General features: G+C 40.0%; 1 protein-coding gene across 1 annotated transcript; it reads right to left on the bottom strand.

Moving 5' to 3' along the window:
* Window positions 1–30,954: 30,954 nt before the first annotated feature.
* ALG5 (ALG5 dolichyl-phosphate beta-glucosyltransferase) lies at window positions 30,955–71,874 on the bottom strand. Its single transcript, XM_079721587.1, has 10 exons — window positions 71,794–71,874; window positions 68,234–68,405; window positions 67,829–67,875; window positions 65,440–65,508; window positions 61,089–61,181; window positions 57,177–57,290; window positions 46,009–46,068; window positions 40,563–40,714; window positions 33,493–33,578; window positions 30,955–31,171 (listed from the first exon to the last, which is right to left on the bottom strand). The coding sequence occupies exons 1-10, from the start codon at window positions 71,857–71,859 to the stop codon at window positions 31,056–31,058; spliced, it is 975 nt and encodes a 324-aa protein (XP_079577713.1). The 5' UTR covers window positions 71,860–71,874; the 3' UTR covers window positions 30,955–31,055.
* Window positions 71,875–72,089: the final 215 nt, after the last annotated feature.

Here is a 72,089-nt window from a genome sequence, read left to right as displayed (position 1 = left end):
GCTCCGGTGCCAAGGGACCCTTTCAAAGCCATACTGTCAGTGGGGCAGGAGCGGCTGGAGCCATTCTGGTGTGTGTCAGTGTTTAGTAATTCACACGTACTAAAGCTAAAAATCATTTTGTTACTATCACATTGAACATTTTATATTTTTCAAAAACAAACCATCAGATGAGATGAAGCAGAATAACCATAAATTGTCTTCTCTGAACTGAGAGGGAAAAGAGCTTTTGCATCTTATCTCATGTCTCCATAGCTTTTAGGACACATAAATAATTATTTTTGATAAGTTTATGTAGTTTTACAATCATATCAGAAAACATACCCTGCAATGCAAAAGTACCATACTGACCTTCTAAAAAAATTCCAAACGAAATCTTCATTAAACACATTTATCACATTTAGCTCAATTATATGAGTGAGCAGTGACATCAGCAAGCCTGAACACTATTGTTACTAATGGGACAGAAGCCAGTGAAGAAAAAGCAGCACTAGAATATGTGATGCAGTTTAAGATAAATGCTTTGGCAATTTTCTTTGATGCTCATTGCTTTCTTTTTCCATGTAAAATTTTTAAAATGTAAATAATTAAGGAAGTATGAAGAGCACCACTACTGTTGAATGTATATTATGTAAACTGCCACTGAATAATTGCATTTTTCCTACATAACAGCAAACACTGCTGCTTGAGATGAAGCAATCTATTGCCACTCCACAAATTAAGCCATATGGCCCCATCTGTTTCTAGGTTCCAAGACAGCACACCTACTTGCTAATAAAGAACCTGTTAACCAGAGGATGCAAATAGGCCTCATTTAACTTTTTCAAAATCAACAAGGTGTTGTTGATATAATTTGGCAGAGAGTCTGATTCATTAAGGGGGTGAGATATGCATCTCCTCATCTGATAATGGTTTAAAACAATATGTGAAGTATACAAGCTGCCACTAAAATGGCACAGCTCTGGGATTTGCCAGGTGCTAATCGCTCCACTCAAACCCTCAGGGAAAATGTACAATTTCCCCGGGCAGTCATCCCAGATTTAATTATATTGTGGGAGTTTTATTCCCTGGACAGAGGTGACAGTCTGGAGAGAGCTTTACCTCAACTTGGTCTTCAACTTAGCGACTAAAAGACCATGGAGAATTCACCACCTCATCTGCAAAATCCACTCCGGGAGGCAATACTGCTGTTCATCCCTCAAACCCAGCTCACATGACTTCCCCAGATGAATTCTCTTCTCAGTCAGTAGCTTATACACATTACTATTTTCACTCTGGATCGTAATTTATTTGTTCATCTGCCTCTCCTCTATTAAACGACCGTCTTTAAGGACAGAAACTGTCTTATTCATCTCTGTAGCTCCAATCCCTCCCATAAAATCTGCATTTAATAAATATTTATGATTATTTGTGTGACGGCACTATGTCACCTAGTGCTGGTGCCTGGGAAATAGTAGCTGCTTAATAAGTATTAATTACTGGAAATTTTCTTTACTCAAAACTGCACTTGTTTTCCTCTTTTTATGACAGCTTGCTGCCGGAACTCAACTCAGGCTCTTACCATCCTAGACCAGTGGTTTTCAAGGAGGGGTAATTTTACCCACCTTGGGTCACTTGGCAAGTCTGGAGGTATTTTTGGTTGTCACAGCTGGGCTGGAGGGAGTGGGTGTCACTGGCATCTAGCAGGTAGAGGCCAGGGGTAACGCTAAACATCCTACAACTCAGAGGACAGCACCCCACAATTACCTAGCCCCAAACACCAGTAGAGTCAAGGCTGAGAAATGCTGACCTAGGCTTTCATTGCTTGAAATTGACTCCTGGTCATTCTACTCTATTCCTACTATTTCTCTCCTCTCATCTATTCTTCTGAAAAATCCTTTCTTCTAATTGAGGTATAATCGACACATAACATTATATTAGTTTCAGGCGTGCAAGACAATGATTTGATATTTGTCCATATTGCAAAATAATCAACACAGTAAGTCTAGTTACCATCGGTCATCATACCTAGTTACATAAATTTTTTTCTTGTGATGAGAACTTCTAAGATCTACTCTCTCAGCAACTTTCAAATATGCAGCACTATACAGTATGATCACGCGTCACCATGCTGTACATCGCATTCCCATGACTCATTTGTGTTATAAATTATACCTTTTGACCCCCTTCACCTATTCTGCCCCCTCCCCCCCACACCTCTGGCAACCACCAGTCTGTTCTGTGTATCTATGAGGCTGGCGTTTTGTTTTCTTTTTTTCTTTTTTGATACCACATATAAATGAGACTAAAAATATTTATTGTCCTTATCCTGCTCAAAAGGTCTTACACTTTTTAAAATATCTTTGTTTTTCAGTTAAGAGTTGCTGCTGGATTTTCAATTATACTACCACCATATGAATATGTCAAAAGCAGAACTAGAACCAAGTTTTAAAAATTCTTATTTCTAATCTACCTGCATTACAACTCTCTTAACTCAAACGAAAGCTTTTAAATGAGGAGGACACTGAGGGGCAAAATACAGACTCTAGGGGACGGCAGCTAATTTTTCTTCAGTGATCCAAATTTCTAGAGCTACAAAGACCAAATGGCCCTTCTAATTTCATTTGCAGAACAACTGCTGTGTCACTGAATGTTATATCACACACTGGACTGTTATCTCTTTTGCTGGCTAAATATCCTCGAATCAACCATGATTTGTTTAAAATTAATGTGACCTAAGATTGGTGGGGTTTTAGAAACAAAGAATCTTTTTAAATATCTGCTTTCTTTTACTTATATGACTGTATGTTATGAAACTCCACAGAATTCTTAAATGTGAAAAGTAATATACACAAATAGGTGGAAAATACATATATATATAGTAGTTTTTTAGACTCTTTCCATTAAAAATCACATTCCATGCAAATCTCATATCTGATAAGGGATTCATATCCAGAATGTATAAAGAACTGAACAACAAAAAAACCCCAAACAACTCAGTTGAAAAGTGGGCAAAGCACTTGAATAGACATTTCTCCAGAGAAGATATACAAGTGGCCAATAAGCCTGTGATAAGGTGCTCAACATCATTAGTCATTGGGGAAATTCAAATCAAAACCACAATGGGATAACACTTCATACCCTTTAGAATGACTGTTATCAACAAAACAGAAACTAACAAGCATTGACAAGAATGTGGAAAAATTAGAACCTTTGTGCACGGTTGGTAGGAAGGTAAAATGGCTCAGCAGCTGTGGAAAACAGTTTGGCAGCCCCTCAGAAATTCAATGTAGGGCTTCCCTGGTGGCACAGTGGTTGAGAGTCCGCCTGCCGATGCAGGGGACACGGGTTCGTGCCCCGGTCGGGGAAGATCCCACATGCCGCGGAGCGGCTGGGCCCATGAGCCATGGCCGCTGAGCCTGCGCGTCCGGAGCCTGTGCTCCGCAACGGGAGAGGCCACAACAGTGAGAGGCCCGCGTACCACAAAAAAAAAAAAAAAAAAAAAAATTCAATGTAGAATTTCCATATGACCCAGTAATTGCACTCCTAGGTATATACACAAAGGAATTGAAAACAGGTACACAGACACTGATTGGTACTCATACCAATGCTCAGAGCAGCATTATTCACAATACCCAAAAGGTGGAAACAACCTACGTGACCATCAACAGAAGTATGGATAAACAAAATGGGGCATACATACAGTGGACTATTATTCAACCTTAAAAAGGAAGGGAGTTCTGACACATACTACAACACGGACGAAACTTGAAGATGTTATGCTAATGAAATGAGCTAGACACAAAAGTATGATTCCACTTACATGAAGTAAATAAAACAGGCAAATTCATAGCAACAGAAAGTAGAAGAATAGAAGCTACCAGGACTGAGAGGAAAGGGAAGGGGGCGTTTTTGTTTAATGGGTACAGAGTTACAAGTGAGAGGATGGAAAAGTTCTGGAGATGGATAGTGGTGGCGGAAGCACAACAACATGAATATACTTAATGCCAATGAATTGTACACTTAAAAATGTAACTTTTATGAATATTTTACTACAAGAAAAATCTTATTCCAAATGTTATGATAATTTGCTTCATCACTACCTTCAAGGGATTTTACAAATAAAGTCTCCTTCTGCCAAAATTAGAGGTTTTTAAAAATTCTAATTTTGAGATGGAAAATAATGTGCCATTGGTACATGGAAGCCTTGAAAGAAACTAAAATCCCTAATAACATAAAATGCTGGGACATCTTCGCACACAGCCCAGGCCCAATTATGTAGGTTACTCACCTTTTGATGGCCCACACTCACCGCATGACCGTCATAGTTTTGTGCAGTCCAGGCATTCTGCCTGCCTTTCAGATCCTTTCTTCCACTTAATGCCGAATCATAAAAACATATCAATTTTCTCTGACAGTGGTAGTTTGGGGCGGCTGGGGAAGAGGGGAGTACTGTTTTAAAAATAACATTTCCTTCTACACGAAGAAAAAGGGGAAAATATGGAACAATCTCTAGAGAGATTATTTTTTTTTTTTTTTTTTTTTTTTTTTTTTTTTTTGCATTACGTGGGCTTCTCACTGCTGTGGCCTCTCCCGTTGCGGAGCACAGGCTCTGGACGCGCAGGCCCAGCAGCCATGGCTCACGGGCCTAGCCGCTCCGCGGCATGTGGGATCTTCCCAGACCGGGGCACGAACCCGTGTCCCCTGCATCGGCAGGCGGACTCTCAACCACTGCGCCACCAGGGAAGCCCATCTAGAGAGATTATTTTTAAAAATGAGATCTACTTTCTATCTCAGAACCAACCAAGAGCAAGTTTATATACTGCTAATTGATATTATTGAGCCTTATTTTCTTGGAATCACTTATTCTCATATAAAACAAATAACTAAATTAAACAAACATCCACAGATTCATCAGCTGTGAGCATTTTGAAAGAAAGCAGAAATATAAATTCCTTTTCATGCACTATCACATCCGATATTTAAAGCTGTGTTAAAACCTACTAATATTCCAGAATCTCTATGACTTCAAATCTATTGGAATGTCCACACAATTTGAAATTCATTCTTCCATAAAATTGACTTTACAATCCTTCCTGGAGTAGGACTATAATAGAATCTACTGCATGGGAATATTATTGGGTTAAACAACATCACCTTATACTACACAACTAAGTACAAGAATATTTGAAGTTAATTTTTAAATATATTTTTTATCATCACTCCTGGATTTGGGTATACTGTGGTCCAGAGGAAGTGACATATGATCACTTGATTCTCATCCAATAAAAGCTCACAGATATATCAAAACCTTCATAATACATAAAGCACACACTCAATCTCACTTTAAAACACAACTCCTCCAACAGCAGATTGGTTTCTTTTTATATTAATACTGAATTTCACGTAAAATAAAGGCCTTAACTACAAGTGATATATTATGCCTAAACCAAGACATGGTTATACTAGGTAGCCTTGTGTTCATGATATGAAGTGCTAAAGTAAGCTGATGTCATTGGAACTTATGCTTAATAAGCCTGTGAGAAGTCTTAATCTATGTTCACTTAAGTCACTGAGACACAGTTCTCTTGGCATTCATATAGTTTTATTTTTCAGCCAGAATGTCAATGTTGGTTAGACATAATTTATTAAATTTCAGATTCAGAATTATTCTGGAATTAGAATTATTGGAGATTTAGAATTATTTCTTAAAATAGAGAGACAAGAAACACTTTTTATTATTGCTCATTACCATTTCTTTTGGAGACAGAATTATTATTCCATTGCCTATGTGGTATTTTATTTATGCCAAATGTTGTAAAAGAGAAGTAGAATAGGCATTAGAGCAGCAAAGAGGTGTGAAAATGAATAAAGGAAAACCTCATTCACAATGGAGTCAGGAAGCCCTGAACTGACAGCTCTCATAGCAGCTTACTTTATAGACCCCATCAAGAAGAAAGACATATCCCAGCAGGATGAAGGAAGATTTTCTCCTTGCCCAGCAACAAAGCAGCCAATGAAAAACTGCTGCAACTCAGCCAATGAGAAGTCACAACAACCCCAAACTCTCGCTCTCCTCCAGTGAACTTTCATTCAAAACAGCCCTTCGCAACTTCCTCATTTCCACTATAAAAGAATGCTCCTCTCTTTTGTTCTCCAGACTTGCCTATAGTTTTCCATAGTTTGCATGTCCTTAACTGCAATTCTTCTGTTATTCCCAAATAAATTTGACTTTGCTGGCTAAACCACTTACGTTTTTGTTTTAAACGTTGACAGAGGGAATCTAAAGAACACACCTAATGGTGTGGGTCACTTTTAAGGTAGACTTAGAATGCTACATATTTTTTCCATGTAGTATTCTGAATATTAAGAGCAAGATTAAACATGGTGTAAGAGTAAGCAATTCACAACACTTATAAGAGAATGTCAACACTACCTTGGGAAGATTACTGGCATAAGCTTCTAGCATTCCAACCTATATCCTTTACACTGTCAGCAAATGCTTGGAAATACTGTATACCTCCCCACAAGTGTGGTATTTTATTATTCAAGTTTGGAAGGGCCCACAGTTTAACTACTGATTACATGAACAAGAGACTACATAATGTAATGGATTGAAAACACAGGAACTGGAGGAAGAAAACTTGAGTCTGAATGTTAGCTCCATTGCTAATTAACTGAGACCTTCAAATTAACCACTTCAATCCTGTTTTCTCCCCTGTAAAACTGAAACAATAACCATTACCTTTCATACTGAGAGGATGTGTACAAAAACAATTTGAAAACTGTAAACTATGTAAGGACAACTTTTTTTTTATTATTAACAGTTATACTTCTGCTTATTCCTTATGCATACCTCACTGTACAAATAAAATGTATCCCCCCCCAAAAAAAGGGGAAAAAAAAGAAAGAAAAACAATCTAAGAATGGATCAGAGGCAAAGAAAAAGAAAAAAGGGAGGGGAGGATAAATGTTCACATCAAAGAAAAAAAACAGTGTCTTAACTATCTCAACATAACAGCATTTCATTAGGAATTAACAATATGACATATTTTTCTTCCTAATCAGCTTCAACTGCTACTATTCACCCAGCAGAGCTGATGGATAGAAATTTCTGAGCCCAGGGACTTCCCTGTGGCCCAGTGATTAAGACTCCCTGCTCCCACTGAGGGGCCCAGGTTCCATCCCTGGTCAGGGAACTAAGATCCCGCGTGCTGCACCATGCGGCCAAATAAATAAATAAAGTTCCATGCTACACCTATTTAAAAAAAAAGAAATTCTTGAGCCCATAATATACACTTTCTATATACGTCCAGAATTCCAGGATCAGACAGACAGAGAGGGAAGGTGAGAAGACAGATGGACCCTGACAGAGACGGAATGGAAACTGCACAAAATTTGACTATCCAGCAATTGCCTCTGTACAATTGCTGATAATTGAGAACAAGCAACAAACAAAAAAGAGATCTACCTGCCAAAACAAATGTGTTATCAAGCCTGTACAAAAAAGATCACACAGGATCTATTTGCAACTATTTTCGACTCAGTTTAAACAACAAGCATGTTTCTAGGATTCCCAAGCTTACAGCAAATCAGAGCAGCAAATGGAGAGGGAAGAGGAGGTGCTACTAGCAGGTAGGACAGCAAAGTGAAATCAAAGCTGACAGCTTGATGCCAAGGAAGGGGACCAAAACAAACAAGCAAACAAACAAGTGGAAATCAAAAAAAAAAAAAATCTATTAAGAAACAGTCACCAAATCTACAAAAGCCCAAGAGTTTGAGGTCACTGCATCTGTTAACTACCATCCCCTCCTCTGAGCTCCAGAGCTGCTTATGTGCAGTTTCCAAAGGGGGCTGCTCAGGATCCTGGAGACTGGAGGGAGCCTCGGGCACAGCGACAAGGGACGGCGGGGGAAGACGGACACCAGGGGAGGGGGGCCCAGGACTCTGTCTCCCTGTGGATACCACCGTCCACCAGAGCAGCCCTGCTTCGCTTGGCTTTACTACCTGAGGCTTCCTCGATGAAAGGGTCTGCTGGTTAAAACGATTTTTTTTTTTTGCAGTACGCGGGCCTCTCACTGTTGTGGCCTCTCCCGTTGCGGAGCACAGGCTCCGGACACGCAGGCTCAGCGGCCATGGCTCACGGGCCCAGCCGCTCCGCGGCATGTGCGATCTTCCCGGACCGGGGCACGAACCCGTGTCCCCTGCATCGGCAAGCGGACTCTCAACCACTGCACCACCAGGGAAGCCCGGAACACAGAGTATTTTTAGGGCAGTGAAACCATTCAGCAGGAGAGTACAGTGGTGGAGACAGGTCGTTATAACCTTGTCCAAACCCACAGGACGCACAACACTAAGAGTGAACCCTACTGTAAACTCTGGTCTTGGGGTGACACTGTAAGCCCACGCTCTGGTGCAGGCTCTCAGCAGCAGGGGAAGCTGTGCACGTGTGGGGTCAGAAGGTACACGGGAAATCTCTTGTACTTTTCACTCAATTTTGCTGTGAACCTAAAACGGCTCTAAAAAATAAAGTTTACTAATTTAAAAAAAGAGAAAGAAATAGATCCCGTTATGCCTCTTAAAGCGTTTTTCTCCCTGTGCTCCCCTCGTGCTGGTAGCACCACCCTCTAACCACCAGTCCAAGCTAGAAGCCAGGAGCTACGCCTGACCCAGAACAATCCCACAGAAATTCTATTCCTTCCTCTCCCTCCATCCCATACCCCACAGGTCCCCGAATCCTGCGATGGGCCCTGCCACACACTTCTTAGCCAGGTCCCACCCTGGACGTCCTCAGTGAGTCTGGATCACTCCAGGCAGCTGTCTTCAACTGTGCCTCCCACCTCAGCAGCCCACCCCCCAGCAAGCACCCTCCCTGTTGGGCCCTCACGCGATGTCATGCCGAGTCCTGAGTGACACCCTGCTGTGAGTCTGCAGCCAAATGCACAGTATCTATTTCCAGGGGTGGGGATTAAACGTGCTTTGTTTGTGCTTTAAAATATTTGTATCCAAATTTCTACTCCGGGTGTGTATTTGCGTATTTGATATAAAAAAACAACAGTACATATCGTTGAGGGGTGGGGTATGATTTGATGCTTTTGGCGTTGAATTTCAAACCAGGCTCTTCACAACCTGGCCTCCCCAACTACATTCCCAGCCTCACTAGTTCCCGCCCCCTTTGCCCTTGACTCCCTCCCCTCTGCCCAGGAGGCCTGTGTGCAGCCACCTCCTGCTCCTCCTTCAGGACCAAGCTGGAAGGCGGCTTCCTGGAAACCTTCCCTGCGGCCCCAGAGAGCAGCACGAATCGGCCTGCACAGCGCCTCTGGGCTTCCCCAGCACCTGGCACAGACCTTCACGGTGGCACCATCACTCCTGACTCTGTATATGTGTTACCTGTTTTCCCCAGAGATGTCAAGCTCCTTCTAAAGGGCACAGGCAGTGCCACGGGGTGGTCAGTACAGCCTAGCACCAGGTCTGGACTACAACAAATGTTGCATGAATAAAGGTAAAATCCAGTTCTATCAGTAACATGAACTATTTTATTATCAAGCCCTATGTAATCAGTCTAACTGCTGACCTGAAACCCATTACTGTGCTGACGTGATACGATAAATTCTTCTGAAGGGCAGAATTACATAACATGTCCCCTCCTTCCTGTGCATGTAACAGTCTGTCTACTGAAGGTGATGTTACAGAGAACACCAACCTGTACTTGAAACCCTGCAAAGTGTTCAATGGCTGTGAAGAAAATTTTAAATGTTTTTAAAAATGATGTGGGCAATTTAAAACGTTTTATTGATGTGCATGTATTGTGGGAAGTTGAGTTTCCTGGCCACAGGCTGCCTGAAGGATGAGATTAAAAACCGATGGAGGAGAATCACTAATGAGCTGTGTAATGCACTGCTGTTCGGGTAAGCGCAGATTTTTACTGGCCAAAGGCATTCTTGGTGTATCAACCATCTCACCAGCTTCGCCGGATGCGAATGTGGGCGTTCAGATGCACTGTGTCACTTCAACTGGTCTTCACCTTCCTTCAAACATCCCTTTGATTATGTGATTTGCCTGTTCAAACCCTTTAGTATTTCTTTTTTGACCACAGGTCAAAATGGAATCGTTCTCCTGTGCCTACAGATTAAAATCCAAATGGCTTCTCCTTCCTTCCTCTTTACCCTATGAAACCCCAACCTATCTTAGGGGAAGAGAAAAGGACATGGTTGAAGGAAGAACTAAATTTATCAAGTAGCGATGATGAACCAGACATGGTGCTAGGCACTGGGTATTTCAAGATAAAATACGGTCCGTTTCCTGTAAGATATTACAGTCTACAGGAGGAAACAGAAATCTAAACACATTATCACCAGACAGGTGACAGGTGCATTATTATAACTGTTATTAAAAGGGCTGGGGAAGGTTTCCTGTAGGAGGGGCCATGCAAACTCCCTCAGCCAGTAGAGGGTAACTGGGAAAATCAGAGCGGTAAAGGCCCAGGGATACCCTCATCATCCTTAAATTCCAGGCTCAGGGATGACCTCAGCATCCTTAAATTCTCACAGGGACTTACTACCAGAATCTCTATTCCCATTATGCCTTCTATTTCATCTCTGTTTAGAGTCCTGAGCCCCATATAATACCATCCTAATTATCCTTGTCAAGAGTGACTCAAAATTCACACACAGTTAAAATGGAATTCTAACCAGGAAAAATTAGAGAAATTCAACTAGGTCAATTTTTTGTATAAAAAAACTTGACTGTTGGATAAACAATTTGATATCTGCTTTCCTGACCTCTCTCTCTCTCTCTAATTAGGCTAAGAAATCCTGGATACCAGGATTTTATTTTGTTATGCTACTTTATGTGGTTACTTTTTATTTAAATAAAATTTATTTATTTATTTATTTTTGGCTGCTTTGGATCTTCGTTGCTGCGCCCGGGCTTTCTCTAGTTGCGGCGAGCGGGGGCTACTCTTTGTTTTGCATTACGCGGGCTTCTCATTGCAATGGCTTCTCTTGTTGCCGAGCATGGGCTCTTGGCGCGCGAGCTTCAGTAGTTGTGGCACGTGGGCTCAGTAGTTGTGGTTCGCGGGCTCTGGAGTGCAGGCTTCAGTAGCTGTGGCGCATGGGCTTAGTTGCTCCACGGCATGTGGGATCTTCCTGGACCAGGGCTCGAACCCGTGTCCCCTGCATTGGCAGGCAGATTCTTAACCACTGTGACACCAGGGAAGCCCATGGTTACCTTTTTATATGGTCCAGACGGCCTGGTTTGGGGCCTCACAGGCAGTGTAGGTACAAAAGGCACAGAGTAAATAATGTTGAATGAATGACCAAGCGTATCAGTCCCACTTTCTAGAGCAACTACTACATCCACAAAATCACATTTTATGACCCCAAAACATAATCAATACAGTATTTTTTAACCTTTTTAAATGAATATTTGCAATCAATTTAGATCAATGATGACACAAAGAAGGTGTCATCCTTTGAAATAACACCCAGATACCAACTTGCCATTGTTTGCAAACATCCAACACCCAACGACTACTTTGTGTAAACACATAATAACTAATAAATCCTAAGGGAAGCATTTATGTACACAAGGTTTGTCTCTGACAAACATCTGATCCAACTTCTGCTCCTAAAAATGAAATCCTACTACCCCTAGGAAATCAGGCAAGAAAGATATAAAGGCATCAACAAGTGAAAGAAAAGCACTTGGGACCTAAAATTTTTTTTTTTTTTAATGAATATGTTGAAGTCCTAACTCTTAATTAATTTATTTATTTTTGCTGTGTTGCGTCTTTGTTTCTGTGTGAGGGCTTTCTCTAGTTGTGGCAAGCGGGGGCCACTCTTCATCACGGTGCACGGGCCTCTCACTATCGCGGCCTCTCTTGTTGCGGAGCACAGGCTCCAGACGCGCAGACTCAGTAGTTGTGGCTCACGGGCCTAGTTGCTCCGCGGCATGTGGGATCCTCCCAGACCAGGGCTTGAACCCATGTCCCCTGCATTAGCAGGCAGATTCTCAACCACTGCGCCACCAGGGAAGCCCTAAAATCTTTTTAGTTTATAACATTTTCTCATTTTTCACATTCATTGGCTTCTAATAATCATATCATTAATAATAATCACTCACGTCATTAATTCCTGGTGGTCCCATTTTATGAACAAGTCGTGTGCATTTCAGTGTGGTCATCGGGAAACTGGAATTCATTTTCTCACAGAAACAATGTTGCAAGTGCTGATAAATTCCCTGGCCAGCCCACCAAGACCCTCTCCACTCCTAGTACAGGTAGCCTCTAATACTGCTAAAGCCAGCCCAAATAGGTGACGTCCACCTTCGGCACCTGCCGACCTGCTTTCTGCCGCACCCTCTGCCCGAGCTCAGGCACCTCCAATCCTCACAACTGTCCTAATGCACCAACTTTTAAGTGACCTACTCTTTCTCCTTCCTCCTCCTACCAAACTCCAATTCTCTCATGTGTGATTCTTAGCAAAGAAAAAAAGCAAGATGAATGAATAGATTTATAATCAAGTGCGAATAATAGGAGATATCAAATATTCTACCAAGAGATGGAGAACCCTGATGGAATCTGTCATTTTTTTCTGAGTTATTTTCTGAAATGTGTTATCACCAAGTCAATTAAATTACATACAAGTACTCAGAAAGCAACTCACAGCACTTTAGATGAACTCTACCATCCATCAAACTCTCCTTAAAAAAAAAAATCTGCAAATCTGCTCTAAACCTTCCAAAGCCCCTAAGTGCTCAGGACAAAATCCTTCAAAGGCTTTTTGATAAACTACCTCAACTACCTATTTCACAATGAACTGCAATTTGTGAAAACAAACTGACTCACACACACATTAACTAAAGCAAATCTACATTTGATCAGCTTCTAAGCAGTCTAACAGATTAAAAAAGAAAAATATTAGGCCACATGGAAGAAGATACCCCATGGGTTAAGAAGGGTTTGTGAGAGCACGCGGCCCCCTCTATCTGGGGATGTGCTCTCGGAATCGGCCAGGTGAAACTGCTGCTCCCTCACAGAATGTTCACACCTCCACCACTTCCAAACCCTAAGTTGTCTCAGAACAAATCCCCAAGGCCATCAACACAGCTGGGTGGCCCCCAGAGAACATATGAACTCTGCAGATTATCTGTCCAGTGGCGAGAAAACTGGATGGCCACCCCTGATAATCCCAGTGTTTGTAAACAAAGACAGCTTTGCACTACTGCAGCCCTAAACCCATTTCATGATTGAGGAATACACGTTTCCTATGTACAGTCCCTCAAAGTTAAATGTGAAAAGGGGGAAAGGAAGTGGTCAGATATGAAATATTAAATTTCCCTAAGGGAAAATTCACATATAAAAATAATCCCCACCAGTGATATCAGATAATCAGGAGAGACGCAGAGAGAGAGAGAGAGAGAGAGAGAGAGAGAGAGAGAGAGAGAGAAAGAGAGGGACTTTGATATTTAGTATTTCCCCCTGAACAAGAAAATCAAAACTGTCTTTTTGGAAAAATCAGAACTTTGTAGGACTCCTTTACACTGATTTCATGGGTTAAATTTTTGTCTTTGAATTAAATATGGTTTAGGGAATGAAAGGGGAGAACCAACATTTCATCAGTGTTTAGGACTTCTGAAGTGATACAGCTTTGTATACACACATTTATAATTTGTCTCGATATTTATGCATTTTCATTTTAAGTTTTGCATTTAAATTTTATGTCATAGTCTCTCTGGTTCTTAAAAAACTGGTTTGAGTTGATTAGATTTCCCAACTAAAACTGTATAATGGACTATATTATATAGGCATGATATTTATATACAAATTATATTTTTTACATTATATTAACTCTATTCATTCTGAACCACTGAACAGAATACGATGCACGTTCAGATGGGATTCAGTATGGTTTGGTAATGTAATGAGCAAGGCACAGAGGGGAGATTCAGCTCTCTGACAAGACTGATAACAAGATTCTTTATACATCCAACCCGACCAGAGCAGAAGCTCATCTCAGCAGCAGTCGGCTTTTCCTTTTGTGAGCACAGTTTGAAACATGCACACTAAAAACAGTATCAATTTTTCTGTGGCTATTGCCGGGGGGAAGGGGGTCAGCATATCGTGTCAGCAATTTTCTGTGGAATCGAATTAGAGTTTCACTGTGGTAGCCATATCACATTAAAAATCCGGTCTTTTTTTTTTTTGCTAAATGGTTTCCATTGTGTATTTAGTGAATCTGATATGGAAAATTGCTAATGCAATAAGAGTATCATATAAGCTTTCCTGACTGTAATCCTCAGCCACAATATTCAGGAGAAAGAGGCTCAACTGGGCTGGGGTGAGGGCTTATTCTCCACAGCCTCTTAACACGTTCTCAGCTCAAGTTCAACACTGGCTTCTTGAAAGATGGACCCTTAAGACCTATCATTTAGGGGAAACTCCTTTGCAGATTTTATTGCAGATGAGACCATGGGTTCAGTGAAAGACGTGTCAATTAATTAATATTTATTGACAGCACTAGGCAGGGCACTGTGGTGGGCATGAAGGGAATGAAAACGATAGATAAAAACACAGTCCTTTCCTTCACAGATCTTGAAAGGATTGTCTGAGGAGAAGAAATAAATTAGCATATGAGTAATTCAATAGCAGACAAGATGCGCAAGAGTGCAAAAGGTCAGGAGCCACAGGCGCTCAAAGGAGGACACACCTGGACAGGGCCGTTAAAGATGAGGAAGATGCTGATAGGTCTGTGGATTTGGTGAGAGGTCGGGAAGCAGGGGAAGGCATTCTAGGCCTTAGCATGAGGAAACGTGCAGAGGAGAGGAAAGCCAGGGTATGCAGGGGAAATCACAATTCTTTATTTTGATTGCAGCATAAAATATGGAAGGGGTGGGAAGATAAGCCTGGAAAAGTGGTCTAGGGTCAGCTCAAGGCTGATGCAAAAAGAGAGTAGTGGGTGGTGTTCAGGATGGTTTGGGGTAGGAAGTGTCAGGCCGAGGTCCACTGGCAAGAAGAACATCCAGCTTCCACGGGTCTGATGGCTTCTAACGCTAACAAACATCTTAAAATCTTAAATGTAGTTAGCTCACGTTTCTTAAGAGACATCATTTATCGGAATATTTATTTTAAAATGTTAGTTTATGGCCAAGGGATATTTATGTATTTTTTGTTATGGCCCTACTCATGACATGAACATTTACTAGATTAACAGAAAAAAAAAATTCTAAGGTGCTCATACTGTTATAACTACTTACGAATTTACTGTTTGCTTTTTTTGCCCCTTTAGAATAACTTTTCAACTCACTGGCAACAGTAACCAAGGAAATATAAATCCAACAGCCTAGAATTACAACTATTTGAAGAGATTCATGCTTTCAATGTACGGCTGCATTTACTGTTTTATTCTGGACTATTCCCTGTTTCTGAATTCCTCATTAAATGTTAGAAGTGATAAGCAGAAAATCTGCACTAAGCTTCGTTAGAACTTTAAAATTCAAGGTAGTATGTTTTGCGAATTAAAAAAAAAAAAACTTCTTCATTTTCATAACTTTTAGCTTGCCTTGTATCAGAGTATATTTTGTGGATAAGTATTATTTCCAACATATTAAAGCCAAACATGATGAAATTGCTGTTTTATTTATTGCAGAGGGAATGTCAGATATAAACTAGTTAGTTGTCTAAGTGCTATAGTGACCACTTATTAAACACCAACTCTCCAAATGTGGCAATGGAAATTGAACTATTAAAAAGAATTAAACTATTTGTAAAATTGAAATTGAATATTTTAATCTTTATGAAATAATTTCTTGACAGATTTTTTTTCTCCTCCAACTGACCACATGATTAGAAAGGACAAACAAATTTACCAGTTGTTTATTACTTCTAGAATCCTTAGCAATGTTTCATTAACAACAAAAACCCCTCCTCTTTCTCATTCCATGGTCTTGGGCAATCAGAGATATAGTAGTTGACATCTGTGAATATTTTCTGATTACTCATTAACTGGGGATATATAAGAAAAAGAAAAGATTTTAAAAGGAGAAAAGTCAAATAGCTCATGCTGACTTTATAAGACTGATGACAAAGATGTGAGAAGTGCAAAGTACTTAGAGGTTTAACCTAAGATTTGTTTATGTCTTTGATTTTTAGCAAACACTGTAGTGATAAAAATGCGTTTGCTCAGATCAAGAATATGTTGGCATTCTCTTAAACATAGCTTGAAACCGCAGAGTTCAAGCAAAAAACAGCTCTGGCAAAGACAGCCAGTCAAGCATAAAAATGGGAGTTGGTTGTGTCAGAACAGATTAACAAGCTGAAGGCTGTCTGCTAAAGACAGCAGTCTCGCCATCAATGAAGGCGATCATTGCCACTAAAAGTTCTTTTTCTGATATATTATTTGAAGCTTCTATCATAATATATTTTAAATGCTCCTTATTTATAAATGATTACATCATTTTCTTATCTGCAGTATCCTTCTTGGATAACCACAAGCTTGAGAGCGGTCCAAAATCCTGCTCATGGTTTCCTACAAATATAGGAACACTTACGTATTGAACTGTCTATTTAGAGTTAGGAGAATGTGTTTGGATTTTATTTTTACTTCCTTTTTAAATATAGATCACTATTTCTAAAATGTAAACATCCAGTGGCATTCCCTGACACCGACAGGAATCCCAAGGCAGAAGATATGCCTGTAGGATTAACATGTCACTCACCCAGAAGGATGCCCAAATGCTTGGCTCAATTATGGCCAAGGAGGTAGCATTATTAAATGCCTTTTGACTTTACAGCTATTCTCTATTATTCCTGTTCAACAACGCTTCCAAAAGATTATCCGAGAAATCTGGCAAGCCACTGAAACGGCACTTGTAAATTGGATCCATTAAAAGCAATCCACAGTGTCCTGTGGGTGTGTATCCGACTGTGAATTACTGGGCAAAGGATTTACGTGCAATTTTATTCCCAAAGTCGATTTACATCATTTGTACGTTATTTCTCACGCGTACCAGTTCCAGCCCAGAAACAAGTCAACGGAGTATTTCTAAACTATCATTTCAAATTTCCACTGTCAAGAGTGGGAGGAGGAAGGCATAGTAACGGGAAGACTTGTCAGCGATTAGCCATCCATAAAACTGTGTCCCGTCCCCCCGCCGCCGCCCCGCGCTGCTCCTTTCCGATCACAATGCTGGCGTCAGTAAGTCTCCTGTATCTGTTCCCCACCTCGCCCTCCTCCCCTCTGCGGAGAGTTGGCACCGAACGGCAGGCGAAGGAAAAGACAAACACCCCAGCTCCCAACACAATCCAAGCGCTAGCGCAGAGACACTTGAACAACATTCCTAACTTTTCTTTTTTTCTTTTTGCTCACTTCGCGTGTCTCAAAGGTAAGCAGAGTAAAAAACCCCTACGAGATACAAGGCCTGGGAGGCCAGCGGAGTCACATATACTACCCCGCACCCCGACTTCTCCACTGTCCTCCCCCTCCGGCCACAGCAAACAGTTACTCAGCGGCAAATCGGGGTCTCCACGGCGCCTGTCCTCGGTGCTCGGCCCCTCGCGGTACCCAGCCCGGGGGCTGACGGCGAGCGCCCATCCCTGCCCCCCGCCGCGGGCCAAGCATCCTCTGACAGGTCCCAGGTGCCGGTGGCCCCCGCGGCCGCAGCCGAGAGGAAGGCGCGCGGCCGTCTCCCCGGAGCTGCCCCCTCCGGCCTCTCGCCCACCCCGACCCACCCCAAACAGGCCCCATCAAGAAATACAGGGATGGAGAGTACAAAGAGCCAAGCCACACACCAAAGAGCCTCCAAGACTTTCCTGTGGAAGAAAAACTTCGCCGCACCCGCATCCACACACGCACACGCCCAGCGCGCGCCGGGGAGGGCTGCTCTTACCTGTTCCCCGCGGGGCCGCTCATCCCTACCCCCCCACCCCCACCCAGGTCTGGCCGCGTCCCCTCCCCCGCGGTGGGTGCCCCGGCCGCCCGCTCCGAAAGCCGCGCACTCACCACCTGGCTGAGCGCGCCCAGCGCCTGCAGGGCCCGGCGACGGCGGCGGGGACCGAGACAGCGGCTGCAGCGGCGGCGGCGGCAGCCGCGGCCCCAGTCGGCGTCAGTCAGACTGGAGCCGCGAAGCCTCATCGCCCGTATTAGTGCGCCGACCTGGAAAGCCGCCAGAAGCCCTGCTCGCAGGCCCGCCCCCGCCGCCCGCCGCCCGCCGCTCGCCGCTCGCCGCTCGCCGCCCGCCGCCCGCCGCCCGCCGCCGAGCGCCCGGGCCGCTCCGGGAGACCGCGAGGAGGGGGAGTGCGGCACGGCCCGCGGCCACGTGCGCGAAAACCCGCGGCGGGGGCGCCTCGGGGAGGCCCGCGCGAGGGGGCTCCCAGCCCCGGGCTGCGTCTGCGTCCTCCCGCGAGACCCCGGACTCCCCTCGGTCCGCGATCAAGCTCCCTCGGCGGGGAGGCTCCCGCCAGCGCGGGGCAGCTCGCGCCTCTTCCCCGCCACGCTGAGACTTCCTGCCTCCACCTGGAGCCGGAGGCCGGAGAGCCGTTACCTGAACTAGAGATACGGGACCAACAAATCGGTTTGGACGCCCCCCCGCGCCCCCGAGTGACTCTTTCTGACGTGTCTCTGGGTCCTGAGGGTTGCTGTTATTTGCTGTTTGTTTCTTACTTGCTTTGCAGAGTAAAGGGGATCATTACTCCCACCGACAGCGCCAGAGTAGCTGGTTTGCCCTGGCATAAGCAGAAGAAAAGCTACTCACTCTGAGTGGCGAGTGGTGGTTAAAACAAGCCATATAATTTTGTGGGTTGTCATTTCCTTACCCGTATTTATTTGCTTAACAGCCTAGCATATATAATATATACTCTTGTCTAATCTAATTAAAGGTACAACCTTATGGGCCGTGAACAACGTTAATGGACAGCCTTCCTTGCTCATGGCCCGGCTCCCCCCCTGGATAGCCTGCCTTTGGAGGTCACTGTGGACTCCTCCAACTAGCTCAGAATTTGTTTAGGAAATGCCACCAACATACTGATGGCCTCTGATTCCCCATCAGCCAGCAGCTCTTCATAGAAAAGGCATTTACTGTAGAGATGAAAGTAGAGGAAAGCCACACGGGACAGTATTCAGTTTGCTCTTGTGTGTAGAAAAATGCGTCCTCCAGAAGGTCCTGATACCCCTGAAATGCAAAGCCGTGAATTTAACTGCTTTTTCTCGTTCTCAAAGCACTGAGCTTTCTTCCTGTGGCAGATGCCATGTTTGCATTATCATAGTGTGTTGTCAGTTGAGCAGTGACCTTGTGTAAAACAGCATTTGTGGTAGAATTTAAATCACCTGGCCCAATTTCCTCTGCTCCAGGCTAGGTGTTAAGTTGGAGATTGTTCTTGGTGTGAAACTCCAGGAAACTTCTGGACTGCTAAGAACTACAGGTTGCACTTCCTGGGCACTTTATTGCAGGTAAACTAATAAGGTCACACAATTGATAATATGTGGCTTACTTTTTCTTTTTTTTTTAATGTTATTAAGAAAAGAAATGGCCCATCCACTATCTGTTTCCTTTGCTTACGTGCATTAGACAATGCAGAGGACACAACGCAGAGCAAGAAATTATAACCTGTGCAGTACTAGCTTGTGCTTCTGACAGTCTTTTTTTTTTTTTTTTTTTCTGCGGTACGCGGGCCTCTCTCTGCTGTGGCCTCTCCCGTTGCGGAGCACAGGCTCCGGACGCTCAGGCTCAGCGGCCATGGCTCACGGGCCCAGCCTCTCCGCGGCATGCGGGATCTTCCCAGACCGGGGCACGAACCCGTGTGCCCTGCATCGGCAAGCGGACTCTCAACCACTGCGCCACCAGGGAAGCCCCTGACACAGTCTTTTTAAGTTCACAGAATTCTCTGGGCTCTTGGCAGGACTTGGATTTGCAGATTCTTTGTGTGTAGTCTGCTTTTTCTGTACATTCTCATTTACATACCATGAAATTTTGGCATCGAGAAGTTAGCCTGTCACTCATACAATCACTTATCCCTCAAACCTAGTATATCAGGTTAATCCTTTATACCCAAGAACAGTAAGATCTGAGTTCCAAGGAGAAAATACCCACTCTGGGAAGGAAGGCTCAGAGCTGACACTCCATTTTTCAGAAGCTGAATATCCTTGGAATAGGAAATCCAGACTCTTTGCTTTATTTTTCCCTCTTGATTTCTTGATCGGCTGCAGTTGTATTGCTTGTTAGAACTTTCACCAAAAAAGTACCTAATGGGAATCATGTGAGAGCTGAGACTCAGTCACGGGTTGTGATTTGGTAGAAACACCAGTAAAATTTTGGTTTCAGACCTGAAAACCATGGCAAAACGAAGCTGAATTTTCTGAATTACAAGAACTCCCCCTTTTCTGAATGACAAGAACTTGGCTGAGCATGAGCTCCTGCAGCCCATAAAGAGGTGGGAGGAGGGGCAGCCTCCTTACCCGTGAGAAGGTCGGTTCTTTTCACTTGTCATGTGCCCAGCATAGGACAAGGTTGTGAGAAAGTCTGCAGTAATCCATAGATGCAAAGATCCTGCTTTGTACATCTGTTGTACCTTATGTTTGATCCAGCATTATAATGGTTCCACTCAGAGCCATTGGCGTTGCTGCCTGTACACCTCTCCCACTTCTAGTCTCCTTCCTACATTTCATCTGTAGCTCTCCACTTTTCCTGCCTCCCCCTTGAATTTTCCTTCAAGAGCCATCTTAACTCCATGACCATCACTGAACACGTTCCTGAGTACCAGGTGCCTGGACTAACCATATGGACACAGAACAGAGGCCCTCAGTAAACTCGGTCTCGCTAGAGAGACCCACCTGCCGATGATTGTCATACAACTTCATGTGTCGCTTAGGGCCAAGGACACGGAAGGTCTCAGGGAGGTCTCCACAGAGGTGAAATTCAGCTACACCTTGAGAAATGAGTATGAATGCCTACCAGCCAGATAGCCAAAGAACCACGTGGTGCACCCGCCCACCTCGGTGGATGCAGCCCTGTGGGTGCTGGCTTTGAGGCAGAGTGAAGCCTGAATTTCATCCAGCCGCCTTGGCCAGAGACTTGGATGCAGACACAACTTGCACGATCATAATGACAGCCCAGAATGCCTAGAATGTGCCGAATTCCATGAGGTTTTGAGTATGAAAACCTCAGTTTTTCTAGAGAATTGTCAAACTATTTGATTTCAGTGCTGTTCCAACATTCTTAGAGGTCAACAATGACATTTCAATAATTCAGTGAGTTTTCTTGATCCTCATTTTAAAAAAGTTTTGAGATACAGCTTTATTATTTTAATTAAATTTATGTTAATATTGGAATTCAGTCAAATTGGTGCTTGGTAGCATGCTATTTAGGGACTAGGTGAGACTGACTTTCGTTTTTTAATTGTATTTATTTTTGGCTGCGTTGGGTCTTCGTTGCTGCGCCTGGGCTTTCTCTAGTTGTAGCAAGTGGGGCTTCTCGTTGCGGAGCACAGGCTCAAAGTGTGCGGGCTTCAGTAGTCGTGGCGCATGGGCTTAGTTGCTCCGCGGCATGTGCAATCTTCCCGGACCAGGGATGGAACCCGTGTCCCCTGCATTGGCAGGCGGATTCTTAACCACTGCGCCACCAGGGAAGTCCCTGACTTTTTTTTTTTTTTTTTTTTTTTTAATAATCTTAATCATTTTTAAGTGTCCAGTTCAGAAGTGTTAAGTATATTCACATTGTTATACAGATGTCTACAACTTTTTCACTTTAGAAAACTGAAATTCCGTATCCATTAAAAAGCAATTCCCCTGCCTCCTTCTCCACAGCTCTTGGCAACCACTTTTCTACTTTGTTTCTAGCATTTTGACTCTTTTAAATTTATTTATTTATTTATTTTTGGGCTGTGTTGGGTCTTCGTTTCTGTGCAAGGGCTTTCTCTAGTTGCGGCGAGCAGGGGCCACTCCTCATCGTGGTGCGCGGGTCTCTATCGTGGCCTCTATTGTTGCGGAGCACAGGCTCCAGACGCGCAGGCTCAGTAGTTGTGGCTCACCGGCCCAGTTGCTCCGCAGCATGCGGGATCCTCCCAGACCAGGGCTCGAACCCGTGTCCCCTGCATTAGCAGGCAGATTCTCAACCACTGCGCCACCAGGGAAGCCCCGGATTTTGACTCTTAGAAACTTCATATGCATGGTATCACATACTGTGCTTCTCTTTCTGTGACTGGCTTATTTCACATAGCGTAACATCCTCTAGGTTCATCTATGTTGTAGCATATGGCAGGATTTCCTTCTTTATTAAGGCTTCATAATTTTCCATTGTATGTATAGGCTACATTTTTTTTTAATCCATTCATCGGTCAGTGGACATTTGGTTTGCTTCTGCCTCTTGGTTTTTGTGAATAATGCTATAGTGAACATGAGTGTGCAACTATCTTTTTGAGATCCTGCTTTGAATTCTTTTGGATATATACCCAAGAGTGGGACTGACAGATCACATGGCAGTTCTATTTTCAAGTTTGTAAAGAAGCTCAATGTTGTTTTCCATATGGCTGCATTATTTTACATTCCCACCAGAATGTTAAGTGCACAGCGTTCCAATTTCTCTGCATCCTTACCAACGCTTGTTACTTTCTCTTCTTTTGATAGTGACCATCCTAATGGGTGTGAGTTGACACCTCATTGTGGTTTTGGTTTGCATTGCTCTTACTATTAGTAATGTTGAACATCTTTTCATATGCTTGTTGGCCATTTGTGTATCTTCCTTGGAGAATTTTTTATTCAAGTCCTTTGCCCATTTAAAAAATCTGATTATTTGGTTTTGCTGTTGAGTTGTAGGAGCTCTTTATATATTATGGATATTAACCCCTTATCAGATATGTGATTTGCAAGTATTTTCTCCCATTCTGTATGTTGCCTTTATACTCTGTTGATTGTTTCCTTTGATGCCCAGAAGTTTTAAAGTTTGATGTAATCCCATTTGTCTGTTTTTACGTTTGTTGCCTATACTTCTGCTGTCATGTTTGATCCTCATTCTTTGATGCCTCTATTACTTTTAAGAAACCCACAAAGTTTTTAACAAATTAAATGAATAAATGAATGAATATTGACTTCCCTGGTGGCGCAGTGGTTAAGAATCTGCCTGCGAAGGCAGGGGACATGGATTCGAGCCCTGGCCTGGGAAGATCCCACATGCTGCGGAGCAGCGAAGCCTGTGTGCCACAACTACCGTAGAGCCTGCACTCTAGAGCCCGCGAGCCACGACTACTGAGCCCACGTGCCTAGATCCTGTGCTCCACGACAAGAGAAGCCACCGCAGTGAGAAGCCTGCGCACCACAACGAAGAGTAGTCCCCCTTGCCACGACTAGAGAAAGCCTGTGCACAGCAACGAAGACCCAACACAGTCAAAAATAAGTAAATAATAAATAAATAAATTTAAAAAAACGAATGAATGCAACACATAAAAGGAAAAGAGCAGAAAACATTCTACTTAATTAAATGGCAGGAATTATTCAACCATTGTTAACTCCCAATTCACATTTCACTTGGGCTCCATTGTATTGGGCTTTTCCTTCCCCTGCTTGTCTCATTAACACCTACTTACAGATCTCAGCTCAAGTGTCACATCTTAGAGAAGGCTTCTTGGGCCTCTTTGATATGGTTAGACCCTCTGGTTTATAATCTTGTAGGACCATGTATTTCTCATTCATAACCAACACCATTGTTCCAAATTGACTTATATTTAATTTCTTGATTACCGTCTATCTCCTTTAATTATCTGTAATATCTAAAAGAATGGGGAGTGTGTCTGATTTTGTTCTTATTTCTTCCCAACACCTAAAAAGTGCCTGGCATATAGTAAGTGCTCATCAAATACTTGTTAAATGTATGGAGGTGTGTTAGGAATAGAGGAAGAGAATAGAGTAACGGATCCTGGGCTTGGATTCATACCAGGCTTTTGGTGTGCCAAGGGCTTAGCAGTGCAGGAGAACGCAACGCCTGCCTCTGGTCTTCTTTTTGAAAAACTAGGGTGTGTGTATGTGTGTGGTCCACAAAACTTACCTTTACAGTAAGGGTAAGTTTAAGGTTTGTTCTTATTTTCATGTGGGATTTAATTATTTGATGGTATATGTAACACAAACTCTAACCCAGTTATAAGGACTTTTTATTTTAAATTTTATCCACTTATTTCAATATAATTTTTGTGGGTTGTAGGCGGTACTTGACTTTGTGGTATCTGATCCCCACAGAACTGAATGGGTTCCCATTCCTTTTGAATAGCAGAAATTTGTTTTTAGGATGAAGATAAGTTTAATTTTGATATGGGAACTTTGCAATACATTCTGGAATAAAAGGCAACATCCTAAGGTATCACAGAATTATGGTTGAGCTTTACTACTAAGAATGGGTGTCTTAGTTCAGGTATCTGTAACAAGATAGGTGTCTTAACCAACAGAAATTTATTTCTCACAGTTCTAGAAGCTGGAAGTCCAAGATCCCTGCCTACTAGCTGCCTGGAAGGAAGATGCAAGTTTCTCCCTGGTATTTGTTAGTGATCAGTATGTTGACTTTTTGCCATTCTCTGTGGCATTATCTTTTTTATAAAGGCTTAATAAACTTTATACTCTTTCATCCACACATTGCTATTTATAGATGACTTATGGAAGAATGAATTCTAGGAGAAATTAAAGAAATATTCAGAACACTTTAAATGAGAATAAAAGAACATCTCTAAAAGCATTTTCTGTACAAATAAAATGTTTCATGTTCATACAGAATCTTAAGATTCATAAAGAGTCTTCATGATGTGCTTGTATCATATCACATATTGTTTAGTGAGCCTTAGATCTACTTTAAGGCCTCTATTGAAAACAGTTAAGCATAGAAGAAAGCCGATCCATTACTTTTTTTTTTTTTTTTAACATCTTTTTTGGAGTATAATTGCTTTACAATGGCGTGTCAGTTTAATCCATTACTTTTTGCTCTCCTATTCCTTTTTTTTTTTTTTTTTTTTTTTTGTGGTACGCGGGCCTCTCACTGTTGTGGCCTCTCCCGTTGCGGAGCACAGGCTCCGGATGCACAGGCTCAGCAGCCATGGCTCACGGGCCCAGCCGCTCCGCAGCATGTGGGATCTTCCCGGACCGGGGCACGAACCCGTGTCCCCTGCATCGGCAGGCGGACTCTCAACCACTGTGCCACCAGGGAAGCCCGCTCTCCTATTTAAGAGAGAAGTTTGGGTGGAGAAATAGTCTTTTAGAATAGTTACCTTTAGAATAAGGTAGGTTGTAAACCAATAAAAGATAATATTCTGCATTTACCAAATATAAAATATTCTCCCTGATATGAGCATATGTGTTATCTTAACATTTTCATAAAATTCTTGTTTTTAAAGCTTAGGCTTGTATATTTCATTTCATTCAGCAGCTCATGTGTTATCTCTGTATTACTGTTTTATAGATAAGAAAACTGAGATGCACGCAGCTTTCATCACTGGAAAAAAGTCTCCTGACTCACCCAAACAGTATCTTTCCACATCAGTTGCCTATCCAGAGGGAAAAATGATGTCCAAGAAACCACACTTTTAATGAAATTTAAATTTTTTAAAGAATATTTTTTATTTTTTGGCTGCGCCACGCAGCATGCAGGATCTTCTCCTACCAGGGATTGAACCCGTGCCCCCTGCAGTGGAAGCATGGAGTCTTAACCACTGGACCACCAGGGAAGTCTGAAATTTAAATTTCTAACATATATTTCCTATAAGAAATATAAATAAGGTTCTACCTAGGGGCAGGACAGGAATAAAGATGCAGACCTACTAGAGAATGGACTTGAGGACATGGGGAGGGGGAAGGGTAAACTGGGACGAAATGAGAGAGTGGCATGGATATATATACACTACCAAATGTAAAATAGCTAGCTAGTGGGAAGCAGCTGCATAGCACAGGGAGATCAGCTTGGTGCTTTTTGACTACCTAGAGGGGTGGGATAGGGAGGGTGGGAGGGAGACGCAAGAGGGAGGGGATATGGGGGTATATGTATACGTATAGCTGATTCACTTTGTTATAAAGCAGAAACTAACACACCACTGTAACGTAATTATACTCCAATAAAGATGTTTAAAAAATTTAAGAAGAAAGAAATATAAATAAGATTCTATTCTTGTTGGAAGTGTTTTTTTCTGAAATGATTATTCTTGAAAAGTGTGATAAAATTGCAGCTAAAACTCAGCTGTCATGCACTGACTAATCATCAGAAATGGTGAATGTACAGGAATTCGAGAAATTCAAAAAACTATGGGACTTGACGAAACTGAGGATTTTAAATTTTAAAATCTCCATTGATTTCTCTTTAAATAATCGGCCTGTGGAAAGAGAAAAGTCATCATAGTTGGAAACATTAATGGGTCAAACTCTTACTCCACCTACTTTAGTATGAGAATCTGTCACCTTCTGAATAGGGCTTGCTTTTGGCAGATTCTGCTAGTACTTCTTTTATCTTAAAAAAGACAGATTGGGCACTAGTTGCATACTTAGCTTATTGATTCTCCAACTGTGGGTCACAGCTCCCCAACTGTGATGCCAGAAGATTGCCTAGGGGATTGCAAGGCCTGTTACCTCTGTTTTTGCCCCTTTTCCCTCCCTCATTTGTAATAAATTGTCTTATATATTCCACTACATATATTTAGAACCACATCAGACTGTTTTAGTATTTGCTTCCACCATCAAACATAATATAAAACTCTTGAAGTCTTTTGTATTTGTCAATATTCTACTTACCATGTATTTTCTTCCTTCCTAAGGTTCCAAGTTTCCTTTTTGATGTTTTCTGTTTAGAGAATTTTGTTTAGCCATTGTTTTAGGGTAGGTCTGTGGGTGTCCAGTTGTCTAAGCTTTCCTTCATCTGAGATTGTCTTTATTTCCCCTTCATACTTGAAGATTTGTTTTTTGCTGAGTATGAGATTCTGTGTTGACAGTTCCTTACTTTTAGTATTTAAAAAATATTGTGCCACATCCTTCTGACTGGCATAGTTTCTGATGGTAAATTCAGTCATTCTGATTGTTTCTCCACTATAGGTAAGGTGTCAGTTTTTTTTGGTGGCTTTCAAGATTTTTTCTGTCTTTAGTTTTCAGAAGTTTAATTGTGATGTATGTGTCTTGGTATGGATTTCTTTGGGTTTATCCTATACGGAATCTGATTCTGTAGATGTATGCCTCTTGCCAAGTTTGAGGAGTTTTCAGCCAGTATTTCTTCAAGTGCGTTTTCCACCCTTCCAGGGACTCTGATGATACTGTTAGATCTTTTTATAGTTTCACTGAGCCTTTTTTTTTCCTTCTGTTTTTTCTCTCTTGATCAGATTAATTTCTATTGTGCTGTGAGTTTACTGATTCTTTCCTTTGCCACCCCCATTCTGCTGTTGAGCTTATCCACCAAGCTTTTTATTGATTGTATTTTTCAGTTCTAAAATTTCCATTTGGGGGACTTCCCTGGTGGTCCAATGGTTAAGACTCCACGCTTCCACTGCTGGGGGGCACAGGTTCTATCCCTGGTCGGGGAACTAAGATCCCACATGCTGCGTGGCACGGCCAAAATAAAAAAATTAAAGATAATAATAAATAAATAAAATTTCCATTTGGTTCTTCTTTTTTTTTTTTTTGCGGTACGCGGGCCTCTCACTGTTGTGGCCTCTCCCGTTGCGGAGCACAGGCTCTGGATGCGCAGGCTCAGCGGCCATGGCTCACGGGCCCAGCCGCTCCGCGGCATATGGGATCCTCCCAGACCGGGGCACGAACCCGTATCCCCTGCATCAGCAGGCGGACTCTCAACCACTGCGCCACCAGGGAGGCCCTAGTTCTTCTTGATATTGTCTTTTTCTTTGCTGAGACTTTCTTTGCTGAGGCTTTCTAATTTTTTCATTAATTTCAAGCATGTTTGTAATTCTGTGGAAGCATTTTGGTCATGGCTGCTTTAAAACCCTTGTCAGATAATCCTAACATCTCTGATCTCAGTGTTGGCATCTCGATTGTCTTTTTTCATTCAAGTTGAGGTTTTTCTGGTTCTTGCTTTAACAAGTGATTTTCTTGTGAAACCTGGACATTTTATGTTCTGAGACTCTGGATCTTATTCACAACTCTTGTTTTAGCTGACACTCCTCTGGTCGAGAAGGGGGAGCACCGTCTTGTTATATTGCCAGGGGAGGTGTCCTTGGCCCCCACTGACACCCAAAGGAAGGGGGACTATTTATTATACTTGGGCAGGGGTAGGAGTTCTGGCTCACTACATGGTCCTCATTGTCACCGCAGCGGGGTGGCCTCATCACTGCGGGGCCACCAGAGGAAGTGCCTCCTCTGACTCCATCCCTGGGAGGGGGTGGAGCTGCTGTTACTGCAGAGGGGAGTGCAAGGCCAGCTTCCCCTGGTGCGGACTCAGGATTGGCTTTGGGGGATGAAAGTCCTGCTCCCTGCTGGGCGTCTCTGACATCACCCGGGTGAGGATGTCCAGGTACCTGATTCCAGCCTTCTGAGGGTGTGCATCTTGGCTCCCCACTCAGCCTTGGCTCTTGTCAGCAGGTGTGAGGTCACCATTCTTTCCTGTAGTGTTTGGTTGTAGAAGGGCAGTAGTTGTCTAGAGGATCAAATCTGGGAAAGTATTGCTTTTTGTGACCATCAAAATACTAATGAGTTTTACTTCAAAATCAGTGAATTCCAAATGAGTCCTATATTGGATGGACATAATAAAATCATTAGTTTGTAGATTTGGTGCCTTTGAGTTTGCACAAAAACAAAGCAACCCATAAGACTGCTTCTTTAGGAGATTTAGCTGTCGATAAAATGGATAACCTCATTCATGTAATTTTTTTCTTGGACAAATGAATTGTAATGCTGGCATTATCTAACCATTTGGGAAACCTTTACGGAACAATCACAATTTAGGATGCTAAGGAGACACACAAATAAAAGGCAAGGTTTCTGCTCTTGAGGAAATTATAACAATAAAAAAAGTGGAAAACAGAACTGGAGAATCAACTGTGAATCGTGGAAATACACAACTACATAGAGACATAGAATTACAGATGTCAAACATGTCATCATCCAGACATAATCTTGAGTCAAATAAACTCCATGTATACATATTCTATAAGAACAAGTCAGAAGGTAGAAAGTACTGTAAATGGTCATGTTGTCTGATTGTAATGAGATTGTACCCTCAGTTTTAATCATGGCCCACGATCCTATTTCCTGCTTTTATTTCAGTAGAAGCATGACACCGGCTACTTGTGTGATCTTGGGCAAATCACTTTTCTAACACTACTTCTTCGTTTCTAAAATGTGGGTAATCATAACTGTATGATAGAGTTGTTTGATCAGATTAAGCTAAATAATGCACATGAAATTCTTATCACAGTTCCTTGCACATAGTAAAATGATAGTAGCTGATATTTTTGCTTTTGCTATGGCTGCTTGCCTCTTTTTGTTAGCAGGCTCTATGTCAACAAGTTAAACTACGTTTTCTCTTACAGAGTGCCCCCGAGTCTGTACTACGCTGTTAGCTTAGGTGAACCTGTGCCTAGGAAGATAAACTGGCATCAAGGATATCAGAAACCTTTCTTAATAGGGCTCGTGGGTGAACTACATAAAAAACTATTGACCCTTCTCCTGAAAATTCCTCTCATGCTTCAAACATACATTTTTTTCACTAGCTTACAAAGAACAATACATTATTTTATTGTCTTATTATAGTTTCATTAAGGATCTTATTTTTGGCTCAAGGCTTGTAACTTTAAATTCTTGTTAATGCTCACGGTCATTTTACTATTTGTTTTCTCTCATTTCTACTTGCATAAGCCTTGTTTTGTTCTGTTCATTTAAGTGACTTAAAGGCTCTCAGAACCTGGTAGTGAATGAAGTTTGTTTATTTACTTGGTCGATATTAAGTGTTTACGCTAAGCACTGTACTGGGAATACTAATTTGAGTAAGAAATGGTTTCTGTTTTCAAGGAGCTTGTTGTCTAATACAGATGTGACAGCATCACTGTTGTTGAAACTACTGGAGAGGAGTCATCTTTAGCTGATTTACTTTTCCACGTAAAGCTTGTCTTTAAAATGCTGTATTTCAGGTGCTTCTGAAACTTTCTACTTACATGTCCCCAGTTATCATACTGTCAGAAACTGAAGTAGCATACTCATTAAAGAGTGTAGGCCCTGGATCCGGACTATGTGGGCTAGGGTCACAACTCTACTGTTTCCTACTTCTGTGACCTTGGGCAAGTGACTGCTTTGTGCCTTAGGTTTCCTCTCCTATTGTAAAAGTTAGATGACTCATTATATACTAAGTGCTTAGAACGGTGGTGGGCAGACAGTCAACACTCAGTAAATGTTAGGTATTATTATTTTCTCTAAAACATCAGAAACAATCTAATTCTTATTTTTAGGAGTTCATTGTTTTATAACTGCTATTTTTTAGTCTTTAGTTTCTCAAAAACACAGGCTTCTGAGTAAATACATTTATTAATATCACAAAACTTTCTCTTTTTAATGAAGAATTTCCAATTTTTATTAACATGAACTCAAGAGGGAAGGGTTGCCAGGAGGTAAGAAAAATTTGGAAGGAGATAAATAAGACTGTATGAGAAAGTGGATACCTTTGTGAGCAAGCCTATATCCTTTCTTTAACATAATTTCCTAGACTTTTACAGAATGAATTATGGGTTTAATGTTGATAAATTTATATATATTTAAACATTTATTTTTAAATCCCTGAACACATATATGATTGTGGTTTATATTTAAGTTCATGAGAATAAGGCACTTTAGAGTAAGAATAATTGCTTCTGTCTTCTGTTTAAAAATTGTATTTCTCAGAATCATAATGATAATTAATCTAAATGAATAAAATTGCTAAAGCAAAAGAAATTCTGACTTTTGTTACAAACACCTTAAAAAGTTTTGTGTCCAAAAGTAGTATAAAGATTTTTACTGCTGGCAGTAAATTCTTTAAAATTATCAAAAGGCATACAATGGAATAGGTTTATTCCAGCTTTATTTAAAATTTTAATTTCAAATGAAATAATGTGACACTGATGGATAAGAATACAACCAAAGATGGCAAATAACCTAATTCACTTTCCTGGTTTGTTCAAGCCTCCAGGCACCAGTCAAATATCGAAGTCGTATAAAAAGTAGGTCCTTGCCCATCTGTAGCCAGCTCCAAAATGGAACTAATTTAGAACCTGCGATTTAAAAATAATTAAAAATAAATATATTTTCAGGAAACATAACAGTTTAAAATTGTATTTTAGAAGTCACGACCTTTGTGAGCTTCTAGTCACCTTAATTTAACTTACATTATTTATATTATATATGTATGTCTGTTAAACAATTCCTTTGTACATTTAAAAATGATTTTCGGGGGCAAATCTTCATGTTTTACACACTGCTTTTCAATCTCATGTACTACAGAGAATCAGATACACCTCTATACATAATACAAGTACAGATTAATAATCTGAGATAAGAAAGCCAAGACAAAAACCCAACTTTTATTCTAATTCTACCAAAGACTCTCAATCAGATAAAATAAATACATCTTAGCTAGGCCATATTCTCGTCCAGTGGTTGTCAAATGGCAACATGCCAAGTGCAGTTGACTGCATGAGATTTGCCTCCTTGAGCATGTCTTAAAAAGCTTATAGGGCTTCCCTGGTGGCGCAGTGGTTGAGAGTCCGCCTGCCGATGCAGGGGACACGGGTTCGTACCCCGGTCTGGGAGGATCCCACATGCCGCGGAGTGGCTTGGCCCATGAGCCATGGCCATTGAACCTGCGTGTCCGGAGCCTGTGCTCCGCAACGGGAGAGGCCACAACAGTGAGAGGCCCACATACCGCAAAAAAAAAAAAAAAAAAAAAAAGCTTATATATTCCTTGATTTTACCCCTTGAAATTGTTTTTTTGGTAAGTCAGAAGCAGACCTGCCCTGCCCTCCAATTTCAGGTAACTGGCATGCTGGGTGGTACAGTGACGTGGTAAAGACCACAGGACGATCACTGACACTTTCCAGATTGAAGCCCAAATGCTCTAGCTTCTTTCTCTATTCCTTTCTTCCCAAACGCTCTAGCTTCTTTCTCTATTCCTTTCTTCCCACCCCTCCCCCCACCACAAGCTTTACTGAGGTGTAACTGGCAAATAAAATTGAAATGTATTTAAAGTGTACAACGTGATGATTTGATAGCTGTATACACTGTGAAATGATTACCACAATGAAGTTAACACATCCACCGTAATTAATTTAAATCATGGATAAGAGATTTAAATATCTTCAAAGGCAAAGTGAGTGGTTTCTCTAAAAACAACAAAAACAAAACACCTTGAAGTGAAATAAAACTTGAGAAGATCTAAACTGAGAATTTCAGATGGCCCTGCTCTAGTGGGGAGGGACCGATTGTATATGGCTGAGTGTTTGGGGATGATTAACAGAAAAACTGCTAAGTGCTGGTTAACAAGATTTAACAGTCAACTCTCTGAGAAATGCAAGTGAGCAACTGATATAAAATGAAACATTTTTACTTTTCCCCACTTCCAACTTCCCATAGAGTCTAAGCTGGTCACAGATCAACACAGACACATTGACCGAGCTGATCCTGATGAGTCGGAGGCATCCTTTCACCTGCTTCCCATCCCCTTTGATCTAGGCTGCTACTGTGGAGATTAGTCAAACTGCTGTAAACTCAACATGATTCAGCAAGACTCCAAGAGGTCTACATAGCTTGTATGATTTCCAGACCGGTTCTTAGCCTTTTTCTGTCCCTAAACACCTGAAGTTGCTTACTTCAACAGTGACTTTTCAAGAGGAGGCCATGCTTACCTGGGGGAGAGGTGACTTTGAAAAAGTCTCCAGTTAACTGCTCCTACACTGTGAATTAATTTAGGATCATTCTAAGGTAAGCAAAGGAGAACACTAGAATATATTTTAAATTCTAAACAGTGAGCGCTAAGCTTTTCTGAATAGAAATTATTCGGAAGTATGATAGATTTCACATTTTAAATCTTAGAAATCTTTACATTTTGGGATATATGTACAGATGCCAGTTAAAAATCGGCTGTGAATGGATTATGGACATTTGGAGTAAAAACAACTAATTCCTCATTTAGCTTTGCACAGTGGTTTGTAGGTACTCAAAACTCACTGAGTAATGAAATAATACTAAAAAAAAATTGGTATTACAAACAATAAAGTTTATCTGAAGACTATTCACCTTGCTTCTAGCCTGAAATCACCATGATCCTGTCTACTGTACAAGTTTTTATTGAATTTCTTAGGCAAGCCAGTAGGCCTAATGAAGACCCTAAGAAGAGACTAAAAAAATACAGAAGGCAGTAAGCCAGCTGGAGGAGGGTGGCAAGGATTAGTAGGCAGTACTGTCTATGAAACTGCCTCTCTGAGTCAGGACAGCTGAGCTGGGGCGAGAGTAAAGCCAGCTGACTTCACTGGACAACTGTATGGTCTGACGTCTTCCCCCACTTAAGATCAGCTGTAATGTAAACAAATATACTCACCTTCAATTTCAGTCCAGTTGACAGCAATTTCTGCTATTGGGATTTTAAAGAACTGTGCTATGTAAAGCAGTTCTACATCAAATGCCCTGAAATAGAAAATACATTGCTATTTATTTTTAAAAAGACAAATAGAGTGTAATTAAATCTCTAACTCGGCACGTTTTAAAGAAGCTCACACAGCAGATATAAAAGCTTATACTGTAAAAGTGAAGGCCAGATAAACATAAGGTCAAATAAAAGCAAAGTAGTTCAGGAGCTTCAAGGCAAGTAACACAACATCGCGTGTCACTGCATAACATATAAATGAGAAATATGGCGTCTCTGTCACAACTCAGAAACTCCCAGAGGTAAAAACGGCCTCCTGGGCTCCAAGAGAAAATTTAATCCTGGAAATTTTCAAGATTGATGGTTTTCAAATCCCAACCTTAACTAGCTCAAGAAACAGAACTGACAGCATTTTCAACGGATTCAGAGAGCTGGTAAAACAGAACCTTGAGAAGCACTAGGAGAGAACGTTCTCAGTCACTTTAGAGCTGCTTGATTACATTCTTCTACCACCAAAGAATCAAGGTTTCTTTTCTAAGTACAGGGTCCCTGTGGCCTGCCTTCCCTCTTCCCCTCCCCAGTGCTGTCCTGGCCAATACAGTACTGGCAGCTGGTGAAAGTGAAAAGCCAGTTTAGGCTGGCCTGAAAGGCCTTGTGGGTATAACTACGTATATACATAGGAATTAGATACATTGTCTCATTTTAACATGCACTTAAAATCATCTCTAGTCTGAATTCCCAGCTCAGCCTTCCTTCTACCTAGGAAAGACTCTTTCTTAAAAAGCTCCTCTTCAATCAGCCCTTTGGTTTAGGTCGAATCTGCTTTCCTTAACATTTTTGAATCCTGACTTAGAAGTTTTCCTGGATTTTTACAAAATTCTCTCAACCAGTTGCTTCCTTTCACTGGCATTAAACTCAAAAAGAGAAGCACCACTGCCTGTGCTGCACTTCATGCTTTTACTTGTCTCAAAAAGCACTAAAGTCTTTCACTGTTTTGCTTTCATTCTTGAGACATGAAACGCCCCACTTTCTAGACTGCATGGAACACACTTCAGACTTCCCAGGCTTGGTTTTAAAATATGAGCACAAACAAGAAAACGCCTAAAATCCACTTCTATCTGATTTCCCTCATTCTAGACAATCTGAATTTGGGAGTTTTGTTTTCTTGGCTACGATACCACCACCATCCATTATGCAACTAGTTTAAATCCCAAGTGTTTGGATAATTCAGTATGAAAACTATTTTTTTTTTTTTAAAAACACTTAATGCTTTTCCTTATCCTAATAAAATATTTACTTAAGATGATAAAACCATCTACAAAAGTGTTCTTTGTGTTTCTAAAAGGACTGAGTAAAACTTCCGTTAAGTAGAATTGTGACACTCATGAAAGAAGGAAATAATTTGAATATTAACCCTTAAAACTTTCCTTTAACATAAAACCAAAAAGTTACCTAATGGGCTGCTGAGTAATGCTAATTAATAATCTGATCAAGATTATTAAGTATTTCTCCAAAGATATCATATAGAATTAGTGACTTATCGAAGACACAAAACAACATAAAAATGATGAATGAAAAGGAGTGGGGTAAAAAACCACCGATTAACTGAAATACAAATTAAATTTTTTTTATATTAAAAAAACTGAAAGGGCTATTCATCTTATAAACTATTATTTTTATTATACCCTTCTCCCCTTAAACATTTTAGAAGACATGAGATGTTTATTTAAAAAAAAAACCCCAAAACAACAAAAAACCCCAAAACAACAAACTGCAGTTCGTATCACCATATTACAAATAAGAGACCAATCTGTTACCAAAGCAAACATTATAATTAAAATACCAAGTACTTCTGGATAGAACCTTATGCCAATAAAGAGAAGCAGCATAAGGGTTATTCTCCAACTGAAATGACTTCCTGAGTTTTGGTAAATGTGGGGAGAGCAGAGTTAACCACGTTTTCTTTTGTTATTCAGTTCCTGATATAGCTGTTACCTCAGGAACAGATGTATTTCTGAAGAACAAAGAGTGTGCTGAGACTCTGCTAAACATGGCACACACACACACCCCCCACTGCTCCCTCCTGAAATCCCACTAAAATTAAAACGACAATGATGGGATAACCATACGAGAACAAAAAGAGGAGAAGATGAGAGTAAAAAAAAAAAAAAAATGTGAACGTTGGAAAGTAGCTAGACAAGTGGTAACTAGAAAGTAGACAACGGCAGAGGGAGAAGCCCAGGGCAGGTTAATGGGCACCACAGAGCCCCCGACGCTCAGGCATCAAGGGCCCAAGTGACCTCTGTAAGTGGAGGTGCAGGTGGGCTGCTAACCGGAGGTCTCACTGAAAATCTGTATGAGATTCTCCTTTCTTCCAGCCGGTTCTGTGAATGCTGGCAGCCAGGATCATATCTCTTAGGCAGCAGATTGAAGGATCCCACTTTAGTGAAAATGACCAGCCCAAAACATAGTGACAGCTGGGAGTTACCCACACAAAATGGCCCCACTAGTTTAATTTGTAGTGAAATCTATCAGTCAGAGTTTGCTGACCACGCACCCGGCTGCTGATGAGCTAAAATTTTTAGCACCATACTAAAGATATCTGAGGATAAACTTTAATGATAAAAACAAACACGAAGAAAAAAAAACTGAAGCAACAGAAACAATGCAAAGAAAGAAGAAAATAAAGTGTTCGTGGAAGCTACTGTAGTCATGAAACAAGAACAGATTTAGAAAAATGAATACTAGAATATAAGAATTGCAGGAAATTGAGGTTTTGATAGCAGAAATAAAAATTTAAAAGGAGGGTTAGATGATAAAATTGAGGAAATCTCAAAAGAAGAAAAATAGGAAGAGGGAGAGAAAATAAAATTAAAGGATCAATAAGGAAGCTCTATATCTGTTTTATAAGAGAGAAGAGAGAAAAGACAGGAGATCATCGAAGAAATGAATAAAGGACATTTCTCAGAACTAAAGGACATGGGTTTCAGACTTAGAGGGCCTCCTGAGTACTCAAGAAAATGCATGAAAAAGAGCCACATTAAGTCGCTGAATCATGACATTTCAAAACACTGAATAAAAGGCTTCCAAAGTGGGGTGGAAAAAACATGCCATAGACAAGGAATCAAGATTAGATTATTGACAGAATTGAACTTTTCCACAGAAACACTGATGCCAAAGACAACAGAGCAATGCTTTCCAAATCCAGAGGAAAAAGGATTTCCAACCTGTAACTCTTTCTCCAGCTAACTGGTAAACAAGCGTGAGGGTAGAATCAAGGCATGTCTCTACATGTGGGGTCTCGCAGTGTCTTTCTCATATTTTTTAGGAGGTGTAAGAGAGGTGTGCTCTACTAAATTAGGATGGAAACCAAGGAAAACAAGATCTAGGACAGGAGCTGCAGCAGGCCAGGACACAACTAGAAAGAAAGAGCCGATGAGAAAGGCTTTCCATCTCCGAGAAAAAGATGGAATTGAGGCATAATCTGATGTGTCTGGGAACTTATGCTTCTGTCAGAGAGTGAGGACAAGGAAGTGTTAGATCCACGGTCAAGTAATGCCAGCAAAAAACTCCAGTTATTACCTTTAGAAAAACAAAAAGTACTACAACTGTGTGGGTCGTATAATCCCATTGCATGCTACGGCTCAAATCTGAATTCTCTTTACCCAGCTATAACGATCAATGCTGAGCTAAGCAAACATTATTTTTAAAATGTATTAGGAGCATAACTGTGGAGGATGTACAGGAGTTTAAGAGAACGAAATACTTGTCCATTGATTTCCTATTGTGGAAATTAATATCTAAAACTGAAAAACTGAGACGTAGCTATGCAGACCCATTGTTTTCAATGTGAAAGCAAACATCACAAACAAGCAGTAAAGAGATGAAAGTGACTAGAGAGAGGGAGCAGGAATGGGGGATGGACGGAGATGGGGCAAAGGACAACTGTTTTCTTGTTATAAGCCTGATGGAATGACTTTAAATTATAAACATGAATAACATTGATTAAAAATTTTTAAAAAATTCACTAGAAGTACATTTCAAAGAATCCATTTAAAAAATTATTCATAAATTGGGTCAAATTATACCTTAACATTAAATGGAAAGAATTTAGGTGAGGTAGAGTTCAGAGGATGGAGATTTTATATACATATTTATATTTAACATTTAATGTTACCCATATTCAAGTAATTCGGAATCAAAGAGATGCCTGTAGTCTTTTAACTTCAGCAGTACAGCGTATACCTTGAAGTGTTGTAATACCTAGAAACTCTACTTGACTTGGATTCTCTGAAAGTTACGAGAAAAATTTCAGTGAATCTTTAGAACAAGTCCTCTTAAAAAAACCGTCTAAGGAGACACATATGGAAATGAGTAGATGCACAATTTGGTTTCTAAAACTTATGCTGCTTAAGAAAAAACAAATCTGCTCTTTAGTTTTTCTTGATTGAAGTGAAGGAAAAGAGATGTTTAAATAAAGACAATGAAACATAACTGTGGTGAAGGGTATACTGCTAATCAGGTTGATACATGTGTATCTGGTGGTTCTCCTTTATGGGCACAACATAAACATAACTGGACCCTAAAGAGAGATGTGAGAGGCTAAAATTTTAAGTCAGGTCAATATTATGCCAATCAAATTGCAAATAAATAATTAAAAAGGCATGCACATGAACATAAAATTTAAAGAAGAAAAAAATAAAAACATGTTCTTTAACTTAAAAAACCCATAAAACCTTGGAACAGTGCTGGCCAATACACTAGCCACATGTGGCTGGCTATTGGGCAACTGAAATGTGGCTAGTCTGAATTGAGATGTACTGTACTCTGAAGACACAGTACAAAGAAAAGCATGTAAAATAGCTCAGTATTTTTTTCATACTGAGTGCATGCTGAAATGACTATGTTTATATTGTGTTCAATATAGTATTAAAATAAATGTCACCTTTCTTTTTACTTTTTAATGTGGCTACTAGAAAATGTAAAATTACATATATGGCTTGCATTTGTGTCTCATATTATACTTCTGTTGGACAATGCTGCCTTACAACAATCCTGACTTATATCAGTCCTGACAAGGAAACTTCATAACTTTTAAGTCATCAACCCTAACCCTAATGTTCTCCATTTTTAAATCCTTCCTTTTGAACTACAAAGAACCTAGTTCTTTGACCATAGATGGAGACCTAACATCTGACTGAAAAATATCTAATGCAGAGGGAGGGCTTTATTTCTAGAGTGACTTCTTAATAAATAAGATTCTCTGATTTTGGAGTCCATTAACTATCAATATATTTTATTCTTTAACATAATAGAAACATGCATCTAAATTTTAAAACCAAATATACATTACTTAAAAAATTTTAATCTAGGAAAGAAAGATTTAAAAACATGTTTGATAATTTTAATTCTGAAACTACAGTTTCTTTAAATTTATTTGGGAAGATTATATGACATCTATTTCTACGGAGATAACAGATCTTTGCAAATAGACACATGAAAGTTACAGAGACTATAAAAATGAACATCTACTGGAATAATTATGCAGACTCCCACCATGAACAGAATTCACACAGAACCCAGTACTAACAGTAAGTATTCTTTCAACAGTATTTATTGAGTACCTATGATGTGCCAGGCACCCTCTGTGCTATACAATAAGCAAAATCAGATGGGATTCTTGCTCTTGTGGAGCTTACGTTTTAATAGAGAAAAAGAAACATTACACAAATAAAGCACTACAGATGTGCCAGGTGCTACGAGAATGGCTTATGGCACTGCAACAGCATACAATCAGGGGCATCTGATCTGGTACAGAGAGTGAGGGCAGGTTGTCCTAACGAAGATCTGAAGGATAAGGAGACCTTGACGGAGGGGCAGTGGGTGGTGAGAAGGAAGAATCCACACATGGAGACTCAGGTGGGCCAGACCGTAGCATCAATACTGGTACTGCCTATTGGTATCCCTCTCAAGGCCCTGGAAGGCACCGAAAGGCAATGGGAAGCAGAAGAGGTGCATCTGATTGATCACTTCTAATTTCTGAAGGGTCCCCTTGGACTGCAGCATAGGAACTGATGTCTTGGATTGTGGTGAAGATGAAGAGAAATGAAGGGACATAAAAGCTCAAAACAACAGGCCTCGGTCATGGGCTGGATATACAGAGGGGCTGTGGGGAAGGCTGTAATGACTCCAAGGTTTCAGGCTTCTATGTGACTGTTATTCCCTAAACAGGCTGGGAGCTGAGGCGAAGTCTGGGACAAAGAGAGGCCAAATGCTGCTGATAGGTTCATTGAGACGGTAAGTGGTCATCTTAAACATGACCCCTGGATTTAATCATAGGAGGGTAACTAGATGTTCAGATGGGAGGATGGGTGAGGAGTGAGTGGGAAGTGAGAAGATGGGGACAGTGAATATGGACCGCTTTTCCAAGAGAAGGTTCGCCGTGAAAGGAAAGAGGGCTAGGGTTGAAGGGGTGCTGGGGGCAGGGGTCAATGGAGAGGGTGTTTTTCTAATGGCAAGAGAAATTTAAACTTGAAAAGACTGATGGGAAAGATGTGGTTGAGAGAAAAGGCTAAATACACAGGAGAGAAAATAAGTGAACAGGATTGGGTTGTTAGAAGGTGGAAGGGCATGCAGAGGCCCGAGGACTGGTCTTAGGCGGGAGAGGGAACTTCCTCCTGCAAAAGGAAGGAAAGAAGGGCAAGTGGGTACCCTCTTCTGCTTTGGTATGTCTGAGCTTTTTCTTTTTTTTTCTGAAGGAAAAAAAGGAAGCTTAAGGAAACAGGATGTTTTCAGGCCTCTCAATTTATACTGTCTACAATTAAGGTAAATATGTAACTTTGCACCCTATGTTTGGTTTGAGATAAATAAGAACCAAACCAGTAAGGGTACAGATTAAGTTTACATATATAAGTGTCAATTCTGTTTAAACCTGGATGTTCATTATGGGACTACAGGGCTGCTGCCCATTACCTGGAGGAACTGCTGTGTAAGACGCACCAGACACATTCCGGTTAGGAACCTACCATCGTTCAATGTGCAGAGATGAAAACGTCCGTGACGCTGCTTCTCGAGTTAATAATTTGAACCCACACTGTGTGTCCCTGATTCCTTTGACACAAAGGAACCACACCAGAAAGTGGAACCCATACATGAGAAGAGTACGGAAGTAAGAACGCTGAAACAAAGACAAAATATAAATGACTTTTCTATTTATCTATAAAGGAGACATTGAAAACACCTGGCTGTAGACAACTGCAACTTAATATTTAATTGACTGGGTAGATCTCATACATGAACGCCATTGTTCCATTAGCTGCATGGGCAAAGTCTATTCTAGAAACTGTGAGGACGCCTAATGCTTGGAGCTGGACAGAGGCTAGAAAAGTAGTTACTCACTTCCTGGAGGTGGAGTCAGACAAGAAGAATCACAGTGCCTGTGAGAGTCAGGGCTTCAGTGCGCCAGAAATACACCACAGCGGTTGGAGGGCTGCTCTGAGCCAGGAGAACATCTCATTCACCTTATATTTTGTGCCCCAAATACATTTCAGTTTCAAAAAAAGGTGAGTTACCAGAATACCTTGGAAAAATGAAACACTAAGATTTCAACCTGAAGTATGATACCTAGCTAATGAGAATACGATAGAAGAGGTACAGCAGAGTGTCACAGACTAGAATGGAGTCTGAAACAAAAACCCAGTGTCTCTAACTATGACAGATATTTCTGATTAAATATATTTTAACAGGAAAGTTCTTTAATACTTTGGATATTAAACTTAAGTAGTCTAATCCTATCTGAGGATTCACTATTGTTATTAGTCGTTAATTTCATTATTAGTAGTAACATGACATATTCCATTATTCATTAAGCAATGCAAGCTTTAAAAAAATCATTAATTATCACTGAATTCAAGACTTTCATATTTAGGATTAAAAAAAGATAAGATCTCTTAAAGTTTTCTATAATTATGGTAATAGACCCATGGAATGATATATTACATATGCACATAAGCAAACCAGTAAAGAGTCTATGCAGAATTTTTAATATCTCATCCTACTAAATAAAAGTCCTTTCCTCCTTTTGGATTTTCGTTTTCATAATTGTAATCTTTAGTGTTGTTCTTCATTCACATGTCTTTTTCTATCACCATGGAACAAAATCATGACTCAACAGTGAAAAAATGACGGGAGAAAAGCCATGGAACTGAGCAGGCCTATATTTGAATCCTGGCTCCATTCATAATTAGCAGGCCGTGGGCTTCCCTGGTGGTGCAGTGGCTGAGAAGCCACCTGCCAATGCAGGGGACATGGGTTCGAGCCCTGGTCCGTGAAGATCCCACATACCACAGAGCAACTAGGCCCATGTGCCACAACTACTGAGCCTGTGCTCTAGAGCCCGTGAGCCCCACCTACTGAGCCTGCATGATACAACTACTGAAGCCCACGTGCCTAGAGCCCGTGCTCCACAACAGGAAAAGCCACCGCAATGAGAAGCCCGTGCACCACAACGAAAAGTAGCCCCCACTTGCAGCAACTAGAGGAAGCCCGTACGCAGCAACAAAGACCCAATGCAGACAAAAATAAATAAATAAAATAAATAAATTTATTTTAAAAAAATGATTAGCAGGCTGACCTTGAACAAGTTACTTCCACTCTCTAAATCCCACTTTGCTCATCTAGAATGAAAATGCCTGCCTCACAAAGGTACTGTAAAGTTTAAATGAGATAATATTAAAGCCTTTAACCAAGTGTTTGGTACAGGAAGTAACAGAAACTTAATAAAAGCTTTTAATAAGGGAAGAAGGCTTGAAAGCTCACTTTAACCTCTTGACCACAGTTTCACTTGTGTATTGAATAGGGCAAGAAGGGAAGGAAGAATAAAATACTTATCTATAGGGTACGTAAAACAAACTCTTTGAAAAGCTCTAGCACTTCTCACTGATCACCTAGAATCGTTAGTTATGTTTTGATGTAAGTATGTCTTACCTCTCTAAGCAGATACGGCAGAAACCTCATCTTAAAATACTTTGGGAATCTCACAACAGCTTGCTCAGTGCCTTTCATCTAAAATATTTCCAATAAATACTGGTTGACTGATTAAACCTCCAAAAGAGCATTTATGCTTAGGAAAGGAACAAATAGAAATCAAAAGATAGAAAAATAAAATTTAAAAGGTAGAAAAATAATACCTATAAACTATTCTCCTTGAATGATTTTTAACATGATTTAGATGAGCTTACTAGTAACCAAATAAAAATATTCATGACTGCTTTTGCTTGTATGTTAATAGAAGATTTTTGTTTGTTTTAGGATAATGGCTTTTTTAAAAAAAAAAAAACAGAAACATGTTGAGTTCACATGAGGACTTTAACTTATTTGACTTCTAACATATTGAAAAGCATAACAATATAATCTACAAACAACTGGAACTTTCTTTAATTTTTAAAACTTGGCAAAATATCTTAGAATTTAGAAGACATCTAAAAACATACTACAGGATAGACTTATTTAGTTAAATGAAGGTAACAAAGTCATAGAATAGCATTATATGAACTTCTGAAGTAGATATTTAAAAACATTCACTGCTTTAATATTAACAATCATCTCTAATGTTTATGAAATGTAAACAAGGAATTCAGGTGAAATTTAACTGACTGGTAATTTTATTATCTTGAAAAGAGAAGTTAAAGAAGTTCTAAGACTTAAGCAGACTCTTCAAAAAAAAAAATCTAAAGAGATCAAACAGTAATGGATTCTATTTTGAATCATTTAAAAATGATAAATTTGAGAATACCCAGACAATATAAACATGACTGTTTTAACTGTTATACAGAACACATGGGCATATGAACACTTTTAAGGATGCCTGAAAGACTCCAATGGTGCTGTATCATACATGTTTGTCTTGATAGACGGTAGGATTAACTGAGACTATGTGTAAAGGTATTTAGGACAGATAAGACTGAAAACTACACAGTTAAGCTACTGAAGTTGCTGTTTACTATCTTGGTTAATTAATACTTTTATAATTTTTCTCACTGTCCACAGATCAATCACCATGCAGGATTTATATTACCTATGGCACATTAAGAGAACACCCTAGTGGCTGAGAAGTGGAAGGCCACGCCGCAGTTTCTTGGACACGTGGCAGATGGTTGTGTTGCCCCTTGGAGATGACCTTCTATAAGACAGGTATAGTTCTGTGAGAATCATCTGGACTTGAACTACAAGCCTACTCAGCAGGAGTTATACGTAGCATCTGCAGAGGATAACTGCTGATCTCTAGTCAGTGGACCAGTTTACCCTTTCTTTCTAGAGAAGCAGCCAATTCTGTAGGGTCCAAAAGCACTATGTCAGTAACTAAGTTGTACAGATGGAGGAATGGATGGATAGATGACAAGATAAATTATAAACGCATAGATCCTGGAATAGATCCCTTGATGACTGGTTAAAAGCATCACTAGGTAAAAGAAGGTTCAGACCATAGCACAGCCTCATCTTACTATTCTGGAAAAAAATTCAAAGAGTTTTCAACCAATGGAAGTTCTAAGTGAGAGAATTTGCACCGTTAAAAACAAAATAAAAAACCACAGTTATTTTCTACTGCCACCAACAATACAGGTCCCAACTATTTCTTGCCTAGATTACTTCAACTGCTTCCTAATTACTGCCTCCTATTTCTCCAACCCTTTTTCCTTTCCAAGTAGATAATCCTCTTTCCCCCTATCTATCTATCTATTTTAAAAAAGGACCAAATTTACTCACAAAACCCTTAAATTAACATCAGTCTATTTTCATTAAGTGTTTTTTACACGAACAATTATACTGTATTTACAATATCATACTGTTTTTTCTCCATACAACCTAATATTTTAGTATTTCCCAACATGATTATACAGTCTCCATTATCATCTATTTTATCACTGCATGACATTTCGTCCAGGGGAAATATGTACACTTTCTAGTGTTGGGATTTAGTATTTTATAGTTTCTAGTATTTCACAATGATAAATAATGTGCCGAACATTTTGCACATACACTTTTTCTTTCCTTATCTCTTGTGTATCAGTAAAGTGATGAAGTTGGACTAGCTAATCTCTAAACTCTCTTTCAGTGTTAAATTTCTAGGAGTTTGATTCTCTATGGTTAACAGATTAACCTTTTTGAAACACCAATAACAGTCCATAGGGTTATAGAGTTACATTTGGACTAGATGCTGAAGATGTTAAAATAATTTATTTCTTAAAAAAAAGAAAGTTCAGGTTTCCACTTTTGAGCAAAATCCTTAAGGGATTTTATGACTCTGCCATCAGTATATCTTGGGAAAAAAATTAGAATTTTTTCATGTCCTATTTCAGAATCACTAAGGGAAAGGTTCATCTTTTATTCCGCTGGTTCTCAAACTCTGGTATGCATAGGGTGACCTGGGAAACTGTTAAAAAGGCACACTCCTGGTCCCGTGGCTAGAGTCTGATTTAGTGTCTGGGATTGGCCTAAGAACATGCATTAAAGGAAAAACAAACAAACAAACAAAACACCCCAGATAATTTTGACCTTGCACTGAAAAATATGGCTTTATTCTTTTTTTTTTTTTTTTTTTTTTTTTTTTTTTTTTTTTTTTTGCGGTACGCGGGCCTCTCACTGTTGTGGCCTCTCCCGTTGCGGAGCACAGGCTCTGGACGTGCAGGCTCAGCGGCCATGGCTCACGGGCCCAGCCGCTCCACGGCATGTGGGATCTTCCCGGACCAGGGCACGAACCCGTGTCCCCTGCATCGGCAGGCGGACTCTCAACCACTGCGCCACCAGGGAAGCCCATGGCTTTATTCTTGATCTACTTGACCAATCTAGTAGATGAACTGTTAAGAATATAATGGACAATTACAGAGCTTGATACATTAGGTCTACGTTTTTAAGTGAAAAAATAATTAAAATAAAAAATACTGCATAGAGTAGTTCCTTATATTTTTTTCCTCCAAGTTACTCCAGCTTCTTAGCCTAATCTGTAAATTACAACCTGAATAAGTTAATGTCTTCAGTGATTTTTTTGAATACACTAAAAAGGGCAGTACAACTTTACAAATCTGAAGGTATAATGCTTTTCTAAGAGGAGCAGTTAAAAAAAAATTTAAACTTTGAATAAAACTTAAAATATAGTGCTTAAGTGTGCTGACATGAGAAAAACTAAAGGCAAGTTGATAGGTTCAAAAATGCATCATTTGGAGAAACTTTCCTTGTATAATAACTGAATGGGGACTCTCTTTGTGTCTTAAAAAAAGAGCTGCTTGTATCCAAAATCAAAGTGAAGTCTACATCCTCCCTGTATACTCATGAAAAAAAAAAAAATCAATTCCTAAATATGCTAATCCTTTCTTCTGAAAGGAACCTCATCTTTATGAGATTAAGTATGAAAGCTTATCTCATGCTAATGTATATGTAAAAAAGGAAAAAACTGATCCATGATGAAAGCCTCACCTGAGCAATTGATTCTTTTTCCAAATGAGCTCGAGATCCACATGCAATAGCCATTTGATCCTGAGGAAAAAAGCAATGAAATAAGTATCATTAATAAAAATATTTATTTTCAATGTGAATATCTCATTTTTTAGAAACTATTTTTTTAAAAAGTAACATTAAATATCTTTAAAGGTTTACTGAGGAATTCAGAATATGTACAACTTAAACAAGTCTAATTGTATTTGCCAAGATGACACTATTCAGGGCTAAATATAAGGGGCATGCATTATTTCAAAAGTCATATATTTAAGTGATTTTTCTAATTGAAAACACTGTATCAATATAATTAGAAGAAAAATTAGTAGTATTAGAAAGAAAAGGGTTATCTGTAGATGGTATGGTTTTATATATAATCATTACATTATGGAAAACCCAAGAATATCAACTGAAAACCTACTACAAACAATAAGAGAATGTAAAAAGATGAGTGGGCACAAAATGAATATATATATAATATTTTAGCCTTCATATGTACAAACAGTGATCAGAAGATATAATGGAGGAAAAGACAGTATTTATAACATCAATAAGAAAAATCAATAAACTTTACAAGAAATATGGCAAGATCTGAATAAAGGAAAGATATAAATGCAACCAAAGGAAACAAAAAAATCCAACCACAGAGGGCATACCATGATCATGGATGAGAGGATGCACTGACAGCACTGAAAAGGCAATGCTCATTAAGCTAATCTTTAAATTTAATGCCATACCAATGAGAACATAAAAATAATTTTTCATTGATTGAGACAAGCTGGTTTGGAAGTTAATACTGAAAAATGAAGAATGAAGAAGAGCCAAGAAAATTCTAAGAGTGACGAAGGACTAGCTCCAGAGGATTTAAAAATACATCATAAAGGTAAAATAATTAAAACTAAGGTACTAAATGTAAATAGATAAACCTATGGGTCAGAATGGAAAGGCTAGAAACACACACGCAAAACATACAGGTACTTAAGAGTATGATAAAGATGACGTTTTATATCAGTGGAAAAAACATGCTGTGGGGCATTCTGGTAGCCATTTGGAAACCAAATTAAATTGGACCTGAGCCACATACTGACTAGGACATATTCCAGCTACATCAAAGATTTAAGTGTAAATCAGAAATAATTTTTTAAATGATCCCAAGGAAGGCACAAATATACAAAACCCAGAAGATTAGATCAACTTGACAATAAAATTTTAAAAATTGTTGTGTGGCAAAAACAAGAAAAATCCAACCATATTAGAAATTAAAAGACAAATAAATTGGGGGAAAATACTGGTAATTTATATTACAGACAAAAGGCTAATTTCCAAAATACATAAAGTGCTCCTACAAATTATTAAGAAAAATACTCAACAACTCAGTTGGGAAGGGGTGAAGGTTATGAACGAGAATTCACAAAAAGAACAACTGAAAAGATCCTCACCTCAATCATACTTATATCAATACTAAGAAAAATGCAAAGAACATCTATCAATTTTTACCATATTGTGCATACACACTCTACATAGACTAGCTCCAGAGGATTTAAAAATACATCATAAAGGTAAACTAATTAAAACTAAGGTACTAAATGTAAATAGATAAACCTATGGATCAGAATGGAATGTTATCACATTACAAATATACACATAATTCGACCCAGCAATTTTACCACTAGGAATTCTCCCCATAATAAACTTGCATTGTGTAAAATGACATTCATGTAAGGCTGATCACTTTAGTATTGTCTCAAGCAGCAAACCTGTATGTCCACCCAAAGGGACTAGCTATGAAGCTGTGAAAGAATGAGGAAGCACTTCGATGTACGCATATGGCTCAATCTCCTAGATATGGTGTTAAATGGAAACAACAGAGAACAGTGGATAGTGTGTTACAATTTGTGTTTAAAAAATAAAGAATACATATATACATCTTCTAGGTGGATAGACAAGAAATGGATGACACTGTTAGCTTCTGGGAGTAACTGGGTGACTGAGAAATGAGGCGCAGAGCTAGGTTCACTGGATAGCTTCTTACACCATTTGAATTTTGAACCATTAATCAAAATAAATAAAATTAAAAAGTGTTCATTGTAAAGAAATTGGCAAGCATATAAATTTACATGTATATGAAAAAATTATTATAAAACGTCATGCATAATCTCACTACCTAAAAGCAGCCACCGATAACATTTTGTATATTTCCTTGCATTTTATTTTATTTTTTTTGCCTTTCTCAAGTTCTATTTGCCCCAGTCTAGAAAAAAACTGGCTTAGGAAATCCCTCCCTGTATGCTAGTCCCAGTAATGTTGCTGGGAAGAGGCATATAGTCGTTATCTGTAGGGAGAGAGCTTAAAAAACATCACCTTTAGGAGTTAGGATTTGAAACTCTCTGAAGTGACAAATCCTAGGTAGAAAAGAAGGTAAAGGACCTAAAAAGGTCCAGGAGGCAGTGTATTTCCTTGTGTTATTTTTTTCCCCTCTGTATTTAAAAAACCATAGCTGAAATTTACTCATGTATACCATGCTTTTCTTCATATAAAGTAACCTAAAAAGTTCTTACATTCAAGTTCGTTGTTTTTGAGCTTTTTGTTATGGGTATTTTCAAACATACACAAAAGTAGAATAAGAAAATGAAGCCCCATGTACCCACCACCTGGCTTCAACAATTACCAACACATAGCCAAGTGTCAATCTTGCCTCCTCTGAAGCCCTTTACTACCACCCTACCCAACTGGGGATTATTTTGAAACAAATGCTAGGCATCATATACTATAAATTAATAGATATTTCAATCACAATACCACTATCATACTGAAAACATTAAGAATTCCTTAACACCATCAGATATACAATCAGTTTTCAAATTTGCCCAATTATCTCATAAATATTTTCAGTTTTTTAAAATCAAGAGCCAAATAAAATTCATACAATTTGGTTGGCATTTCTTTTATCCCTGGGTTCCTCCTACCTCTTTTAAATTTTTTTCTTATAATTTATTTGTTGAAGAAACCATGTAATTTGTCCTGTACAGTGTCCTAGATTCTAAATTTTGCTGACTGCATCCCCTGGTGACATTTAACATGTTCCTCTGTATTTCCTATAAACTGGCTGTTAGAGTTAGAGGCTTGATAAAATTCAGGTTTATTTTTCAAGAACTTACAGTAGTGTTGTATGTCTTTCTTTTTTTGTATCAATTGTAAGGGCAATATAATATTTCACCATATAGATTAACCATGGTTTCACTATTCACCTACGTGTTCGTAGGTGAATTCACCTAATTTCATGTTATTAGAAAGGTGTCTAAAAGAACGTCTTTGAATATAAAACTCTAATTGTAGTCTGGATTTCTTCCTTTGAGAAAGTCATAGAACTAAAACACTAAGTTAAAAGTATGTGTGTTTTTAATGTAAATGGGCCAAATTATTCTTTAAATTACCTTCCCACTGAGTATGATATTGACTATTTCATCAGTAGTTCTTGTCAGCTCTAATTATTTCCATTTTAAATTTGTGAACATGATAAGGGGAAAATATTACCACATATGATCTAATTTCCTTTTTTTTTAATAAAAAGGTAAACATTTGGAGAGCTTTTATTAGCCATCTATATTTTCTTTTGGAAATTATATCTGTTATGTACTTTGCTTACTATTTAATAGTGGGAATAATTTCTTCCCTTCTTTTTCTGGCAGAGGTATTTTGCTTGGGAAGGGAGAGAATGATTTTTCTTAAGGAAGAACCACATTGAAAGTTCAACAGTATATGGCAAATGAGCTTTAACTCTGAATCCAAAAAGAGCAGTAACGTTACTGAGCAACCGGTAAAAAAGAACATCTTCCCACCTTTCAGGGACTAAGTAGAGTTAAAATGTCACTTAAACTAAAAACAAATAAAAAACAAAAGCTTTCATTTAAAATCTCCTTTTCCTTCAGCATAAGTCTCTAAAAGCTTTTAAGAGAGTTTTGTGTATCTGTCATTCCAATATAAGAACTGAATCCCTGACAATGATCTATCAGGTGGAATTCATCTAAGCAGCTTTCAGAGTAGTTAGCTATTCTTCAGGAATGAAGGATATTCTTGTTTTTAAAACTTCCCGTATTAGAAAATGTATGTAGACATGGAGTCTCTTTCCTTTAAGCCTCTTTCAGAGTTTGGCTGAATTTCTTACTTTTTAAAAAATTTTATTTACTATGATAGCTGGCTTTTTTTTTTTTTTTGCGGTACGGTGGCCTCTCATTGTTGTGGCCTCTCCCGTTGCGGAGCACAGGCTCCGGACGCACAGGCTCAGCGGCCATGGCTCACGGGCCCAGCCGCTCCGCGGCATGTGGGATCCTCCCGGACCGGGGCACGAACCCGTGTCCCCTGCATCGGAAAGCAGACTCGCAACCACTGCGCCACCAGGGAAGCCCGATAGCTGGCTTTTAAAAGTGGTAAAAGATGGTACTGTATTGTATTCTAGAGAGAAATGCTTCGTCACAATCTCTCTCTCTTATTACTTTTTCAGTTAAGTGTTTTCTCACAAATTCATTGGGCAGAAGAAATAGACTAGAAGAATTAGGTAAATCCAATTTACATTAACAATTATAAACAGTAACATCAGAATTAGTTCTGAAAATAAAGCACAAAATGTTAATAATTAGAGGTAACGGTTGTTGAGTGCTGAACACATGCTAAACACTTGACATACATTTAAAAAAATTTTAATCATTACCTCAGGATTATGAATTTGGGCACACTGTCCTTATGTCATAGATGAGGAAAGTGAGGTGGATGGATTAAGTTGCTCAAGTTCACATGGAATTTGAATCTAGGTCTATTTGAACTCCACATCAAAAATTAAGAAACATAATGGAAACGGAAATGGAAAAGGGCACAGGCATTTGTCCAAAAGACAAAACTGATTCCAAATGAGGTTGAGATATAGAAACAACGTTGAAACAATTTAGAAATTAGTCAAAATCAGATAGTAAGATTAGTCATATTCACCCAATACGAACAGAAATGAAAAAGTTGATACATGAAATAAACTAGTGAGTTAAGAAAAGATTTTATTTATTTAAAAAAGAAGTTTTGATTAAAACTATTCCCCCCCCTTCCCTCAAAAGCAATATGGGTTCATTGTTAAAAAAAAATAAAATTAATCTAAAAAAAATTGAAAAGATATCCATAGTTCCTCCATCCAGAGACAACTGATGTTACCATATTACTTTATAGATAGTTCCATATATAGGATGTTTAAAATTTGCTTTTTTCACTTAATCATGTATAATGAATAGCCATCCTATATAATAATGAATTTAACCACTGTAACTTAATACTGGACATTTCATATTGTTTCTAGTTTTTTTCCCTTATTAAAAAACACTGCTGTATTAAAAAAATAAGCAAAAACCCTTGGCAATTTATTTTTATACACATTCTTAATTTTCCTAAGATAAATTTCTCAAAGTCTGGGTCAATAGATGTTAAATTATTTAAAGCTTTTGATTCATATTTCCAACTTGTTCTAAAAAATATTGTATCAATCTCCACAGGCTCAACAGATAAATTTGGCAACATTCATTCTTTTTCTCCCTTTTATTTGATGAAAGGTGCCTTGTAACTTTCCTGCATTTTAAATTAAGAGTATTTTCGGACTTCCCTGGTGGTCCAGTGGTTAAGATTTCGCCTTCCAATGCAGTGGGTGCAGGTTTGATCCCTGGTTGGGAAGCTAAGATCCCACATGGCTCGTGGCCAAAAAACCAAAACATTAAAAAAAAAAAGCAATATTGTAACAAAGTCAATATGGCCACATCAAAAAAATCTTTAAAAAAAGTTAAATAAAAAAATAAATTAGGAGTATTTTCTCCTGACAATCATGAGGATATTAAATTTATGAAAATTTCTGTGGTTAGGAAAAATTGTGGTTGTTAAGATCAAGGTTTCAATATTCTAGAACAGGGGTGGGAAACTACAGCCCATGGGCCAAAGCTAGCCTGCTGCCTGTTTCTGAAGGACCTGGGAGCCAAAAATGGTTTTTAAAGGGTTGTTAAAAAAAAAGTTGCTGCAAAAGAGATGATACATGGTCCACAGAACCTAAAATATTTACAGGCAGACCACAGAGATATTGCAGGTTCAGTTCAGATCACCACAATAAAGTGAGTCACACAAATGTTTTGGTTTCCCAGTGCATATAAAAGTTATGTTTATACTGTAGTCTATTAAGTGTGCAACAGCATTATGTCTTAAAAAATATACATCCTTAATTAAGGCAGTATCTGAGAAGCGCAATAATGCAAAAATGCAATAAAACGAGGTATGCCTGTACACTCTGGCCCTTTATAGAAAGAGTTTGCTGTTCCCTAAGAGATACACTTTCAGACTAGGTTTGCTGGCATTAAACAAACACTTGCTCTGATAGGCAGCCCTTGCCCTTCAAAGGTTTGGGAACACACTTTGTGATCTGCTGAGAAAGACTGTTGTGAAATTTTATTATATACAATCTACCTCTTTTTATGATTTCAAGACTACCTTTTAAATTTTCTTTTTTTTTTTTTTGCAGTATGTGGGCCTCTCACTGTTGTGGCCTCTCCCGTTGCGGAGCACAGGCTCCGGACGCACAGGCCCAGCGGCCATGGCTCACGGGCCCAGCCGCTCCGCGGCATGTGGGATCTTCCCAGACCGGGGCACGAGCCCGTGTCCCCTGCATCGGCAGGCGGACTCTCAACCACTGCGTCACCAGGGAAGCCCCCTTTTAAATTTTCTTATTCTCCTGTTTGATTTTCACAAAGATCTCAGAAAAATGCTTGTATAACTGCCTGGTCTATAAAATGAATGATTTGGGAAATGGAGGGATCGCTTTTGGGAAGCCTGGTCATCTACCCACATATTGAGAGGGTGAAACAAATATACCAGGCTCTTAGACCTGACCACATGGTCCACAAAAAAGGGAAGCAGTAATCATCACATTCTTTTGTTTCAGGAACAACCAAGCCATGAATACACATATTAAATGTTGGTGTACCAAAACCTCACTTGGCCAAGGGAACTTACTTACCATACTTAGGACAAGGGAACACACAGGGTCATTCGTTAGCAATCACTCCAGATTCAGTTGTGCATGGTTAATATCTGTTTCCTATAGTTTTCCTTAATGTAATTTTACTCCTTATCTCTTTCATATTCGTTACCTTTAACTATTTATGGCCTTAAAAACCTAAAAGCCGGGCTTCCCTGGTGGCGCAGTGGTTGAGAGTTCGCCTGCCGATGCAGGGGACACGGGTTCGTGCCCCGGTCTGGGAAGATCCCACATGCCATGGAGCGGCCAAGCCCGTGAGCCATGGCTGCTGGGCCTGCGTGTCCGGAGCCTGTGCTCCACTACGGGAGAGGCCACAACAGTGAGAGGCCCGCGTACCGCAAAAAAAAAACAAAACCTAAAAGCCAAGCTTGTTGAAACTATGTCTAAATGAGAATTTAAGATCCAAGTCATGGCCTAAGGACTCACTCTATGATTATGGAATAAGACATCTTGTCATCTATTTGCCCCTTCATGGGTTTTTTAAATTCTATTTCGAATAGTTAAACCAGTAAACAAGTGATCATTATATACTTTGCTTAAAAAATTACAAAAAATCAAGCATATTTTTATTAAGAGGTAGAATAACTACAGGTTAGGACACTGAAAAGCTAGGAGAAGTTTTGCACTTAAAAAAGATACGAATAAGGGCTTCCCTGGTGGCGCAGTGGTTGAGAGTCCGCCTGCCGATGCAGGGGACACAGGTTCGTGCCCCAGTCCGGGAAGATCCCACATGCCGCAGAGCGGCTGGGCCCGTGAGCCATGGCTGCTGAGTCTGCGCGTCCGTCCGCAATGGGAGAGGCCACAACAGTGAGAGGCCCGCGTACCGCAAAAAGGAAAAATAAATAAATAAATAAATAAAAATAAAAACTGGAATAACTATTGACAGCCCAAAATAGAGAAGACACGTGGAAAACAGCTTTTACTCTCTGAAGGGTTGTCACTAAGAAGTAGAAATAGACTGTTTTGTGCAGCTACAAAAAACAGAACCAACCAAAGGGGCTGATTAAAAGGAGACAGATTTGCATTTAATGTCAAGAGGAGCTTAATAACTGAGTTGAGATGGATGGGCTGCTTGGGCATCACTAGAGCAACACCAGCAGAGATTGAAAGTTCACTTGTTAGTTATGAAAAATTTCCAATAAATGAATGAGATCAAAGGTGCTGGGTGCAAACTACAGCCCATGGCCAAATCTGGCCTGCTGCTTGTTTTTGTAAATAAAGTTTTATTGGAACACAGGCACAGTCATTCATTTATGTACAGAGCTGAGTAGTTACAGCAGAGACTGTATGGCTTTAAAGCTGAAAATATTTACTATATGGCCCTTTATAGAAAAAGTTTACCAACACCTTAATTCAATAATTAAAAAGACTCCTAATTTTGCTATGCAAGTTAGGCTCAGAGTGTAAGCTTTCTGAGAGCAACTGACTGTTTTTAAGTTTTCTTAGAATCAGTAGTAGATAGGAGTCCCAATTCAAAAATAATTCTCACTGGGTTGACTGGAACTTTAACCACCTATCATCTACCTGCTTTCCACCACCTCCAAAAAGTGTTATATGATGTATATTGATAACAATTCTTAATAAATTGAGTTCAAACTAATTTAAAAGAGTCGTGATACTCTTAAATAACCAGGCATACCCTGAGGTGCTGTAGAACAGGCTGTGAATTAACAGCTTAAACATAATCATATGCTTTAGTTCTTTAAAACTCAACATTTATAGTAACAATGCAGTAAATTGGGTTACGATTAGAAAAAAAGATGACATCAGAACTCCTTTCCTTTTCAGAGGACCTGGATTTACAAGAGGAAGGTTCAGATTTTTTTTCCAGTGTATGGTTTGGTTCACCCCCTAACTTTGGCTGAATCATTTAATTTTTCTTTGCCCCACCTCAGAATGACATATAGGCAGCTAACAATCTGACACCTTCCACTCTCCCTCCCACTCTTGGGTCCCCAAGGTAGAGAAATAATGCGGGAGAAACATATCAAGTCTCTGTAGATTCTCTGGAGAGAACTAGGAAATCAAATCCAAGAATTTCACCAGTTGGACTTTTCTTTTAGCTTATCATGATTTACTAAGAGGTGAAAAAAGACATACTTTTTTTAGTAAGAGTGAACATGTAACATATCCAATAATAATTTAATAATTTCACTGTCCAAAATCACTTTGATTTTGGACATGCTCTACATCTGTGTCAGCCAATAAGGTAGCTACTAACCACACGTATTTGCAATGTGGTCAGTGAGACTGAAGAAGTAAAATTTTACTTAATTTTAATTGACTTAAATAGGCACATGTGACTACTGCTTTGAATAGCACAGGTAAAAGGGATATTTGCAAAACTAATTCTTTTGAGAATGGTATTAGTTAATTTATTTATTATCTTGAAAAAACAAATGGGAGTGGGTGATGGTGGAGGGAGAAACAATATTTCACAAACTATGAAATTAAATAGATATTTATTCCTAAGAAGAGAAATATGAGATGAATTTTTGTAATTATTATTAAATTTTCTGGGTTTTGGATGTTTTTCTTTAATAGGTTTTCTATGTGTGTTGTTTTAAATTGTTTACTTTTTGAATGATCAGGGATTATTTTAACAAATATTTAATAATATTTTAACAAATATAATAATTAGGTTTAAATTTGGTTATTTCATTCATGGATAGTTCCATTTATTGATCTTATTTTGGCCCTCAATTTGTTTTCTTAGATCTGCAATTGTCATCTCACCTTCAAATGCCTGTGTTGCTGAATTCTTACTTTCATTCAGTATTATTTCTTTAGCAAAAATACTCTTGTGTAATTTTATCCTTTCCCTTGGATCACACTGGCTTTCAGATGGGGTTTATCTTTCTTTTGTATGAAACTTTAATTCTTTTTCTGTAGTAATATGTTGGTGTAGCTGCCATTTATTTCTTTTCGTTTTGTCATGATTAACATGGGTAGCTCTTGTACAGTATAGGTGAATTCTCCTTGATAAACTTCTACCTTTCGTGATACCTATTTTTCCCTTCTGAACTAGAGTCTCAAGGCCTGAGGATTATACTTGGTGGTGGCGGGGAGCACCCTAAAGCTCTATGTAGCTTTCCTGGGTTATCTGGGTTCCTTGCTGTTGTGAGATTTTTTTGTGCCCTGTACAAGGACAAGGGTACACTCCTCTGAGGAATGGATCCAATCACGTGGATCTGTGATCAACCCAAACCCAGTCTGAAGCCAGGACAATGGCGAGCCCTAGCAATTTCCACTTCTGCTAGAATCCTGGGATACAGTTGTCTACGGGTGCTAACTCATTCTTGAAGTCTGATTCTTTCTAGATAGGGAATATTTTTTAAAAAGCTCAGAATTTGATAAATTCATCTTCTTTCTCTAAATGGCTTTTAAGAGGTGGGAATGGTACCAAGATTTTCTTTCTTTCCTCAACCTCTACTTCTTTTTTTAAACAAATGTTGATACTGGCTTTATTCAGAATTGCCAAATGCTGGAAAACAGTCCATATGTCCTTCAACAGTTGGACGGATAAAGAAACTGTGGTACACCCATACAATGGAATATTACTTAGTGATTAAAAGGAACAAATTGCTGATATACATAGCAATTTGGATGAAACTCGAATGTATTATACTGAGTGAAAGTCAACCTCCACTTTCTGAAGTTATGGCACGAACTTACACATAATCTTTTTTTGAGAGATTGCTGCTTGTGTTTTGTTTTTGTTTGTTTCATCAAAAACAAGAGTCTGGTGATCCAGTTTCATTTCACATCTTTACCCAGAAGTCTCAGTCTATGCTTTTAAATAAAAGACTTAGCTAAATATGCATAATAAATATTAAAACTCTGGTAGAAGTAAAGCAATTTAAAATTGAGAGAGATGGACAGAATATTAAATAAGTAATTGTCAAGTGAATCTCAGAAAATCAGCAAATGTTTATAATAAAATATTAGCTCTTCTGTGGGACTGTATACAGGAATTTCACACCAAAAAAAAAAAATCTCCCAATTGTTTAACTTATAGGTAAATATCATTTTAATTTTACTTTAGACCCCCTCGATTCTTTAATGAATATTGTTTAAACTGTATTCTTATACTCACAGGCCAAGGCTGTAGATCATTCAGTCCTTTTTCTAATTTCTCAATATCTGGAAACTTTGTGGCTCCATCAGCATCTGCCATAAGGATCTTTTCTCCTCGAGAACTGAATACACCCTGGATTTAAAAATTTCAAAGAAAAGAAAGTTGCTTAAAATCAAGGTTAAATTCGTTGACATATCAGTTTAAATTCGGTGACATATCAGTTTGTACTTAAAATATCCAAGAATTAAATATTAGGTATGAAATGGCAGAAAGAGGCTGAACTTCACTGAACGCAAATTACATTGATAAGATCTTTCTAAAAGTAGCTAATGTCTATTTCATGATGTTAAAAACTTTGTGAAGTCATACTATTAATACCTTGGAAAATATCAAGAAAAGAAAATAGATTTGGATAAGTTAAAGATATGCTGCATCAGTAAGAATAAAAATGTAAAATACCTATCATAAATATTATATCTGTACTGTATATGTATTATGGTGCATAAAAGGGATCAGGGGTTCCTTACAGCAGCATATGAAGAACAAAACACAGATAGCTTTGCTATGACATGCATCATAACATGATAGATCTTCAGTATTTTTTATTATGGAATCTAAAGTATTTTAAATTAATTGTTGAAAAAAGAAATGTGGAATGTCACTAAAATTTAGAAAGTATGGATATATTCAAATGTTATTTTGTAATCTGAGGCATCTGACACTTAGCAAAATTATGCCATTCAATTTTGAATTGATTGGTCTTTTGGGCAGAATATGGCTCTATGAGTGTATATTTCACCCAGAAATAAACTATGCATCAACTCTTCACTTGATCTTAGCCAAAAGGCCAAAAAGTGATTTATGCATCAACTCTTAATTTCATGGTGCATGTGAGTGACATGCACCATGTCACACAAGACAGTGTGTCTTCAGTGTAAATATATTTATGATTTGATACAGAATACAGCTTTGATGTCACTCAGCAGTGTGACTATAGATAAGATGTATGTATACAAATCTAGACAGAAATTTGATCAATTATTGTATAGTATAAGGCTACTAATTAGTATCTGTAATTTTCTTTACCATATCTGATAGAATATGGGTAAAAAAGCAGAAATAAAAATGTTATATTTAATCTATAAACATCACATATTAAGTTTTGGAAAAGAGTAAACATTACAAGGCACAAAATCTGTAGCCATATGTTTGAAATAAAAAAACCAATAAAGGACTATTTCAATGATACGTGATAGGGCTGAACTGTAGGTTGTTACACAATATTAATGGAAAATTGCCTTTGCCCTCAAACTTGTTTCAGCCAACTCATCGTTATTTTTTAAAGGGGGCTTCTGAATGCCTGCTACTCTCACATCCTATCTGGATGGCCTCCACTTCACTGCCAGACTTCTTGGAAAGAGTCTAAGTTAGCTGCTCCCACTGTTGTCCATTCAGTCACACCCTCTCCCCTCTGTTCTTTCTGATTTTCCTTCTTCCTCATGTGCCTCTTTGCCCCAAGGCTTGGTTCTTGGCTCTCCTTTTCTTCTATACCCTCTTCCTTGCCAACTGAATGGCTTCAACTCTCAGCTGATATGTGTGGATGACTCTCACACCCTCTCCACCAAGCTGTTCTGGATACCACTACTTGGCATCTCAAACTTAGTATGGCTCAAACTCAACTAAACATATTGTCTCTTAAACCAGCTCCTCTTCCAGTGCTTCACCTCTTCTCTAACGACATCCTCCTCCTCTTAGGTACCCAAGGCTACTTACTGGTAACTCATTGCTCTCTCCGATCACCTGACACAATTCTACCTCACTTTGCATACCTCTCATATTCGTCTTTTCCTCTTTCTCTGTTGTGTCACCATCATAATCCAAATACTCATGGTACCTTGCCTACACCACTGCGCTGGCTGTTGTCACTCTGTCAATGGTGAAAGTCTAACAGTCCCTAGCCTAAAGTCTGTGATCTACACCCACATAACCCTCCAGCATATCTCTAAAGTCAAGCCTCATGTACCACCAGAAGTTCCTTTGTTGTGTCTTTGTTCATGTGCTCCTCTGCAAGCTCCCTGCCTCGACTTTTGCCTAGAGAATTCCTAATCCTCCTTCAAGAGTCCATCCAGAATTTATCTCCTGTGGGAAGTCTTTGCTGCTCCTCCCAGAGCATTTATACTGGAGCATTTATAACACTAGTGAACTATGATATCCTAAGGACAGGACAGGTATCTTTCATCTTGGCATCTCTAATGAAGTACCTGGCACTTAGTGAGCACTCAGATGTGGGCTGAATAAATATGAATGGGTGCATTTAAAGCCCACGATGATATTGCATCAATCTTATTTTCTTCTTCTCCTTTCTGCATATCCTGTGACCCTGTCAGAGCAAACTCACTGCTTCTAGTACATATCCCAAGAGTTCCTACTTCTGTCTTTTCTTGCTCTGCTGACTGGCAGGCTCTTCTCTCAAATCTTTCTCCATATGGGATCAGGGAGGTGAAGAGCACGATTTCATGGTTAAATTAACCCAATCCAAATCTTGCCTTAATATCTATGTGACCTTGAGTAAGTCACTTTACCTATCTACGCCTCAAGTTCCTCATCTATATAATCAAAATAATAGGACCTAACTCACTGAGATGATGCGAGGAGGTTTAAATGTGATAATTATGTTGAAGTGGTAAACTTTTGCTGTCCAGCTCAAAATAATCAGTCAGCAAGTGGAAGCCAGTGTTTACCATTGTTGGAGGCCTGGCTTCAGGGACGTATCTTTTGTGAAGTTTGCTATTTTCCTCATGTGCCCAAGGTTGTTAGTTACCTACCTAATACCTATTCTTTTCTTCTTCCTTACAAATGGAACCCTGATTTGGCTGAGAATGAAAATGTCAGAAAAAACCTCTCAGCCTTCCTTGGAAATAGGGGTGGCCCCATGACACTGTTCTGGCCAGTCACTGGGTGGAGCTTCTGGGGAAGTTCCTTAGAAGGGGCAAACTAACTGGCGTGCGTCTTTTGCCCTCTGCCCTTCCTGTCTGGAATGAGGAGGTAATGGCTGGTGCTCCTGCAGTCACCTTGTGTGCAGGTGGGCAGGAGGAAGAGGGAGTGAAAAGGCAGGAAGCTGGGTTCCTGAGGACACGGAGTTGTTGAATGAGCCCTGGACTGCCTACATCTAGACTTCTTTTGGAGGCACAAAATAAATAAATTAACCTCTACATCATTTAAGGCACTGTTGTTTGGACTTTCTTTCACATATCTTGCTTTTAGATCTTTTTCAGTGTATCTTGATTCCTACCTGGTATGCCTCTGCTGAAAGTAACCTCTTCTTTCCTGGAACTTCTACTGTACCTCATCTGTGCCTCTCTCATAAGTACGATCACTTTTTGTAGTAGACTGTAAATTACATCAGGAGTGACCATATCAAATTTATCTTTTTTTTTTCAGTTGCACTGTACAGTTTTTGGGGATCCTAGTTCCCAAATCCCTGCAGTGGAAGCGTGGAGTCCTAACCACTGGACCACCAGGGAAGCCCCAGATTTATCTTAATTCACACTAACATGTTTTGCATAGCACCTTCATATAGGTAAAACTCAATACGTGAAAGCATTTTGTAAACTGCAAAAAATCATGTAATCTTATTATCTGGTAACTATGTCAAAGACACATAAGAGACAGAGGGCAATGTTTTCAACTCTGAATAAGATAAACATTTTCCTGAGTCACCCAGTATGTTATAGATATGGCATGATATTTTAAAATTTGATATTATATATACATATATGCATGAAGTTATTATTAAAAGCAATTTACCACTAACTTGAAAGACTAGTATTTAACTAGCTGGCTGTAGAACATACATGTACTGTAATCCGCAAAAGAGGTTATTCAAAATACCTTTATATTTCAAATAAAAATGTTGAAATTAGGTATTACCATCCTAATAGCTCCGCCTTTCCCACGATTCTTCACCAGCGTTATCACTCGTACTTTGTCACTTCCATATTTCTGGCAATATTTAAAAGCTACCTGTCAAATTATATAAAAGTCAGAATAAAATCAATTTGAATTCCAAGACAGCAATATAAACTGGGTCTCTGATTTTGGCTTAAACACTGCTATTCTAATTGCCCTCTCCTTGTGACTAGATTATACCCACCACACATTTTGGTGGCCGAGAGGAGTTGTTGAATTCCTGGTGCCAAGATCCGACACTGACCTACTAGGTCGAAGTCACAATTCACTTTCCTGCAGAGGAAACACCAGAACAGGTAGTGGCCATCTCTTATTCTCTTGACTTTTTTGCCTAGGCTACCAAGCTGCTAGAAAAAATAAAAATAAAACCCATGCTCTAACTGACTGGCACACAGTTATGATCAGGCTCCCAATACTGCCTAATGACCTGTTTACTTGTCAGCAACTGACCTTATTCCCCAGAGGAGCTGTTTGTATCCTAGACCATTTTCCCCAAATCTTCTCACACGAATTCCTGGCTCTCAGCAGATAATCATCCATGATCTGTCCTCTTCTGAATCTTCAATCTCTTCTTCCTTGCTGGGTCCTCAGCCTCTAATATGCTCAAAACTCCAGCATCTTAAACATTTTCCTTTGATTTCACTATTATCTTAAGTGACTGCCATTACTCTTTGATCTAGTATCACAGTCATGAAATGGTGATCTGCATTTGCTATCAACATCTCTTTGTCCCTCATTTAGGCTTCAAGCCACTGGGGTGTGGCTCATGCCCTTTGCTTTTCCACATCACCCTCCACAGAACCTCTTCATCAACGGCACCCTTGCCTTCTGATGCTCATTTCCATAGGCAGTCATGAAGTTTTTCTTTTTTAATTTTTATTTATTTATTTTTGGCTGCATTGGGTCTCCATTGCTGCATGCGGCCTTTCTCTAGCTGTGGTGAGCGGGGACTACTCTTTGTTGCAGTGTGTGGGCTTCATTATTATTCATTATAATTAATAATCAAAGTGGGGCCTCCCTGGTGGCGCGGTGGTTGAGAGTCCGCCTGCCGATGCAGGGGACACGGGTTCGTGCCCCGGTCCGGGAAGATCCCACATGCCACGGAGCGGCTGGGCCCGTGAGCCGTGGCTGCTGGGCCTGCGCGTCCGGAGCCTGTGCTCCACAACGGGAGAGGCCACAACGGTGAGAGGCCCGCATACCGCAAAAAAAAAAAAAAAAAAAAAAAAAAAAATCAAAGTCATGGAACAGTGATCTATATTTTCTATAAATCACTCTGCACCACTCATTTAGTAATGAACTGTAGCCCCTCCCCACTTGGCTATGAGCTACTTAAAGCCAAGGATTAATATATATGTGTATATATATGTGTATATATATATATATATTTTTTTTTTTGGCTGTTTTGGATCTTGGTTGCTGCACGCAGGCTTTCTCTAGTTGCGGTGAGCAGGGGCTACTCTTGTTGCGGTGTGCAGGCTTCTCACTGCAGTGGCTTCTCTTGTTGCAGAGCATAGGCTCTAGGCGTGTGGGCTCAGTAGTTGTGGCATGCGGGCCCTAGAGCGCATGGGCTCAATAGTTGTGGCTCACGGGCTTAGTCGCTCTGCGGCATGTGGGATCTTCCTGGACCAGGGCGATCCCTGTGTCCCCTGCACTGACAGGTGGATTCTTAACCACTGTGCCACCAGGGAAGTCCCAAGGATTAACATTTTAGTGCCTGACGCACAGCCTGGAATTGATTAATCTCATGAACAAGGGTAGCCACCGTCCTTTGTACATACTCTTATTACAGGACTGTGGTGGCACTGTTAGCTGCTTACCCAACAAACACCTCCTTCCTTGCTCTTTTGGCCCCAGTCTGCGTAGTGACAGTGTGTGCAGTCCTAGGAGATGAATCGTGATTGGTCCAAATCCTCTTTACCATGTATTTATACTTTCCCAGCCCCTCTTGCAGGCAAGGGTGGCCATGTCACCAAAGTTCTGGCTCATGGACTCTAGGGGAGATCTGCTGGAGGGTGGGAGCTTCTTGTGAGGATTTTTATTCCTGGTTATAAAAGGAGAGAGGCACACAAGAGAATTCTTAATGTCCTGACTGTCTCAACTGCCTCAGGGTCAGTAATATTTGGAGCTGTGCCCGTTTGATGATGAGGGAGTGTGTGGTAACTGAAAAGACGTGGATCCAGCCACCTGACACTGTCCAAATGCTGAAACAACAATGTACAGACCTTCTGGCATATGAGATAATCAAACACCTTCTGTTACATAAGCTCCCCTCATGAGACACTTTCTAACTGATGAAAATATCAGATGTGAAGTCCTTGAAGGCAAAGGCAGGGCTCCATCTTTGTATTTTAGTACCAGTCCTACTCCTTGACTCATGTTAATGGCTCAAGAAATGTCTATTCAGAGAACATTTATTTGAGTTGCTGATGTTTATTCTGGGGTGGCAGAAAGCATGATAGTCATCATAAGACCCAAACCAGGAACATGAAGTCACTGGGCATGTAGCTGAGTGCACTGAAAGACACTTGGCCAGGCGAGGATGAGGACTCTTTCTAAAGGGGACGTGATCTGGCTTTGAAGGAAGCAAACACCACTGAGGCCCACCTGCTTGGCCTATACAGACACTGACACTTCACAGTATGCCCTGCAGAACATGGCAGCAGCTGACACTTGCTCACCATTTGTGAATTCAGCTCACATGGAATGCTTACCTTTCTGGCATCTTATGTTATTTGAGGGTATAATAAATATCTCTGTACAAATGCAATACTCTCTTATTCTGTACTTTGGCATAAATTTTATCCCTTAGTTTAAAATTCCTTAAGAACAAGAACTATATCTAAATTTTTTCCCAGACCCCTCGGAGAGTGAAACGTGTTATGGGAAGATAATAAATACTCAACTTAGGGGAAAAGAGTTTCTTTTTCTTTTTTTAAAAAAAAACTTTTACAAACTATGATTTCAAGTTTTCTGTTTCTCCCAACCTTGGGAACAAGTGCGAACCTCTCCCCCTTGGATCCTTCCAGAGAGCAGCCTAAGACTCACGTGGCAAAAGGCCTTGAAGGAAATACTCTTCAGGAAAAGCTGCTGCTTCTCAGCTGGGCTGAGGCTGCTCTGTCATCTCAGCAGTAGATGCCCGATGCTGACTTTCTACACCACTCCCTTCATATACTAATAAACCGTTGGACAGTTTGTGTTCATCTTTCATGTCATACTATTCCAAGTGCAGCACCTACTCTTCCTAACACAGATCCACCAATACTTTCAGGCCTCTATGCCTTTGTTTACATTATTTGTTTTTTTCAATATGAATATACTATCCTCCATGTTCCTAGTCATTATCACCCTTAGAGGTTTAGTTCAAAAGTCACTTCTCTTTCTCTCAAATTCTTTTCAGCACCTTTCTCTTTGGCTTCATTTTTACCTGCATTACAGAAATTGGAGCCGTGCTGCCTGACTGTCCTGGGGGCTCCTTACACCAGGGGGCAGGCGCGTGTACCTGTGGGGTCCAGCCAGTGTCCAGCACTTCCTGCACAGCTGGAGTTGACCAAAATCATACCTGACGAATAATCAGGTGAACAGATATTTCCCTGTATATTTATTTTAAGATCTATTATGTTGCCATTTAACGGGAATATTAATAGCACTGTAAATGAATCTTTTATTATAGAAACATGAGTGTCAAAAAACAAAATGTGAAGCAGTCGTAATAACAAAAATACTTTGATGTTTGGAGAGTAATTTATCAGGATCACTGACAAGATTTAATACATGTACTACTGCAGGATTAATGCACCAGGGCCCAGCAGTTACAGGTCTAGGAATGCAGGAAGGAGAGAGGATAAACCCTAAGACACTGTCACCCCATGGGTCAATCTAGAAGGGACTGTGGGGTAGGCCAAAGGACATACCCAATCCCCAGGGGCAGATATAAAAGTGTCTTCCTATTTGCATGACTACTTTAGAAACCATAAGTTAAGGTAGAGCATAGAGAAAAGAATTATGCTTAGAATAAAAGGAACCATAAATTGGTGGGCCAAGAGGGTTCCCTAGAGACCAAGGTGAACTGTTGTTATGTGTACTCTCTCCCTATTTGGTGACCTTCCAAGCTTCCCTGGTCTCAAGGAGCAGTGGAAAGGCAGGTATGTTTTCCAGCTTCCCATATATGAAATCTCTCTGCTTTTTCTACTACCCACTTATGTTAAATGGAGAGTATCTGGCACACCTTTAGGGTTCTCTGACGAGCGGAAATATGATTTTACATTTGCAAATTATTCCATCTGTTGGCAATTCTAAAAGCAAGTTTACTTACCTTTGAAGTCTCGTCTTTGCTGCCATCATCAACTACTATTACTTCATAAGTGAACGTAGGATCTTGTTTCTGCAAGAAGCAAAAATAAAATACCACAATTTGGCATGACTGCCATCAAGATTTCTAATAAAGTTGTAAGGAAGTTAAGAAACAACTGTTTTACAAATAACCCAATTGAAAAATGTGCAGAAGACCTTAACAGACTTTCTCCAAAGTAGACATACAGATGGCCAGTAGGTACATGAAAGGATGCTGAACATCACTAATTATTAGAGAATTGCAAATCAAAACTACAGTGAGGTACCACCTCATACCAGTCAGAATGGCCATCATTATAAAGTCTACAAATAAATGCTGGAGAGGGTGTGGAGAAGAGGGAACCCTCCTACACTGTTGGTGGGAATGTCAGTTGATACAGCCACTATGGAAAACAGTATTAAGGTTCCTCAGAAAACTACAAATAGAATTACCATATGATCCAGCAATCCCACTCCTGGGAATATACCCAGACAAAACTATAATTCAAATAGATATATGCACCCCTATGTTCACAGCAGCACTGTTCACAATAGCCAAAACATGGAAACAACCTTAATGTCCATCAACAGATGAATGGATAAAGAAGATGTGGTACATATATACAATGGAATATTACTCAGTCATAAAAAAGAATGAAATAATGCCATTTTCAGCAACATGAATGCCACTAGAGATTATTATACTAAGTGAAGTAAGTCAGAAAGAGAAAGACAAATGCCATATGATATCACTTATATGTGGAATCTAAAATATGGCACAAATGAACCTATCTACAGAACAGAAACAGACTCATAGACATAGAGAACAGACTTGTGGTTGCCAAAGGTGGGGTGGGGGAAGAGGGCTGGACTGGGAGTTTGGGGTTGGTAGATGCAAACTATTACATTTAGAATGGATAAACAACAAGGTCCCAATGTACAGCACAAGGAAATATATTCAATATCCTGTGATAAACCATAATCAAAAAGAATATTAAAAAAAAGAATGTATACATGTGTATAACTGAGTCACTTTGCTGTACAGTGGAGACTGGCACAGCATTGTAAATCAACTCTACTTCAATAAAAAAAATTTAAAAAAAGAAACAATTGTTTTAGTGTTGATATGTATAAATATGAACATAAATATAAGTGCACAAAGCACATAAAGGAAAAAGACCAAGGACAGAAAGGAGACCAGAGACTGGGTGGGAGTTGAAGGTGAACACGGACCAAGTCTCCATGGGCCTCCCACGCTCCCCTGGCTGCCCTCCTGAGCACCACTCAGAGGCTACGAGGTATACAAGGCAAAGCCATGAGGTCTGAAGTCAGGGGTGCAGGTTCCACGTGGCTGTGCCACTTCTTAGCTTTATGACCTCGGGCAAGTTAGCATTTTGGGCCTATTTTCTCGCAAAAAAAACCCCACAACCTAGTCCACCTGGCTGGTGTGCAGATTACACATAATAGAAGAAGCAGAAGCTCAAATATAATACGGGCTCAGTCCTCTTCCTCTTTTATTTCCACTTTCGATGAATCTTCTCTTTTCCCTTTACACAAAAAAACCTAAAACAAAGTAAATCAAAACCAGGAGTTTTCTAAAAAAAACAAACAGCCATAAATCTTACTTATTTTCTTTTTTTTTTTTTTTTTTACGTGGGCCTCTCACTGTTGTGGCCTCTCCCATTGCGGAGCACAGGCTCTGGACGCACAGGCTCAGTGGCCATGGCTCACGGGCCCAGCCATTCCGCGGCATGTGGGATCTTCACGGACCGGGGCACGAACTTGTGTCCCCTGCATCGGCAGGCAGACTCTCAACCACTGTGCCACCAGGGAAGCCCTTTACTTATTTTCTTAAACTCTCCCAAGAGATTCCAGTGGCAGCGGATACAAAAGAGGGGCACATGCTACTTTTCTTCTCTTTACGCAGAGAAAGCAGAGGAAAATAAATGAGGGGGGACTCTTCAGAATAATAAAGACATACAAAATGATTTCACCCTAGTTATAGGTCTTTTTCAAATAAAGGTCTTACTTAAAAAGTCACAAAAGCAAAAACAGCATTGTGCTGTCATACAAAGTCTGCAGACACACTATCACTCAATTTTAAGTATATCATCAGGCAAGAGAGGATCAAAGTGGGGAGGGAGAGTCCGTAAGAGGAACATCAGCTTTCCTGTTTGCTCTGGAAGGAGTGCGCTGTCGGGCTTGCCTGCAAATGGCTGACGGGTGTCAACATGCAGAGCACAGAGGCCAGGACCACGACGGCCCGAGAACGGCCGGCACTGCCTCTCACAGTGGATCTAGCCTGGGGTCCACAGCTTGATGACCTGCTCTGGTTTTAATTAGACCCCATACTGGACGAGAAAACACAATACCTGTCTCTCCTCTAGATAGCCCAGAGCTTCATCCATCATTACAGGCACTTAAAGAAAAAAATATATATTAAAAATTGCTTTTGAAAATAACTTGCCCAGTCCCAGAACACAGTTTACATACGGAAAATGCCTGAATAACCTAACAAGTCCCTCCTGGACTGTCCCCCAGTGGCCATTTCCACCTGGAATGTCTGTCTTCTGTTCACCTCTTGCTCATCACTCCTCTAGAACACTTCAGCCCTAGACTGATGTGGCTGCTAACGCTCATTCTTTCCCTTCTGAACTACAACTACCAACTGTGCATTCTCCATAGCCCACATGTATCAACGTTCTGGCAAAGTCCATACTTTAAATTTCCTTTTCTTCCCAAATTACCCCTTGCCAAAAAAATCGAGTAGGGCTTACACCGTTTTTCTTCATTGTATGAAGGCACGACCACAGAAAGCTGCTTGGTAGGCGAGTCCCGTATGCTGGGTAAGGCTTCCCTCTGGACTCTGGCATTTAAGAAGAACTTCTCATCTTCATGTCGATGAAGGTGTGGCATCTCTGTAGCAGTTATAAATGCAACAAAGGAAATCTAAAAGCAGATATGTTAATAAGAAATTGTGTTATGTTGACCTTTTTAAACATTTGCTACATTAGAATACATCATTTACATGATTTTTTCACCCTGGGGTGAAATATTTACTGTTTTAGTCCATTAATAATGGTCTGGAGGTGACTTCAAAATTCAAACCAGTCATTTCCTTATTTGTAAACTGATTATTATTGTCCTTTTTTCCCTAACTAAGCATTTTCCCTAATGCTCTAGGAGGCTCTTTGTCTCCTCTCACTTGTCATTCCCCAGCCTCTGTCACCCCAGATCTAAAAGGGAACAGTCATTACAGAAGTGCCATCTACTCTGAGATGCCCTGAACTCCCAATCCCTGGTACACACACAGGGAGGCCCCACCCCACTTGGAGCCTATGTGATCGAGGACACACTGCAGGTAGAGCTTGTGGCTGAGGGCAGACCTCCCATCTCAGACCAGGTTGACCCAGAGTAGGAAGGAAAGAGTCTCCCAACCCCCAGAGTAGGGATCCGTAATGCTTAAGAATATATTCTTGATACTTATCCCAGATTTGAATTCAGAATACACTATTTTTTGGAGTCAGGTATCAAACTTGTAGGCTGTAGGCACCATCCCACTGCTAACATTATATAACCCCCTTCCATATTCAGTGAGGACCTAGCCCTGGAAATAACCATTCTTTGTAACATTGTTTCCATTGGCATACTTTCTGCTTTCAAAACAATCAACCTACAAACTTTTGGAATGCTACTCATTTGTACTTCAGTGACCATTTATAATATTCTATTGGGTACACACTGAAATTGAATATGCTTCTGACTAGTATGAATATGAAGGCAGCATCCAGACTAGTGGTTAAAGAGCTCCTGCTCTGCGCCCCTAGTGTCCAGATTGTGGTTTCTAAATTCAATTTCCTACTAAAAGTACCCAATGTTCCTAAGAGGAATAGCTGATTCAGGTCCAGGCCAGGAAATGTACAATGGTGGTCAGAGACGGGAAAGCAAGGAGGCTACCAACGATCATGACAAAGTAGCCAACTTGACAGGCTCCCATTGGCCTGTGAGGGGGAAATTTTAAGCATCAAAAAGAATAATTAATGCAATGTATTAAAACACATGAAAAATTTTATATCACAGATTCATAATGATACTAAATATAAAAAATTAGTCACCCTTGTAAGATGCCAGGGAACCATCTCATTATTTTGAAAGCTTGCCTTTTATCTTACCTTTTATGTATGAAAGATATTTCAGCATTATCGAATAGCTGAGGATGAAATTTTTTTCATTATAAAATTCCAGGTAATACATGAAGAAGGAATGATACAGTCAGAATATTCCACTTTGCAACCCACAGTGAAATACTGGATTTAGGCAGTGATCATCAATGACTGCTAAACCATTAGGTTAATGACAAACTTTATAATCGGTGGGTCAAGCTAACAACTCCTGAACCCAAGGATCCCTCTTAATACCAAAGAAAATCAGAGATTACACACCTCTTGAAATGACACAAAAGGAAGTAATCAGCGTCACTCACACACTTCTTTTGATTAAAACACTCAAACATGCATTACATCAAATCTCTAGATGTAACTAGCAGTTTACAGGAAATTCAGGGGACAGAGTAAGATGTTAAAAGTCACTTAAGGGATGCAATTAGTAAAATCCAGATTGTGAGAAATTCTACAGGACAAATGACCGCTTATTAAAGAAAAGGAAAAAAAAAGGGAGGAGAAATTGTTATAGTTTAAGAGACTTGAGACATACCAATCGAGTGCTAAGTGTGCGTGAATACTGAACGGAACAAACCAATTTACTAACACATACATGAGGCATTTGAACTGATGCGGTATTTGAAATCACTGAACAATGTTAAAAAATATCTGCAATAACCTTATTGTGGTTTTATTTTAAAAAGGGGGCCCTATCTTCAGAGATAAATGCTTAGGATTTACAGATAAAATGTTATGCCTTGAACTTGCTTCAAAAGTAATTCAGAAAGGAAGTGGGGTGAGGAGACAGTGGGGAGATACATGTATGTATGTGTGTGTGTGTGTGTGTGTGTGTGTATACACACATATACATATATATTCATCGAAAAAAACGAAGTTCCACTAGTTGGGTGACATTTGCATACCAGCTCATCAGCTTCCTCACCAGTCAAAGGAAGCTAATGATAACATTTCTGTCAGCACTGTTTTAAAGATCAAATGAGATAATCCCTGTTGAATGCTGAATACAATACCCAACATACTGTAAGTACTCAATAAATAACAGCTCTTATAACCAGTTCCAGCTAATAGGATCAAATCCTTCCAGTACAATCTCATAACGTACACATTTAAATCTGTGCAACAGTCAACACAAGGCAGATTCAGTCTAGGATTCTGTCAAGCTGTGCCCAACCCAAAACCTGAAACCTCCTCCCACCCCCAAATCTCCATATACTACTAAGGGAAAGAGAGGACTCCTCTCTCACCCAGACACAAACCCTAAAGAGGTCAGGATACACCACTTTTTCTCTATCTACACTACTTTTAAGCCATACATTCTGGCCAGATGGCAAAGTGGCCTTCCTGGCAATGCTATCTAGGCTGCTAACCTTAACGTCAAGGAAGCGGAAAACGCTCCATTTACAAACTAGAGGCAGGCCCATTCCAATTATATGGGAGAAAGTTCACTTGGCAAATTTCATATTACTTATGGATCAGCAAGTGTTACAATGTTTCCGTGTTTCCACAGTAATGGCAAAGAAAATCGGAGTTTGAATTCCCCTGTACTGTCTCTTCTAGAGGCAGCAAGCTTAGGGTGTTGAATTCTAGGACAATAACGACCCCCAGGCGTATGGTAACACCAGGCCTTGTCTATCTTGGTCTTCCTATGTCCCTAGTGGGTCTTCCTGATCCGCTGATTTCTCCAATCTGTAACAAATGGCTCTTGTCAGTGCTGTCAACACTTTCTATTTGCTTAACTACACCAGGAAAGGGAGTGTCTAGAAAGCACACACTTTCTGGGGGCTCAAGGCCTTCCTGATGGGGCCAGAACTATAGCGACTGCAGAGCCGGGAGGAAATCTTGGAGAGGTCGGGGCTGAGAGGGCGGGTGGGCAGAGAGTCCGGCGACCAGGGGGTGACATAAGACAGGGTGGGCATGTCCCAGTAAACACAAGTACTAGGCTCTGGGCACGCAGGGATATAAAGCTCTAAAGTAAACATAACGGAAGAAAGGGGGTGTGAAATTCTAGCAGAGGAAATTCTGGGGTCAAGGCTCAGAGGAAGTATGGTGCAAGGGACAGGCCCAAGAGCCGGCAGCGCCGAGAGGATGCCTGGGGCCCGAGTCTCCCGGAGAGCAGTGAGCCCAGGCCCGCGTCGGTCGCCAACCCCTCTCCTCACCAGAATCAGGGCTACGGCCGCCAGCGCCGCGCCGAGCACCGCCAGCTGCAGCAGGAGCGGAGCCATCCTCCATGCCGGCGCAGCCGCCCGCCCTATCCCGCGCCGACACACATGCGGAAGTGCGGCCGCGCAGCCCCGCCTCCCACCCGCAGAGAGACCGCGCCGGCCGGGCGCCCGCCGCCCACAGCGCCGCCGCGGCCAGACCCAGCACGACCCGGGAGCCCGCGCCGCCCACAGCGCCCCCGCGCGGCGAGGCGAAGAATACGTAATTGTATGGGAGGCGCTCAGTCCGTTTT

Source organism: Hyperoodon ampullatus (assembly GCF_949752795.1).
Source record: "Hyperoodon ampullatus genome assembly, chromosome: 16".
In the NCBI taxonomy this organism is placed as follows: Eukaryota; Metazoa; Chordata; class Mammalia; order Artiodactyla; family Ziphiidae; genus Hyperoodon; species Hyperoodon ampullatus.
The sequence above is the reverse complement of the archived record's forward strand: the minus strand, read 5'-3'. Positions and strand labels throughout refer to the sequence as shown.

Excerpts from the sequence above, each read along its gene's own strand:
- ALG5 (XM_079721587.1), bottom strand. The coding sequence starts at position 71,859 with ATGGCTCCGCTCCTGCTGCAGCTGGCGGTGCTCGGCGCGGCGCTGGCG. Across the intron at positions 57,291-61,088 it reads AAGGCGGAGCTATTAGGATG|GGTGTATTCAGTTCTCGAGG; the intron begins GTAATACCTAAT and ends TTTTAAATCCAG. Across the intron at positions 46,069-57,176 it reads ATGATCTACAGCCTTGGCCT|GATCAAATGGCTATTGCATG; the intron begins GTGAGTATAAGA and ends TTTTTTCCTCAG.